At 31.8% G+C, this 70352-nt stretch overlaps 14 protein-coding genes across 14 annotated transcripts; 6 read left to right on the forward strand and 8 right to left on the reverse strand.

Annotated features, from left to right (window-relative positions):
- Positions 1–459: 459 nt before the first annotated feature.
- On the reverse strand, positions 460–1906 carry K444DRAFT_659880 (uncharacterized protein). Its single transcript, XM_024886400.1, has 3 exons — positions 1188–1906; positions 955–1138; positions 460–904 (listed from the first exon to the last, which is right to left on the reverse strand). Exons 1-3 carry the CDS (start codon positions 1428–1430, stop codon positions 726–728), a joined length of 606 nt encoding a protein of 201 aa, XP_024742637.1. The 5' UTR covers positions 1431–1906; the 3' UTR covers positions 460–725.
- On the reverse strand, positions 1894–3758 carry K444DRAFT_608310 (uncharacterized protein). The gene has a single exon (XM_024879354.1). It carries the CDS (start codon positions 3718–3720, stop codon positions 2035–2037), a length of 1686 nt encoding a protein of 561 aa, XP_024742638.1. The 5' UTR covers positions 3721–3758; the 3' UTR covers positions 1894–2034.
- Positions 3759–3898: 140 nt separating this feature from the next.
- On the forward strand, positions 3899–5418 carry K444DRAFT_581963 (N-terminal nucleophile aminohydrolase). Its single transcript, XM_024877769.1, has 4 exons — positions 3899–4031; positions 4087–4271; positions 4321–4739; positions 4788–5418. The coding sequence occupies exons 1-4, from the start codon at positions 4008–4010 to the stop codon at positions 4928–4930; spliced, it is 771 nt and encodes a 256-aa protein (XP_024742639.1). The 5' UTR covers positions 3899–4007; the 3' UTR covers positions 4931–5418.
- A 5418-nt stretch (positions 5419–10836) lies between these two features.
- On the reverse strand, positions 10837–11156 carry K444DRAFT_185930 (uncharacterized protein). Its single transcript, XM_024870884.1, has one exon. It carries the CDS (start codon positions 11054–11056, stop codon positions 10874–10876), a length of 183 nt encoding a protein of 60 aa, XP_024742640.1. The 5' UTR covers positions 11057–11156; the 3' UTR covers positions 10837–10873.
- Positions 11157–29240: 18084 nt separating this feature from the next.
- K444DRAFT_608312 (uncharacterized protein) lies at positions 29241–32156 on the reverse strand (the record flags this gene model as incomplete). Its single annotated transcript, XM_024879355.1, has 3 exons — positions 32046–32156; positions 31933–31989; positions 29241–31879 (listed from the first exon to the last, which is right to left on the reverse strand). Coding segments are annotated over exons 2-3 (2624 nt in total), but the record flags the coding sequence as incomplete, so codon positions are not given.
- A 505-nt stretch (positions 32157–32661) lies between these two features.
- K444DRAFT_553795 (acid phosphatase/Vanadium-dependent haloperoxidase) lies at positions 32662–34151 on the reverse strand. The gene is made up of 5 exons (XM_024876628.1): positions 33946–34151; positions 33835–33891; positions 33573–33781; positions 33181–33525; positions 32662–33128 (listed from the first exon to the last, which is right to left on the reverse strand). The coding sequence occupies exons 1-5, from the start codon at positions 34024–34026 to the stop codon at positions 32906–32908; spliced, it is 915 nt and encodes a 304-aa protein (XP_024742642.1). The 5' UTR covers positions 34027–34151; the 3' UTR covers positions 32662–32905.
- A 2461-nt stretch (positions 34152–36612) lies between these two features.
- Positions 36613–36873, reverse strand: K444DRAFT_474368 (uncharacterized protein; the record flags this gene model as incomplete). Its single annotated transcript, XM_024872920.1, has 1 exon — positions 36613–36873. A coding segment is annotated over one exon (261 nt), but the record flags the coding sequence as incomplete, so codon positions are not given.
- A 1993-nt stretch (positions 36874–38866) lies between these two features.
- On the forward strand, positions 38867–40026 carry K444DRAFT_185990 (MED7-domain-containing protein). Its single transcript, XM_024870886.1, has 3 exons — positions 38867–39232; positions 39326–39511; positions 39579–40026. Exons 1-3 carry the CDS (start codon positions 38969–38971, stop codon positions 39870–39872), a joined length of 744 nt encoding a protein of 247 aa, XP_024742644.1. The 5' UTR covers positions 38867–38968; the 3' UTR covers positions 39873–40026.
- A 129-nt stretch (positions 40027–40155) lies between these two features.
- On the reverse strand, positions 40156–40329 carry K444DRAFT_518940 (uncharacterized protein; the record flags this gene model as incomplete). The annotated part of the gene is made up of 1 exon (XM_024873910.1): positions 40156–40329. One exon carries the CDS (start codon positions 40327–40329, stop codon positions 40156–40158), a length of 174 nt encoding a protein of 57 aa, XP_024742645.1.
- A 178-nt stretch (positions 40330–40507) lies between these two features.
- On the forward strand, positions 40508–41205 carry K444DRAFT_185963 (uncharacterized protein). Its single transcript, XM_024870885.1, has one exon. It carries the CDS (start codon positions 40677–40679, stop codon positions 41049–41051), a length of 375 nt encoding a protein of 124 aa, XP_024742646.1. The 5' UTR covers positions 40508–40676; the 3' UTR covers positions 41052–41205.
- On the forward strand, positions 40920–42479 carry K444DRAFT_608319 (alpha/beta-hydrolase). Its single transcript, XM_024879356.1, has one exon. The coding sequence runs from the start codon at positions 41359–41361 to the stop codon at positions 42355–42357; it is 999 nt and encodes a 332-aa protein (XP_024742647.1). The 5' UTR covers positions 40920–41358; the 3' UTR covers positions 42358–42479.
- Positions 42480–43145: 666 nt separating this feature from the next.
- On the forward strand, positions 43146–44863 carry K444DRAFT_608321 (uncharacterized protein). Its single transcript, XM_024879357.1, has one exon. It carries the CDS (start codon positions 43497–43499, stop codon positions 44538–44540), a length of 1044 nt encoding a protein of 347 aa, XP_024742648.1. The 5' UTR covers positions 43146–43496; the 3' UTR covers positions 44541–44863.
- An 813-nt stretch (positions 44864–45676) lies between these two features.
- Positions 45677–46131, forward strand: K444DRAFT_581978 (HET-domain-containing protein; the record flags this gene model as incomplete). The annotated part of the gene is made up of 1 exon (XM_024877770.1): positions 45677–46131. The coding sequence occupies exon 1, from the start codon at positions 45781–45783 to the stop codon at positions 46129–46131; it is 351 nt and encodes a 116-aa protein (XP_024742649.1). The 5' UTR covers positions 45677–45780.
- A 717-nt stretch (positions 46132–46848) lies between these two features.
- Positions 46849–49006, reverse strand: K444DRAFT_553811 (HET-domain-containing protein). The gene is made up of 2 exons (XM_024876629.1): positions 48611–49006; positions 46849–48452 (listed from the first exon to the last, which is right to left on the reverse strand). The coding sequence occupies exons 1-2, from the start codon at positions 48913–48915 to the stop codon at positions 46967–46969; spliced, it is 1791 nt and encodes a 596-aa protein (XP_024742650.1). The 5' UTR covers positions 48916–49006; the 3' UTR covers positions 46849–46966.
- Positions 49007–70352: the final 21346 nt, after the last annotated feature.

The raw sequence follows: 70352 nt of genomic DNA on the forward strand, positions 1-70352 counted from the left end.
ATGACTAACCTCGTAACCAATACGCTAAGCCTTATTTAAACATTAGATCGAGCTCTTGTAACTCCTAACTTCACAGACTACTTTAGATAGACAATTAACTCGGATTTTCAGACGTTGGTCAATAATTACTATTTAATACTCTGACAAACAGATTGTGTTCTCTGTTCTGTGTTTAAACCCGGCTTTGGGGTTTGAAGCAGTTGACCGTTCGGGCGGCCTGGTTGCCAGAGGTAGGGTTTTCTGGGGTAGATTCCTAGGGCAGCGTAAGGAAAATGGAGGTTGACAAAATAGAAAGGCTTGCATATGTCCCATATGGATAAACTCACTGAGTCCTTGAGGACATCTTTGGACAGGAGTGAGAAGTCGTCAAGGCGAAGAGGGGAACGATATGAGGTGCAACATGACAGCCAAATTGTGGCCGAACAAGCATCACCAAGAAATCGCCAGGGAATAAGGGTTAAAATTACTTGTGATTTTCATCTATGTATATCTCGTTCTGCAATTGCGGGTATTACCGCCATACCAAGTTCTGAATCAATCGATGGGAGACATCCATCCTATCTCTGAGCCCATTAGTCTGACAATATCACGCAATGAACTTCAGCTCCATGGCGGCGAAAGACATGTGATAACTACTCCATATAAAGCAGAGACATATGCATCTCATAATGCTCCAAAATTTCACCCATAATTCTCGTTGCCTGGTTCATCATCGCCCTATCGATTCAGACGTATTGCCAGGCGCCATATGGAGCTGGGGATGACAAGTATGTTGCCGTGAGACCATCCACAGGGACACCGCCATCACAGTTCGTCAGGTTGAAAGCTGGTGTCTTAGCGTAGAGTTGATACGAAACCGTGACATTCGGACCGGAAGGCTTGGTCGGGCAAGCCAAGATACCTTCTGCTCGGCATCAGCCTTCCTGAATTGCGAATTGAATTGGAGATACGCACCACTCGATCCATCAGGAGACTTCCAATTGATGACAGTGCGAGGAGTAGAGCAGTCGGACATGTAAGTCAGGTTGAAGAAGCCGCCAATGTAAGCGCCAGTTGGGACCACAGCGGAGTGAGCTTGAGTGAATCCCAAGGCACCATTGACATTAACGTAGATTTGCTGACCGCCGGGGACCTCGACCTGCGTAGGGATCAGCGCAGGGAATGACAAGAGGAAGGAATTTGCTTGCATCCAGGGCACTGAAGCCGGCAATGATGATAGTCTGAGCTGTAGCATCCGGGCAATTCGCACCGACGATGGAGGGACAGTAGGTTGATGGGGAGCCGCCGACCCAGAAGGCTTGACCAGCTGCGTTGATGGGCTGCCCGTCAACCCAACTGTCGGGGAGAGAGGCGTTGGCCATGAAGATATCAGCCGATGTGGTGCCAATGAAGGCGATGAGGAGTGAGAGAAAGGGGGCGAAGGGGGGCATATTGCTTGATATCTTGAGTTCCAATGAGGGATGTGCTTTGATGTTCGCAAATGCTTCCGAGACGGTTGTTGTGATGAGAATATGGAGGCGTAGAGTAGAGAAGGGGGCTGCGAGGAGGAGTGTGAGAAGCGCAAGGGTGGTTCGCTTTCAAGTAAGAAAGGGCAAGGCTGGGCGGGCGCCTTCCATCTATGATGCATCCCGTCTTTAGGGCCCAAACTCCTTGCCGACATGGGTGAATCGTCCTATTTGCTACTTCCATTCGAGAGACAGGGGAATTCGACGAATGAATCTTAGATTTCAAGGAAACTTGGGGAGATCTGGAATTAGGCCCGTGATACATGCTGCCGCGACAGGGGTCGAAGCGATCAAGATGCCATTCAGCAAGAGATTGGCTCCCCTGAATTGCTGCACTAACCAATCATATGCCTTGAACCAGATATGTCACGTTTTGACCGATATTCCGGGGGGGGGGGGGGGCTGTTCAAAGACACTTGTCAGATGACCATTCACCCACAAGGAGAGTGCATTAAAAGTACACATGCTGCATGCACTATACTTGCCACAGCAGCAGGGAAAGATTATAGGGAGACCATATCCGGTATTGCTACGAAGGCTTGTCAGCATCGTCAAGCTCCATCAAATGATCCTTCAGCCCTTTCTTTGTAATGTTCATTGCTCTCGCAATTTCCGCTTCTTCCTCCCTCAGTTTTCCCTTTCCAAATTCTAGGCTTCGCTTCTGTCGTCTCTTCTCGTCAGCCACATGCTTTTCACGGCCTTCCAATGCCTTCTGTCTTCGTTCGCGGTCTTTGCGCTCTTTAATGGCTTTCTCGCTTTCTTCTTCAGCTGCGGACTCTGGAGGTGGATCCAAAGTCGATATGTAGCCCTCGACTAGGGGATCTCGTGTTGAAGGGTCAAGAGAGATATACCGGATATCTGCTAAAACGGGCGGAGGGAGATGCGAAGGTAGAGTTGCATTGTTAAGCATGTAAAGTGGTTGTGCCTTCAGGAGAGTTGACAGGTCGGACTTCAGGGTAGATTGAGGAAGCTTGAGACGATTGATGTGATCTCGATAGAACTTCTCCCGATCTTTGTCAGCCATGGCAGAATCCCGCATTTCCGGTTCCTTCTTGTACTTCCGCTTGAACTCTGGCCAGTATAATTTGGGCGTAGCATGCTTCTGGAGGAAGGCGAGGAATGGAATCCTAGGGTCCTTCTTCTCTTCCTTCGCACGCTGTTCCTTCAAAATCTTGATCTTCTCTCGGGACCATTCTTCCCAGGTCTCCTTCCTTGCTTTCATGGTCGCAAGGGCTGTATATCGCAGATCATCAACCAGCTTTCCTTCTTCGACAAGCTTCTCCCATGGGCTGTATGGGTTGACTCCAAAGTCGTTCAATAAATCCTTGAAGAGTGCCGCGGAGTCCTCCGCAGTCATTTCCAATCCTTCTGCACCCTCCTCCCATTCTTCCATATTTTCGTCGCCATATTCTCCAGGGTCCAGACCATATTCTTGACCCATCGCTGCCAGTTGAAATGCAATATCATCTTCGTTGAACTCAATGGGGTCTTCCTGCCCAGGCTCCTCTGTTCGTTGCCGTTTCGAAGGATTTTCCTCATCCTCTTCATTATCGGTAACCTCGACCTCTTCGTATTCGGAGCTATCATCTACTGCATCCCTATCTTTTGGTGCTTCCTCCGAGACCTGGCCTGGCCGTTGAGCAGCACCTGGAGCCTCGCCTGAATCCACGGGCTCCTTAGCTTTTGACAAAGCTTCAGCTTTCTCTTTTATCCTCTGTTGATCCAAAGCCAATATTCCATCCTTCAACTTGTCTGGTATGCGCCAGAAACTTTGGTCTTTCTCAGTATTATAGACAAATCGTCTCCCCAGCTTAGTGTGCACCAGAACCCACGGCTCACATCCAGGAATCGGCAAATTTGATATGGGCTTGTCTGTCGGCTGTGGTCTCGAGTCTCTAGGTCGATCATGCCCACCTCTGCCTCCCCGGCCTTGAAATCCACCGCGTCCACGTTGGAATTGTTCTTGCGACCCATCATTGTTGAAAGTCGGTCCAGCACTTGGTAAACTTCCAACACTTTGGTATTGCTGAAAACTCTGGAATGGGGTTGTAGGAGGAGGGGCTGCAACTGGCGTGGGGGGTGGTACTGGTCTCGTGTATGTTGATTGCTTCGTCGCTGTATTGTAGTAATAGGAATGCCCAGTTGGAGCTTGGTGTTCTGTCCAGCCTTCGGGCAAGGGAGGAGGCGCAGCCGCCTTATGTGTCGATTTCAGCATCTTTGTGCATGGTATTTCGGAAGTAATGTGGGGTGAAGTGAAGCTTTTGAAATTCCCCAGAATTTTATTTTGGCAAGGCAGAATATTGGTGCCTGACAGATATTATATGCCTGAGGTGTCAGGGCGAACCGCTAGCGCCGACGCGTGCATTCGTGCCTGGAGCTCTGCAAAAGTATCACAACCCTCTCCTCCTCATCCACGCACCCTCAACGATTGAGGAGAAAAAGTCCTCCCTTCTCATTCCCACAGTTTCTTAATATCCAAAAGAAGCTTCGCCAACCACCACCATGTCGAGGAGATATGATTCGAGAGTAAGCTCAAGCAAGCTCTAGCCTTCAACTTCAATTCAACTAACATTCTGCGCAGACGACTATCTTCTCCCCAGAAGGGCGTCTCTATCAAGTCGAATATGCTCTCGAAGCCATCTCCCACGCAGGCACCGCATTAGGCATATTGGCGAAGGATGGCATTGTGTTGGCAGCAGAGAGAAAGGTCACCAGCAAGCTTCTAGAGCAGGACACATCAGCAGAGAAGCTGTATATCTTGAATGAGTACGTCCCCGGGCAACGTATTTGAACCTAAAGCTGACTTCTGCCTCAGCAACATGATCTGCGCCGTAGCAGGCATGACTGCCGATGCAAACATTCTCATCAACTACGCCCGCCAACAGGCCCAACGTTACCTCCTCACCTACAACGAAGACATTCCCTGCGAGCAACTCGTCCGTCGATTATGTGATTTGAAGCAAGGCTACACGCAGCACGGTGGTCTCCGACCTTTCGGTGTCTCCTTCATCTATGCCGGCTACGATCCACAAAGACAGTTCCAGCTCTACCAAAGCAACCCCAGTGGCAATTATGGCGGATGGAAGGCAACGAGTGTTGGTGCGAACAACGCCAGCGCGCAGAGTCTGCTGAAGCAAGATTACAAGGAGGATTGTGATTTGAAGGAGGCTTGTGGAATGGCGGTCAAGGTTCTGAGCAAGACCATGGATTCTACCAAGTTGAGCAGCGAGAAAAGTATGTCCTCCGTTTCACAGTTCCGGTGCTTTGGCTAATGATTGATAGTTGAGTTTGCTACGGTTGGCAAGACGAAGGATGGGAAAATTTACCACCACCTCTGGGGTGCGGATGAGATCACGACGTTACTGAAGGAGCATGACTTGGCACGAGATGAGACCGCAGCGGATGGGGATCGAATAATCAGCTAGATCTTCCCGAAGTCCATTACGGCTATGTACCAATAAAGAATACTTTCATGGCAGGCGTAGGGTGCTATGACTTGATATCTTGGTTCCCATTTTCTCGACTCTAATTTTTTGTTGAACCTTTCCGTTCCAAATGGTTCCTGGCCCCGAGCCTAGCGGCCTTCGTCTTCAAGCCATCACATGTCAAACTTTCCGGCACAGCCATTTCCTAATGTATGAAATTCAAACAAACGGCCGTATCTAATTTTACATCTCTACAACTCTTCCTCTCCAACCTCCTCGACCGCAGCTCCCAACCCCCCAAGATCAACAGCAAGATCTGCCGCAGGAGTGGCTCCTGTCATGAACCTCCCGTCGGAGCCGAGGACGTTGGAGCATGGCTGAGGCGACGGTGTTTCCGGGTTGGAAAGGTACGGCTCCGCCTAGATCGATCTTTTCAAGAGGGACGCATATATCAGGACCCGCTGGATTGACTATGTGGCTGGTACCAGGGGTTGACGGATGGGATCCGAATGGATTCAATGTTTCTTGGACCCTGGGCGGACCGGTGTTGTCTGGTATAGTTGAGCTGCTGGATTCAGTAGGCTAGGGTGAATCGGTGGAGCCGTCTGGACCGGACGAGGTGCCGGCTGTAGCGTGGGATTTGTTCCCATTCCTTGAACTGCTACTGGCGATGCTGGATTGAAAGTCTGGTATGGGGGAGCAGAACCACTTCTGGGCCGACCTTGACCATGTCCTGGGGCTGTAGGTGGATGTTTTATCGTTGGGCCACCTGATCCTCCAGTCGCATGTCTCGGCCTCACTGCTGGATCTTTGAATTTGAGTTGAGAGGAGGCACGACTCAGGGTTGGTGCAGGTTTTGCAAACCCAAATTCTACCAGTTGATGTTCTGCTTCGCTCAGAGCAGTTTCTGCACCGTTCGAAGCATGGCCCAGACAATAGCGGCCGTATTCCGTATGAGTTGATTGATTCTGACCACGCGTCCATTCTATCAGGTCAGCCAGCATCACACCTATTTCGTACAGGGTGTCCTGGTCTATTGGGTGAGATAAATCAGGATCATCGAGTGCTGAAAGGGCAACGCCTCCTTGAGCGAAGCATCTGTGAATTACCGCAGAGCGAGTGCGTTTGAACTTGAACTGCGGTGCAGGCTACCATCAACCTATCTGAGTCTTTGGAGGCAGTATTCGGATCTTGGGTATCATCGACTGGAAGATTGTCCGTGGCCGGCCTTGGTTCGCTCTCGTCGATCAAGATACGAGCCACCACAATAACATCGTCGGCTCTGGTCATTGCTTGAGCAAGAGCGTGAGCCGCACCCCAGACAGTCTCAGGAGCGTTTCAGACTGGCTGAGATCCGTACCAATTCCTCTCCTTCCCAACAGCACGGATGAAGTTTCGCATGGTGTTGATCTCCTCGAGTAAGCCATGGACCTCTAAGTGAGGGACGTTTTCAATTAAGTTGTGTATTGTTGCTGGTGGCCTGTTTGCTAAACTCCTGGCTTGCAACTCGTTGCCATGGTTAACTTCGAGGAGGTCACGAAGCTCGTTGTGACTCGACTAGTCGATTGTATAGCTGGCACTCCCGTAGTCGTCGTGGCTCTTCGAGTTGAAAACTGGGGATCTGATTCAGTAGTTCTTGAATGTACCTCGCAGACTCATCGATATACTCAGCAGCTTCGAAAGTAGGGGGCAGTCCCCCTCTAGATCCAATGTCAGGTACTGCCGTGACGGCTTGCTCGTTCAGCTGTCTTAGCTCGGTCGCGCATTGCGAACAGACCACTGTTGTTGTGGTATTTGTCAGGGCCGCAATATCTGCTTCGAGCTCCTTGATTCTCACTGTCAGATTTTGCCATTTTGAGATATACTCCTGCGAGTTCGGACCATCTGCTCAACGCCGCTGGCTGTCCCCCGCCCTCGCGAGCAGCCCCCCCCCCCCACAACCTTCGAGAAGTGTGTTTAGTTGATTCCCGAGAAGCTCGACGGGTGCCATCGGTATCGGTACGACAGAGTCCAGATCTAGAGTAGGCTCTTGCTGCTGTCCAGGAGCCTCATTTGCTAACGCTAGCAAGACGATTCTAACAGCCATGCCCAGGCCGGTCTTAAACCCAAACGCACAGGCGTCGAGAAACTTTTCTCGCTGGAAAAGTGGCGTGATTTGCCACTAACATAGAGCTATAGAGAGTCTAATCATGTCAATTATGAGACCGACAAGCTATCAATTGTTAGTCAAACTTGAGAATTGGGTCTTCTTTGGAGCACTTACAACCGCTATGCGGAGCACAAAGATTTTGTCCTGCAATACGGCTTGGCTCTATTCTCGAGCAAGTAGACTCAAGACAGTCCATGCGAAAAACTTGAAGAAAGCTAGGAGATAAAACAAAGCCACGAGAAACATCACTACTCCAATTACTGTCCCGATGAGTACTAAAAGCTTTAAGATTGGGCGAAGTGGCTTTGAACGATTGTAAATATAGACAGGGACCAGAATGCAGACGAGGTTCGATATTTCAAAAACTCTAAAGACTACTAGGAGGACCATTCTTTGAAGAAGAAACTCCACAATATCGTCTAAGTAGATTTCGTTGAGATTGCATCGTTCGACTATTTGCCTGTAAAAGAAGTAGATCTGTCTACAGATATCGAATGGCAATCTAAGAAACAAAAACGGAATGCCTCGGAATCCGTATCTTGAATCATAATACAGGTTATCAATTGTCAAGTAAAAGCCCTAGTTATAGTCAGTCGTACAGTCGAAAAGAGGGGCATCGGGAGAGGCGGGGTCAACCCACAATTACACTGAACAACATAACCATAAGAATGAAGTCAGAGAACGCGCCTGGGTGGATTTCCTGCAAGAACTCCCAGAATGCAGGCCATGCGACAGTGACAAGGGTCTTGGCTGCAGCCTCTGGTATCGTCACGAGTGACCTGAGACCATGAATAGTGATCATAAATGGCAATATTGGCCATTGCACAATCCAGTGGGCAAGAAAGGAATGTTTCCAGACAACTGACCTGGTGTCCAAATTCTCGCCGATTTCCGTGGAGCCTGCTCCGAAGAGCAGGCTCATGAAAACTTGAATGATGCTGTGAGAAGTTCTACGCCATTGGGTACGGTCTATGGCGCTTTGGAGTAAGGGTACCGGAATGTGTTTGTATGCCCAGGTAAGGAAGTCGGCAAGGCATGATATTGGTGAGGATATTAGTAATCTCTTTAAGTGGTAACCGACGTTCAAGATCAAGTCAAGGAAGTCGATGTTTGACGCCGCTTGAATCATACTCTTGACCGCAGGCAACCCGCTAAAGGGAGGAAGAGCGGCCAAAGATAAGGAAGGCAAGCTAGGTTTGGGTAGATTCCGTAGGAACTCTCGTGGAAGTGCTGGTATCAACGCAATGCCGCTCATATCCGGAAGAGCGGTGGGGGGCAACTTAAAGTTATAAACAGTAGTCGCCGCCTCCCTAATACAAGACCCAGCAACCGCGAATGGTGTAACGATTCCCCAAGAAATACAAAACCAAGCGTTGAAAAATGGCACCAAGAGGGCTGGCCAAACGTAGTGACACAGCTCCTTCACCGTTCCTATAAGCAGAGCCACCCCATTCGCCTCAGGGATCGCTACTTCAGGAAGCTCCCATTTGAAGATCGCGACAGCGGCCCTCACCCAGTGCCACTCCTATCTGACATTAGCATCCGTCTCATTTATATTTTTCCTAGTTTGGGACTTACCCATGGGTTGATGTCGAAATGCAGAAATTTTTCTTGACTAAGGCTCCCAGCCAGATTCCCCTCACATCTCATCCTCCACCACCAATCTTTGCTAAGTTGGGCCCTCTTCCAGAAATTTAACTCTCTCAGTATGTATATGCATTTTCTTCCGATATCACTCTCGCCTCGTGAAGCGAGGTAGTATTCGGTGTAGTAGTAGAACCGTCCCCAGATCGCCCGCCAGTTAGCGAGGAAGACGATGGCGATGGCAATGGTAAAGAAGCCGAGGGCTGCTGCGGTGGTTTTCCCTCTGTCTGTGAAAGTTGGGTAGAGAAGGCCGATTATTGAAGCCATCGTTGTGGCTTTACCAGCCGTGCTGGATTCGTGCTTTAACTTCCTGGCTGATATGTGGAATCGAGAGCGCTAATAGCTATTAAAAACGAAACTCTACGATAGCTGCTTTGTGACAGATAGAAATTCAAGTCGCGGCGAGAACTAGAAAATTGTAATTTAGGGAAGAGATGGATCGAAAATAGCAAAAAACAAGTGTGTGCTCGAATGGACAAAGAAAATTACAAAGATCTCGAATAAAGACTCTTTTACAAGCAGGAATACTATCCGGATTCGATATGGCGTTTATTATCGTCACAAAGGAATTGTGCGAAAACAGTGTGTCAAATGATTTAGCTTGATTTGATTATCGCCTCTGAATCAAATCAAATCAAGTCAAAATCTGCTTAATCAAATCATAATCAACTATAATCAACTATAGTTAATTATAGTTGATTATTTAGTCACGTGACCCTATACGTATGCTCGGAGATTAGAAAAGCGAGATAAGGCTAAAATAAGGCTTAGGCTAGCCCGTATCCGGTATAGCTTAAGGTACTCCTTACTAAATTGGGTATCGCGCCGCTTGGTAAGCGAAGCGGCACAAGCCGAAAGTGCTAACGCCTCCTCGATTTTTAGTAATTTCTCGCTACCTTATAAATCTTATTATTATAAATAAAATAGCTAAAAATAGGCCCTCTCACAAATAAGTGCTTTAATATTAGGGGGCTATATCTAATTAGACTCTTATTAAAGAATCTTCTAGATTCTAGAGTTTTTATATATAAATAAGTAATTTTCCTCAAGTTACTCTCTTTTTCTCTTATTATATATATATATATATCTCAATAATTATAGCTCCAATTAAAAAGCTTTTAACTATAAACTTATTTATTTTTACTTAATATATTCGGAAATGTCTCAATAATCTTTAATTAACCTTAATATCCCTCAAAATAGAGGAGATAAAAAAAGCAGGAAGTAAGGATAGGAAAGGTAAAAGAGGGGTTTCTAAGGGGGATAACCAGGTTTTTATACCCGATTTAGACTAGCTTTATACTCTTATATATATTTTATAAGTTTTGTTTATATCTTATTAATATAGCTATTAGTTATTTAATAATCTTTTAAGACACTTGAGAAATTCAAGTTTTCTTGATATCACGTGATGATTATAGTTGATTATAATTAATTATAATCATAATCAAATCAAATCAAGTCAAAATATACTGAATCAAATCATAGTCAACTATAATTAACTAGCCTTGATTTTTTTTTGACACACTGTGCGAAAACGAGAGAGGACAATATGCATTCATTATTTTTGAAATTAGGGGCCTGAGGCCCCCTTATAGGCTTAGTAAGCCCTGGGCTGAACGCCCTGGAACGGAGCCTTAGGGGCTGTGCACTAATGGGGTTTAAGCCATAGGCTTATTTCCAAGTAGAGTATGCCCTGTAAGGTTGAATCAGTTCAACTGGCATACTATAAGGCTCCCCAATTTAGGGGTTTAGTGCATGTGACTTAGGGGGGTTCAGGGCTATATATATGGGCTACTTACCACTATAGAACAGCAGTCAATTCAGTATCGTTTACTTGGTTTACATTGCACACACGAGACCTTAGCTTTATTAAGCTAGTTTAACAATTATCAGGGTTGCTCAAACCTCGAATAATATGTGTATACAATCTTGCATCAAACCACGCCTGGGGATTACTTATATCGATGCACCTAGCTCTGGCAGTTTTAAACAGAACCAAGCCTCTTCTATGATGCAAGACCACCAGGACCTGCTTTGCGGCGAACAGTGAAGAATCATGACACGCTAGAACATTTATTTTCTGCTCAGAAGCTAAATAATCTGAAAAGTGGCTAGCTGTCTTTTGAATTGAATGAGACTGTCCCCGATTACCTCCTTCGCCCACTGCTGCCAACGCAACACCCTAAAGAGGTTTTATGGAAGCCTGATTCTGGGACGCTGCGGCCCAAAACGTAGAAGATCGGCTTAGTGATACTCCCAGCGACCGTCTTGGAATCCGCGGCGGAAAACTCGTCGGAATTAAAAATGCCAATAGTCAAAACTCGACTCATAGACTTTTCTGACTGTTGCAAGAGTTATTATACTAATTCAGGTGGACTTAAGTAACTAAGGCGTGAATTTGTTCGAGACGCAACAGATGATGAGCGGCGGGAAATAAACGCAACTTAGGAAAGGGGAATGCTTGCTTGGGATGGCTACAGACCCTACGATTCCGTCCACCAAATCCGCAAGAACCCACATTCAACGTTCAATGAGCAGGAAAATTGCGACTTAGGATAGCTATAGGCTTGGAATGGCTAAGGTCAGCGTCTGCCTAGTGCTGCGTCAGGCACGGAAATGCCACCTATACGGGTGGAGAAAGTTGCGACTTGGGGGACTTCCGTCCACTTGGAGGATTCCCGTCTTCTCTGTTCTCTCATCGCTCCACTTTGGAAGCATGTACTGAGGCCATTAGCGGGCTAGCGGACAAAACCGAGAAGCGAAAAGTGATTTTCTGATTTTCCGATTTTCGCGCCCACCCCCCCACCATATCTCACCAAAAAAAAAAAAGTATAGTATATACGCCTTATTCTCGACTACTCCTAACCCCCCCTTAGCTTACGTGGTCCGTAAGGCAAATCCCATAGATTACAAGATATATCTCTATCTCCCTTACTCTCTATATTCTCTATATTACCTATATTACTCGAATTATCTATATTTCCTTTATTTTCTTTTTTTCTAGTATCCTTACTCTCTTCTACTATAACCTTCTTTCCTATTACCTTCTAATCTTATATCTGTTTTTATACTCGCTTTCTATATCTTATAGGCAGTTAAGGCTTTAATATAAAGGGTTTTATAGATATAGAATAAAGCTTTCTAGATTTAGTAGATTTAGTATTAAATTAATAGAAAGTATAGACTTTATTATTATTATTATATTTATAATTTATATAAATACTATTAAATTCGCCTTCTATAATTATATAGTATTTAAAAGGGCTCTTTAATCTTTTCTTATTATTATAAGTAATATAAGCTTAAGAGAATTCGGTTCTATAAATATATATTAAGCTTGCTTCTAAATTTACCTTGCCTTTTTCTAATTCCTTTAGCTTTATTTTTCTAACTTTAGTTTTATTATTAATTTGCTTTATTATTTTAGTAGTATTATTAGGAGATTAAAGTATTATTATAAAGAAAAAAAAAAGAAAAAAGTTATATATAAAGAGAAAATTAAAAAGTAAAGGAATTTATTAATTAAATATATTAATAGGAAAGAATATTATAAACTAAATCTGAATTATTAGAAAACATATTATAAATATTATTTTTCTATTTATTTATAGCTTTATTATCTTTTTTATTATTTTTGTCTTTATTAAAACTATTACCTAAAGCTATATTTAATATATTTTTAATAAAAAAAGCTTTAATAATAGTATTATATATCGGAATTAAAGTCATTTTTTGTAATATATATAGGGTTATATGTAACTTAAGGGCATATAACAAACCTCGGATATTGCGGGTATTAATTAGGGAAATCAGAGGCCCTTTGACTTTATAACTAACTACTATTTATATTATAAGTATTAGGCTTATAAATTACTAATTATATATATGTTATCGGGGCCTCTTATTTAAAGGAGGCTTTCCTAGACCTTATAGAAGGAATAGAGATTAGTTCTATACTGAATTTAATACTATAGTTTTATAACTTACTAATTTATTCTATTATCTTATTACCTACTAATAAATATCTTATAAGCTAATCTCTTTACCCTTAAAGAAGGTAATTTAATAAGTAATTATATCTCGAAATCTGCGAAATATATAACCCCTTACTAAAGCTATTCCTATAGAGGAAGTCAACCAGATTAATCCTAATACGGGTAATAGTAAAGGCTTATTTAATACTTTTAATAGGGCCCTTTAGGAGCCTCCGAGAGCCAGTAATAATAACGGAAATAATCCCGGTAATAATTAAGATACCGAGATTAATACCCGAGTTACTACTACCCAAGCTATAGAATAGGGCTTATATACTAAAGTCAAAGTACTCTAATAAAAGTAAGAATTAGTAGATATAATTAATTAATATATCCTATAGTTAGAGTAATATAAGGGTATTTTTAGGGATATCTTACGGTTTACTATATTTCGTAAAAACTTTATTTATAAGTCTATCCTATTTTCCTTAGTAATTCTTATTAGGGAACTTCCTAAAATGAGGTTAGAACCCACTTTCTTTCCTAATATAATAAGCTTTAAAAGTAATCTCAATACTATTTATTAGGAGCTACTATATAATATCCTAAAGATATATTTAGACTAAAAGAAGCTTTTTAAGGTCCGGATATTTGACTTATATTATAGAAAGTTCCTTAAGAAATAGAGAATATTTATATTCTTCTAGAAAATAGTCTTTAGGACCTAACCTTGAACTTATAATAAATATTCTTCTAGAGTTAACTTTATTATAAGTATTTTTAGGAACAAATCTTATAATATTTAAAAGGCTATAATAAAGCAAAGCCTACTATTATATAAGGTCTATTAGGAGTAATTTAAGGCTTATTTAGCTAATATACTCTAAATACCTTAAATCTATTAATAAGATACCTTTAAGGAACTCTGAGATCTTTATTAAAAGAATAGTAAAATAGTTATTAAGTTATATATTCGAATAATTAGTTTCAAAATTAACTAGGACCTATATCCTAAGAGAAACCGGATCCGGACTCTTAATATTACTTTATTTAACTATAAGACTTATTAGATACTTATATCTATTCTCTTAGGAAATAAAGTAATATCTATTTCCAAATAGCTTAAGAAAGCTTAAAAAGCAAAGTATATTACTTATCCTAAATTAAGAAAAGCAAAAACAGGGAAGTCTAGTAAGAGTAACTCTGCCCCTAAAGACTCTGACTTAGTAAATTCTAATTTATAAGGCTATTAAAAAAGGAAGAATAAGTTTCGAAAATTATATAAGAAACTTTTAGGTAGAGTTTTGGCCCCTTTAAGGCCTTAATAAAGTACTAGTTCTATTTTAGGTATAGTTTATTAGACTTATAAATAGAAAAAATACTTCTTAGAAAATATAAAATATTTCAAATATACTAAATAGACTTGGCAGAACCCTAATAAGGCCAAAACTATAAAAGAGTTAAGGTATTTATAGAAGCAGGTTAATACTATAGCTATAGAAGAGTACTCTAGAGGAGATTCTTCTAAGAAATAAGAAAAAGAGAAGGCTAAATCTTAAATATTAATAATTTTAGCTATAATAAAAAAGGTATATTACTTTATATAACTATTTAAGCAAGATTAATATAGCTAGAAATAGGTGCCTTAGAGATATATAGCAGACTTAGTAATACTAGGTTAGATTGCAACTTCCTTAATAATAATTAGGCTTAAAGCCGGGGCTTTATTACTTTGGCTAAATATAATTAAGAATTTATAACCTTTTATAAGAACTAATTTAAGGTTTATTAAGCCTATAATCTTGAGATATTTATTATAGATAATTATAATGAGATGTATTCTTTTAAGCTCCGGTTCTATAAATATAAGAATATTAGCTCTTATAGCCTTATTTTTAGTATGGAATTTTATAAAGTAATCCTTATATAATATATAAACTATATTAAGAAATAATAGATATATATACCTATATAGCCTAATAATATTAAGATTCTAATACTAAAAGAGTTTAATAAAGAGCTTAACCGGTACCCTAAGCTAGTATCTCGAGTCTTATTCTTAACTAAAAGCAAATATAACTATCCTAGATAATAGGCTTTATATATTTATAATAATTACTAGATCTCTACTTTATTATATGGTTCTAGTAATACTAAACAGGAGTTTTTAATATAGCAAATTAATATTTTCTAGAAAAGGGCTTTAGAAATACCTATTTATTTCTGGAATAATAAATATAAAAACTTCTCAGAGGTTTTTAACTCTAATAAAGCTTCGGAACTTCCTAATCTTGGTAGTATTAAATACTTTATTAATATAAATAGTATAATCCTATATAGGCCTTTATATAATCTATTAGAGACCTAACTAGAAGTATTATATCTATATTTATAGAATATACTTTACAAATATTAGATAAGGCCTAGTAAAAGCCTAGTAAGGGTACTTATTCTTTTTATTCCCAAGAAAAATAAAGAACTATACTTTTATATTAATTATTATAAATTTAACTAAGTTATAATTAAGAATTAGTATTTGCTTCCTTTTATTAATAAGACTCTTAACCGGCTTTAAGAAGCCAAGATTTTTATAAAGCTAGATCTTAAGAATATATATTATTAAATAAGAATTCATAAAGAATATAAGTAAAAGACGGCTTTTAGGACCCGCTATAGCTATTTTAAATATTTTATAATATCTTTTAAACTAGCTAATATATTAGCCATATTTCAAGTATATATTAATACTATACTTATAGGGCTCCTGAATTATTTCGTGATTATTTATTTAGATAATATTCTTATTTATTCCCGAAATAAGGATAAATACTATAATTATATATATTAGGTATTTATTAGGCTATATAAAAATAACCTATTTTATAAACTTAATAAATACAAGTTTAATATTAAGAAAGTCGAATTTTTAGGCTTCCTTATTAGAATAGAAAGTATTTATACGAATCCTAAACAGGTCTGTAGTATTATTAAATAGCCAGAACCAGAATTATTTTATAATATCTAAGTATTTTTTAGATTTACTAATTTCTATTATAGGTTAATTTACTATTATTCTCAGGTAACTATAGGCTTAATAGATCTCTTAAAAGAAATAGAAAAGGGCCAAAAATCCGGTTCCTTTATATAAATAAATAAAGTAGCTAAAAGCTTTAAGACTTTAAAAAAAGCTTTTACTATAATACTTATTCTAGTTTATTTTAACTTTTCTAAGAAAATTTATATTAAAACTAATATATTAAAATTCGTAATTACTAGTACTATTTTATAATAAGTTAATCCTAGTAATAGCCCAAAAAAATACTAGTATCTAGTAATATTCTAGTCCCGGAAACTTTCCGGAGCTAAATATAATTATAGTATCTATAATAGAGAGCTACTTATAATTATTAAAGCCTTTAAGTATTAGTACTATTACCTTAAAAAGTTCAGGTTTATAATTAAGGTTATTATAGACTATAATAATCTCTAATACTTTATAAAAATAAAATATCTAAAAAGCTATTAAATATATTAGGTAATATATCTTATAATATATGATTTTAATATTATTTATTATAGAAGCGCCTTAAACCTAGTAAATAGACCTAGTAGAAAACCTAATTATAAAGAAGATCCTATTAATATAACTTGGCTTCTGACTTTTTAGAATAAGCTAAAAAGAGCTTTTATAATTATAATTTAGAGATTCTTATAAATATCTAAAGAGTTCCCTCTTTAAAATAGGTATTATTTAATACTTGCTATATCCGTAATAGCTAAAAAGAAATATTTACTATAAGACAAGTAAATAGATTATCTTATAGATTTCTTAACTATAAAATTAGTTAAGAAGTAAGATATAAGGAGATACCTTAAAAGCTCTATTACTATAGCTAAGATAATAGGAGTATTTATAACTGTATTATTTAATAAAACCAAAAATTTCTTAGTTCCTCGAGTTTTTGAATTAGATAGTTATAAATACCTAATTTCCTATATATAGATATATACGGCTACTAAAAGAGCTATAGTACTAGCTCCTTTATCTAAATCTTTTCTAGATATTATTTAGATAACTCAGAGAAATAATTCTTAATATTAGAATATTATAAAATAAAGGCTTAGTAAGAAAGATACTAAAAGAAAAGAAATCTGGAAAAATAATTCGGGCCTACTCAGGTACTATTTAAGAATTATTATATCTAATAATTCTGCTTTATATTAAGAAGTTATAAAGCTTTATTATAATAACTTAATAGCTAGATATTATAGAATAGAGAAAACTCTCAAGCTTTTTAGAAGGTCCTAATATTAAGAGAATATAAAAAAAGATATTTGCAATTATTATTAAGAATATAATATCTATTATAGAGTTAAAATAAAAAGGCATTTATTATATAATCTATTTAGTAGTTTATTATAGCCTAAAAGACCCTGGGATAAAATCTCTATAAATTTTATTATAAGTCTACTACTATATAAGAACCTGGTAAGAGATTCCGATTTTAATATAATTCTTATAGTTATTAACTAGTATTCTAAAATAGTAAGATATATTATATACTATAAAACTATTAACTTTCTAGAGCTTACCAAAATTATATAGAAATATATTTTCTTAATCTTTAGCTTTCCTAATAAAATTATTTCTAACTAAAAAATAGTATTTACTAGCTAGTTCTAGTTTGCTTTCTATTTCTATTTAATATATAAATAGTATTTAAATATAGCTTATTATTCTCAGATAAATAGTTAGATAAAAAAATAAAACTAGGCCCTAAAATATTATCTAAAATATTATTATAATACCTAAAAAAATAACTAGTTTAAGAAATTGTTTTTTACGGAATTTATATATAATAATTCAAAATATTAGGTTTTATAAAATATATCTTTTTATATATATTATAAATATTACCTTTAATTTCTATAAAATCCTGAGAATAGAATTATAAAAGAAGTACTAGCTATATATAGGAAGCTAGAAACCCTTAAAGTAAAGAAAGCTTAAGAATTTATAATATTATATATAAAATAACTAGGAAACCTACTATAATAAGTACTAGTTAGCTAAATACTACTCTAAAAAAGCCTAGGTAATACTATTAATAAGAAATATTAAACTTAAGGCAGGAAAGCTTAAGCCAAAATTTATAGGTCTATTTAGGATTTTTAAATATATTAGTAATTTAATATATAAGTTAGAATTACTAAATATATATAATTATTTATATTTCCTTTTTTAAAGAATATATAATAAAAAAGAGTTAGAAGCTATATCTATATTTTTCTAGAGAACTTCCGGAATTAGTAAATAATAATAAAGAATAAGAATAGAAAATAGAAGCTATTATTAATTACTAATAAGATAATAGAAATAAGAAGTAATAGTATTTAATTAAATAAAAAGCCTAGCCTAAAAATTATAATATCTAGTTACCTGCTTTCTCTAATTTTGAAAATTTTAAGAAACTTCTAAAATTATATAATTAAAATTATAGCTTAAAATCCGAAACTACTTTTTAATAATTTCTTAAAATTAAAAAGAATTCTAGACTACTAAGAAAAAGGCTACTTAAAAGAAAGAGAAAACCTAGATAGCTAAGAAAAGGCCTAGAATAATAATAGAGATACTTTTTCCCTGGGTTTTTTATTTATAAAGGTTTTCTAGGGTTTTATTAAGGCTTATAAGAATTATATTTAAATTATTAGAAAAAGATTTAGGATTAAGAAAGGTTTATTATAGGTAAACTAGCTATGGGTATCTCAAATAAATAAACTCTAATTCCTATAAATTCCTAATTCCTAAAGTAAGAATATTAAATACTAGCTCTATTTAGGACTTAGTAAAGAATTAGCTAATACTTTCCGGAATCTGCTTATCTCTTAATAAGATATAGTTATACTATAATAATATTAGTATTAAGAATATTAAAAGAAGTAAGTAAGGAACTTATAATAGCTATATATGCCTTATAAAAAGCCCGAACTTCTAAAGTCAGGTTTTAAATAGCTATAAGTATTATATTATTAGTATTTAAAGTACTAGTAATAAACTACTTAGTAATCTCGGTAATAAGCTTAGTAATAAGGTTAATACCTTAAAAATGAATATTGCGGTATTTCTTTAAGAAATTAGTAAGTACCTAAATATATTAGAAAAATCTTATTTTTAGGATATTAACCCAAATAATATTATTATCTGCCTTATTAAGACAGGAAAAAGAATTCCGAAGCTTATTAGTATTCTTCTAGTTTTTAAAAACCTAATTAATAATATTATTCTTATTAGTATAATACTATTTAGGATATATTTTAAGAAATTTCTTAAAGGCTATAATAGTATTTTCTTAGGACTAGTAAGCCTCTAATAAATAGCAAGAAATCTAAAATCGCATTAGCTTTAATAAATATTAAAGCTAAGAACTTACTAATATATAAGACTTAGAATCCTTATTATAATAGTTATAATTCTTTTTACTAGATACTATAGTATATAAGATAAAGGAATTAATAAATAAATACTTAAAATATTTCAAGTATCTACTAGTAATAGGAAAAGAGGCTGCGAGATTATCTTTATACTTATTATTATATAGGCAGATAATAAAGCCAGAAGAAGATATTATGGAATTAATTAAAAATAATTAAAGAAGGCTTAAAGAAAAGTAAAAGAAGAGGCTAAAAGGTAATAATAGAAAAATTTATTATATATATAGTTATTAGAAAGAAAGAGAGCATATAATAATACAAAGAGGTTCTTTTATAGAGATAAAGAACTACCTGAATTAACTACTAGTTTTCGTACTAGTTCTAATTAGAAACCAGTATAACTAATTAATATATACTTCCAGGAGCCTGCAAATAATCTCTAGGACCTCAGAAATATTCGTATAGGTTTCTCATATAAATATTTATTAAATTCTTTCCATATAGCTATTCAGATTATTCTAATACGAGATCTAATAAGTAATATTAATTTCGTGGGATAGCGTTTTAGTACTTTAGATTAAGCTAATTAGAATACTCAGATCCCAAACGAAATCGCAATTACCGGCTAGCCCCTATATCTGGGATATAATTACTTTTCTTTTTCGCTTACTTAGCTCTAATCTAATTAGATAATTTTTATATCTATTATCCAGATTATATTAGTAAAACTACCTCCCAAAATACTAGAAGTTTACCTTAATTAAATAAATAATTAATTAAATATTTACTAGAATAGATTAATAGATCTTAGGAATAAGATCTTAGAAAAGGGGTATAGTTATAATATATATAGGGTCGTATATAACTTAAGGGCATATAATGAACCTCGGATATTACGGGTATTAATTAGGGAAATTAGAGGCCCTTTGACTTTATAACTAACTACTATTTATATTATAAGTATTAGGCTTATAAATCACTAATTATATATATGTTATCGGGGCCTCCTATTTAGAGAGGGCTTCTCTGGACCTTATAAGAGGGACAGAGATTAGTTCTATACTGAATTTAATACTATAGTTTTATAACTTACTAATTCATTCTATTATCTTATTACCTACTAATAAATATCTTACGTTTTTAGAAGGAAATTAAAATTAAGACTAAGATTAAAGCTAGTATAATTATATCTTTATTATTTATTTTTAAAATATAAAGATATATATTTAATATAATTATTTAAATTCGAATAAATTCATAATAAATAATATCTAAAAATGAAAATATTAGTATTTAATAGCCCTAGATTAAGCCTATTTAAATATTAAAAAATTATAATTTTAGATATTATAGTTATAAAAATATAAATATAAATATTTTTTCTTTTATTAATTTATAAAAGCCAAAATATATTAATAATAATTAAACTATATTTAACCTATATAATTACCTAATTATTTTATTAATTATAAATAATTCGAGGTAATTTAAATCTTTTTAAATCTTTATATATAGCTTATTATATAAACTTTTATATCTTTATATTTAGTAATACTATAATTATAATTTTTAGATAAAAAGAATTCCTTTATTCTAATATATATAATTATATTTATTTCTTATTTTTCGAATATATAATTATTAAATTAGAAAGGCTTAAGAATTCTAAATAATATTTTCTCCTAAAAATATATATATTCTTAATAAATAATAAAAACAAATATGAAATTATATAATAATATAATTACTTTATATTAATATCTTTATTTTCTATAAAATAATAACTCTATTTTATTTTTATTTTAAAACCTCTATTCTTTTTCTATATTTTTTCGACTTTATTATTAATACTAAAAGCTTCTACTTTCTACTAATACCTTTTTTATTAATACCTTTATTAATATCTTTATTAATACCTCTATTAATACCAAGAGCTAGTATTTAATTATTTTATAATTTTTCTCTCTTTTTCCGAATTTCTTTTCCAAATTCCTTTTTCTTTAATACTTTTACTATTAATACTAAAAGCTAGTATCTAATTATCTTATAATATTTTTTTCCTTTCCTGAATTTCTTCTTTAAATTCCGCTTTTAAATTCCTCTTTCTTTAATACTTCTATTAATAATATTAAAAGCTGGTATCTAATTATTATTTCCGAATTCCTTTTATCTAGAACTCTTATACTATAAGTCTTTAATCTATTTACTTTTTAGAAAGCTAAATTTTAGATTTCTTTTCTTTTTCTCTAATATCTCCTTTTCCTCTTTTCTAATATCTCTTATACCTTTAGGCTCTTTAGAAATACCTTTTCTCGAATTTCCAAAAAAGAGGCTAATTTCTATTTAGATTCCTCCGAACTTTAATACCTCTTTCCTTTTTCCGATACCTTTTATATCTTTAGGCCCTTTAGAAATATCCTTTCTTGAACTTCTAAAAATGAAGCTAATTCCTATTTAGATTCCTCTAAACTTTAATACCTCTTTTTCTTTTCTAATACCTTTTATATTTTTAAGCCCTTTAGAAATACTTTCTTTTAAACTTCTAAAAAAGAAGTTAACTTCTATTTAAATTCCTTTAAACTTTAATATCTTTTCTTCTTTTCTAATATCTCTTATATCTTTAGGCTCTTTAGGAATACTCTTTCTCGAACTTCTAAAAAAGAAACTAATTTCTATTTAGATTTCTTTAAACTTTAATACTTTCTTTCCTTTTTTAATACTTATAATAGCCTTTAAACTACTACTAAATATCTCTATTCTTTATCTTGAAATATATATTAACTAATTCTTATAAGAAATAGCTTTTCTTTTTCTAATCTCAATTTCTTTAATATATATTTCTTATTTTTAGGCTATTTAAACATTTCCCTATTTGCTTTTATAAAATATATACTAATTTATTTCTTAGTTTTTCTCGCCTTATTTTTCCTTTAATATTACTATATATATATCTAGTTAGTACTAGTTCTTATAATTTATAATTAGGCTTTTTATTTATTAAATACCCGAATATTTTATTTTATTTTTATTTTATATATTTTATTTTCCTTTTATTATAGGTTAGAACTCAAATAATATTTACCTTAAATACTTATACTTTTGAATATATAAAACTTCTATAAATTTTTTGGAATTATAAACTAGTCTATTTTAGTTTAAAAAAGCTTTCTCGAAAATATTTCAGGAATTATAATATTTATTATAACTTCTTTTAAAGATTAATATAATATAGATAATTCTAGTCTATTTTCTTTTTATAGAATAAACCGCTATTTTAAGTTTATATAAAAGTTCTAATTATTCTTTAAATTAAAATATAAGTATTTCTTATTTCTATTAAATTAGATATAAAGAATAATAGGTGCCTTTAAGCTAAACTATAATACTAGTTAAGTACTAAAACTTTTTATATCTTATAAAATATTACTTATAGCTTGAAATATATTATATTTAATAGAACTTTTATATCTAATTACTTTATATTATAGTAAAATATATAATATTATAATTAGAAGAGTTTTGCTTTATAATCTTATTTATTATTTATAGATTTTCTAGCTAATAAATCTTGGCTAATAGCTAAGAAACTTATTAGCTATTTTATCTAAAGCTTCTAAAAGCAGGAAATTGCCTTAATAAAAACTTAGTATTAAAAATAGATTTGACTAATTAATCTAAATAAGGAGTTTATAATAGGAATCTCTATAAATAAATAATTTCATATAATAAATTCAAGTTCCTATTCCTAGTTATATAATTAAGCTATATAAAAAACTCTTTCTAGCCTATTAGAATAGTTCCTATTTCTAGTTATATAAGTTATAATATATAATAAACTCAAACTTTTTTAGGTTATTTTTAGAAGAATTAGTAAGCTTTTCTAAATAAACTTATTAAGGCCTTGGTTTTTAAAGGTATTAATCTAGTCTTTTTATTCTTTTTTTAAATAATAGTTTAGCTTTTAGGAATTATATATAAATATTAGAATAAATAAGGAAATATATTATATATATTTTCTAAATAAATTAGAATAGAATCTATAGAATTCCCGTAATAATATTAAATTTATATTACTAGCTAATAAAGACTTTAATAACCTTAATAAAACTTGAATTATAAGCCTGGCCCTTAAATTTCCTATTTAACTTAAAAATTAAATAGTTTATAATAGATTATTTATTATAGAATATATTATACTTTTTTCCTAAAAAATACTAAATACTAATAATAATTCGAAAGCCTTAAAGCCCTTAAAACTCTTTATAAGTTTCGGGCTTTAAGGCTTTTCTATAACTAGCTAATTATATAAAATCACGTAATTATATAAGTCCGGTATTAATATAAAGTAATTAGTAATTTTATATATAAATATAATATAGTTTTTAATATAGCTAGTTTAATATATTATATATTTATATATAAATATTTATAATTTTATTATTATAATATAATATATCTTTAATATATTTTTAATATAAAGATTTCTTTATAATTCTAGATTTTTAGAAGCCTTTTCTATATTAAAGGTAAAATATATAATATAATTTAGATATTAAATTCAAAAAGTAAAGAATTATAAAAGCCCTAATAATTATAAGATTTTATAAACTTAAATAGATTTAAATATTATAAAAATATTAAATTTAATAGCCTAACTTTTAAATTATATAAGAACTAATTAAAGAATACTATTTTAAAATATTAATTATAAATTCCAAATATATATATATTTATAAGAAAATAAAACCCAAAATAATATTAAGCTAATTATAAAATATAAAAAAATATATATTAAATATTAGATTTATTTTTTCTTAATTACTTTAATTTTAATAAATATTTATATATAATTTATTAGACTTTATATAATAGATTTACTTCAGAGAAATAAGATTAATTAGTCTAGAAAGTTTAATAATAATAGTTAAATTTCTATTTAATATAATAAATAAAGTACTAATAATAGTTTAGATATCTTGGGTTTTATTTATAAAGCTAAAAATATTATATTTATTAATTCTCTATATTTAATAAGGAAAAGAGATAATATATTTATTTCTTTAATATATTTATTATTATAAAATAATATTTATATAATTTATAAAATTAATTATAGTTTTTTTTACTAGAAAAAAGAATAGTAAAATTAAAAGAAAATCTAATAGTTTACTATTATTATTATTATTATTACTATTAGAATTAACTTTAGTAATACTTTCTATAATACTTTTTATATTATTTTATAGCTTTTAGAAATTAATAAATAAAGAAGAATTCTGGTATATATAAGTTAATTAAATCTAAAAATAAAAAAGAATTTATAGAAAAAATAAAAAATAAAAGCTAGAATTAAAAAAAAGAATTATATATATATCTTTATTTATTTACTAGTTTATTAGATTTCTCCTTACTTTTAAAATCTTATACTTATACTAGTAAGTAATACTTTCTTAAACTCTTTAGGTCTTTTTAGTCTATTATTTAATTTTTTTAAATTATTATATCTTTTAAGTATTTTCTAGCTTTTTATAAATAATTTTAAAATAGAAATCTTTATATAAAGTTTTTTTCTAAGTTTTTTCTAGCTTTTTATAAATAACTTTAAAATAGAAATCTTTATATAAAGTTTTTTTCTAAGTATTTTCTAGCTTTTTATAAGTAATTTTAAAATAGATATCTTTATATAAAAATCTTATTCTAATATAAAATAAGAAAAATTGTTCAGATATTTTTAGGACCCAGATATATATTATAGCAGGAAAGATTAAAGATAATTTAAATAGAATCTAATAAGACTATAAGTTCTTGAACTCTTTTATTATTAGAACTAATATAAAATACTACTTTATTTATATTATTAATAAATTAATAATAGTAGATAAATCTACTAATATAAAAAAAAATAAGGAAATAGCTATTAAAAAACTATATTAGAAAGAATAAAAAAGACTTAATTATTTATTTTAAATCAAAAGCCATTTATTAAAAAACATTTATTAGAATTTATATAAAGAATCTAATAAAAGAAATAAAAGAAAACTTATTATTAACTTCTTTAAAAAATTAAATAGTTCTTTATTTAGCTCTTTAATTCTTTATATTATTAAATATTTACTTATAAAGAACTAGTTATAAAACTATAATTTATAATTTTATAAAACTAGATCCGGCTATATTTTAATTTATAAAACTTTAAAGGGTTCTAGATAACCTATTATTAGTATAAAAAGCTATAACCTAAATAATAGCCTAAATAATTCTCGTATTTATAGCCTATTAAGCTTATATAGTAATATAAATACTATTAGAAAAGTAATTAGATTAAATAATATAGCTTATAATAAAAAATAATATAAAAGGAAATAATTATAAGACTATTAGAATAGAAGAAGCCTAAAATAGAACAGAAATAATATCTGGTAGCTATATAGTAATAATAATTAAAGAAATAGATATAATAAATATTTTTTTTAAAAAAAAGATATAAAATAAGAATATTAAAAAAAGCTAGAAATCTAAAATATCCTAGATATAAAAAAGAAAACAGATATAGACGGAATTCTAGAGCTATAAGATTTAAGTTTATTAGTATTATTACTCTAGGCAAATAAAATAATAATGTTTATATTATATTTATTATTAATAGATTAATAAAACTTATAATATTAAATATTATTATACTAATATTTAGTTATAGAATATATATTATTAGAATAGGTTTTAAGAAATAGTAATATTATTTTAAAAAATAAGAATTTAAAAATATAAAATATTTATATAATAAATAAACTTAATAATTTTATTAGTATTATTCTTAAAAATAAAAAAAGAATTTCGAAAATAATATATTTAATAATAAATAATATCTATTTTAATATATCTAATTATTTTATAATTAGCTTATTTAATTACCTTATATTATTAGAAGTATTACTAATAAAAAATTATTTCTAAATAAAGTTCTAGATTATTAGGAACTATATAGGTATTTTTCTGGCCTATATATTACTTATATATTCTATATTTATTAGAATAACTTATTTAAAAATTCTATTTTATATAATAATAATATTATATTTATTAGTTAGCTTTTTAGACTCTTCTAATATTAGTAGCTATCCTGAGGCTATATATACCCGAACTATATATTAGAGCTAATAATAAGCTTAAATATATAATTAGATATTATTTCTATTAGTATTTCTTATATAAATATTAGCTATATTTATATTATAAAATATAAGCTTTTAATAATATTACTTTAGTATTTCTCTTAATAGAAACTCGTTAATATTTATATTAGTATATAAGTAAACTATTTATATAAAGCTATATAAGGTTATATTACTTATTTTAAACTAAATAATTATTAAGAATTATATTATAAAGCTTTATATTTATTAGATAACTCTAGTATTATATCTTGCCTAGAGGCTTTATATGTAATCTAAATAGCTTATTAGCTATTATATTAGGTCTAGATCTGTTTTTTCTAATTCTATAAATATTTTATAAGTCTATAAACCTATATATAAAGTACTAATAAAGTAATCTAGTTTTATAAATATTAGTAATTATAACTCTTAATATAGGCCAGTTTTTAAAAGTAGTTCTATATATACTAATTGAAATTAGTTATATAATCCGGTATTATAATACTAGACCTAATAGCCTTAATAAAAAGTAGTATAATTATTAATATCTAATACTTTCTTTTAATAATAGAAAGAATAAAAAGCAAATATAGAGAAACAGAATTACTTATATATTACTAGTATAGCTAGCTTTTCTAAAGCTTTTATTACCAGAATTTAATTTACTAATTCTTAATACTTTTTCCAGAAATAAAATAGTTCTTTATATATATAACTAATAAATTAGTTATTTATAAAAATGCGAAATATATTTTCATAATAAGAGAAAGTTTAGAGCCTTAATTAGTTTTAAAAAAGTAAGAGTAATAGCCTATTTAAATACGAATCTAAAAATACTATTATATAACTAAATAAGTAATTTAATTAGAAATTCCGATATATATTTAAATGATATTATATAAATAAATATTAATACAAATATATATTTCGATCTCAAATAATAATAGCTTATTATATCTATTATTTAATTAAATTTAATCCGGTCTAAATATAATATATTTTTTTTTCTTAAACTATATTTGTTATATTTATAATATAATTATCTCGGAATCCAGAAGTTGTAATATTATATATAAGCTCTTTTTATAAATAATAAAATATATTAATAAATAAGGCTCTAATTTTTTAAACTAGAGCAAAATAATAAAATATAGAAAGACTAATTAGGTTATTAGTAAATCTTATTAACGGAAATATATATATAAATATTACTATTTATAACTTATAACCCGTCTATTATTTAGCTTATTCTATAATATTATAAATAGTTACTTATTTGCCGCTTATTTATTTATTATAATTATATAGTAAATAAGACTAAGCTTCTTATATATATAAATAACTCTAGTAATTAAAGCTATATAGCTATAATTTTCAAGATTTTCAAGTATTTCCTTATTTATATTTCTTAAATAATATAGGATTATAATTTATATATAAAGAAAAAGTATATTTATTATTTAAATATATATTTAAATATTCTATTCTTATAATTACTATTAGACTATATATGAATTAATTAAGATTTCATATAAATCTTTTAATCTATTTATAATTTCTTCTTAATTAATATTTGTACGAGCCTATTTAGTAATAGCTTTATAATATAGTAATAGATTTATTAAAAGTTATAATATTATTTTAATAAAATCTACTAAATTATTTAATAGGAATTAAGTTTAGGATATAATTTACTATTATAACATACTTTTTAGTAATATAAGTACTAAATTATTCCAGTAATATTACTCTTATATAATTTTATTAATTAATTACTAAAAAGAAAGTAATTAGCCGGTTTCTTAGTTATTTTAATAGTTTAATTTTCTTATTTCTAATCTCGGGAATATTAAGGAAGTTATTAGACCCTATTAATAATATTATCCTAGAAGGGCTTATAGCCTATAATTACCTAACTATAGTAATTTGTAATAAATACTTAATTTTATATTATATTATCCGGCCTAATTTTAATACGATTTCACGCGGTAGTATAGGCTCTCACTTCATTAATTAGATAAGCAAGCAGCCTTACTATTATTGCATTATCCAAGCCGAAAGTCACGTATGGATACTATAACCTCTAATTAGGAATTCTGCCTTGGGGAGGAGGGGAGGGGGGGTGTGCGGGGCGCCAGTGCGAAAATCAGAAAATCAGAAAATCACTTTTGGCTTCTCGGATTTGTCCGCTAGCTAGCTGTGGGCCTCAGTAGTATGTCCGCTACCGATATGAAGGTTGGAACTACAGATCGCTGATTTGTGCGACTCGTAGGCTGAACGATTTAGCATGATTCAGGATTACCGATGTAAGTACTGATCTGAACACCATATTAACTAGAGTGTACCTTGAACAGCGTCCGAGATCGCTATTCACGTCTCTAAGAAACTCCACCCTATTAATTCAATACATACGAAACCTTCTCGGAATTTTCGAAATTATAAAACACGTATAGTTCTGTTCAGAAATTTGGTTTGTTACATAGTGATTACGCACGCTGTATTGACCAGACTATCTACAGGAGTGCCATAACAGATAGCAGTATCCACAAGACTAAGTGGAGGCTCAAGTTGAGCTCGCAGAAGCGATGAGAAAATAAAGACTTTTAATTACAGGACATAATCAAATTGATTTAACATACAACAGTCTATGGCACATGGCAGGAGATGAAGTACACGATGTTGGATTGTCAGTACGTTGGTATACTAAACCAGACGATAAAAAGGATGTTTGATACCGCAAAGCTTGAGAAAAAGATAAACGAGAAAATAAAAGAGAGAGATTAAGAAAGGTGGCAACGGTTAATAAAAGCATACACCGAGAGACTCAATTCAACTCCCCGTTAGACACACGAAAGCGGGGTGCCGAGCTGCTGTGGCAACAAGGAAACCTATTCCAAATTTCCAATTCCCGGGACGGCAAACTAAGATGCAACTTAAAGAACACAAAAAGTAAGCCGCCTCCAAGCCTCAACACCACCAGATCTATCTCCTACTTATCAGGATGCATCTTCCCCCCCTTATGCACTATCTTCGGCACCTGATACCCAGCCTGCGTAAGAGTGCTCGTCATCTGACTGATATGGTGGTCCATTTTGTTGTTCGCCCTCTCAATATCATTGTTGCTCATGTTCTTCCGCAGTGGCGAATTGACATTAGGTAACGCCTTGTTCCCCTTGATATTATAATATAGAACATAGTTCTTGAGCTGGTGTACCCTTCGTTTCTTCGTCTCCCACTCCTTGCGCACCTTCTCGTAGTCGTTATTCCCGCTTCTGTCATCCGAATTCGAGTTATTCTCATCTTGTGTGTATTTTGTACTGCCGTCCGTGTTGTGGTCGTTCTTTTTGTTGGGGTCAAGGACTTTGAAATAGATCTGATGTCCAATGCCCGGCACAAACCACGTCGTCGACTGGATTACATCCGGATGCGGCCACATGCCTTCCGTGATCTCCCTCGCCGCCTTCTCCTTCTCGCTCTCGCCTCTATTCAGCGCATCTCTGAAATACCGATCTTTGCTCGTGAGCGGCATGATTGTTGGCACCGGGGCGGTAATTGTCTTCAACTCCCCCGTTTTCTCGTCTTTGATCTGAACGTTCTTTTGATCCAGATGGAGATGCCAATGTGAGAGCACAAGGCGGGCATAACTGGTCGCGGCAACGAGCTCGTACCATCGTGCGTTGTAGTCTGGATCGTGGATGTGACCTTCAAGGAGCGGTGTTCCGTATGCGGTACCCGGAAGCTTAAGCTCTATCATGCAGGTAAGCAACTGATTGATCCTCACTTCGAGTATTCTCAACTCCGAATTCATGAGGTTCAACGCCAGGTTATCAGGGGAAGACCATGGCTTGCTTTGCTGTTCGAAGTGCGTTATCCACTGTGGCGGTACATGTCCGTTGGCCACGATGCTGTTGGTGAGGGCCTGAATTGCTTCCTGCATAGCAGTGTAGATTCCGAATTTCTTCTGCATTCGAGGGTCAGGGGCTTGCTCTGTAGGCGAGGCAACGACGGGGCGTATATCGTCCAGGATACCGACAAGCACGTCTTTGAAGACTCGGTCGGATCGGCGCAGCATCTCTCGGACGACAGGATCGTAAACAATCTCCTCGCCACTGGGAAGAAGTTCTTTGGGACTCAAGTTTCTGATTCTGATAGCAAGTTGCAGAGCGCGGTTGTAGAGACGTTGAACCTCGTTGACAGTAAGCTTCTGAGTAAGATATTCAGAGCTAGTGGCCATCAAGTTTGTGATCTTATTCGCCTCCAAAAGATGCTGCGACGTGGGCACGAAGCCGGATCTGCTCGTCTGGTCGTTGCGAGGAACTTCAGGTGCCCAAACAGGTAGCGCTTCGTTCGAATTAACAAGCGTATCAGTGAGGTCAACAATCACCTGGCATAGCCGCTCATAGATAGGGAACATCCGATACGCGTTGTCCTCATATGTGGTGTTCATATCGATCGACCAGTCTTTTGGCTTCGTCGTGTCCCAGCCGTTCCGAATAGCAATCACGTTGCCGCCCAGTCTGTCGACCTCACGCTCTAGTCTGTTCTTCAACGCTCTAGTCCTCTGAAGTTCCTCTTCGAGTTGCTTGATGGTGAAATCAACTGTATTCGTTGCTCCCAGCCCTTTCACACCCAATGCCTTCAATCTCGCAACTTCGATCGTGACAGCACGCAGGTAAGCCATGAGATCCATATGCCACGCATCCTCCTTCGGCATGCCAAACTTAATCGCCGCATCCACAACCATCTTATCATTATAAGCGTGCGAATCGAGAAGTTGCCTGCACTTGTATTCCAGCGCAGAGATCTTCAACTGGCATCCTGCCTCATCTTGGCATTTCTCAGAATGGATTTCTCTCTCTGCAGCAAGTGCTTGTCGAGTCTGCATCCCAGCTTCGATGAGAGCCTGGTTGTCCCGTTGAAGCATCCTGATCTTGGCTTTCAAGTCGTCGACCTCCGTTACCGCAACGAGCATGTTCTCCCCGGCCCCGCGTGCATAATCAATTTGTTCTTTCCACTTGACGATTTCAGTGTTGTATTTCGAACGCAGGTTGTTTTTCTCCAGTATCCAGTTGTCTTTTTCCTGTTCCAAGTCTGCAACCCTGCGTTGTGCGCGATCAAACTCAGAGTGGATACGATCGTTGGGAGGGGTTGCGACGAATGTGCTCACTGTCGGGGTACGATTGTAAGCACCGTCACGCTCCCTGGTGCTGCGTCTCAACTGGGTTTCGAGGGAATCGACATTGATCCGGAGTTGATCGATTTCCACGCTCTGTCGAGTCTCTGCTGCAGCCCATGCATTGAAGCACGTACACGGATCCACATGAAGGCATTGATTCCTGTCAGTGAGACCCCCGTCAGTCGGATCTGTCAAGTCATTTTGTAAAGGGTCCTCGGGGGGTGCGAAGTCGTTGTCGACAATGTTTATTCTTGTCAACTGCCAGGCTCGAAAAAGCAACACTGATCCACAAAGAAGAGCCAAAGCCCAATTTGTACACAACCATATTATTGATATGGAGATGAGGCCGAAAACCCAGATGTGGTTTCCCCAGATGTATACCAGGCGCTCCAGCAGGTAGGCAACGAAACGGATGAACTATTGCCGTCAGCTTGAGACGATCAGTTGGCGATACATGGCCTGGTACTTACTTTGTTCAAGATTGGACGAAACATACAGTAGAAGAATGATCCTACGACAGCAATTCTCTAATACAAGTCAGATTATCTCTCTCAGCGGCCAAAGACATCGAAGAACAACTGACCACCCAACTCGAAAAAGCATAAGGATTAAACAACCACGCCAAAACCCCGCTCGGGGTCGGCATCAACTTCCCTTGCCTTTCCCACCCATCCTCATTCCCCGTACACCGCATATATCTCCAATACTCGCTCATCTTCAGATCCCTCCACGGATACACCTCCTTCTTAATCCTCATGCACGGCTCTGTCAAAACATCGTGGCCGAGTGACGCCTTGCCGTACTCAAGAAAATAGTAGATGAGACCCCAAGCGAATTTCCACGAATATTGAAGAAGAATGATGGAGCTGCACATGAGGAGGAGCGCTTGGATCAGTTTTAGGGTGGGGGGTTGTTCCCTCCAGCGGGTGTATTTGGAGTCGAACCAAGCGCGGCCGAAGCGTGCCAGTGGAGGACTTGGAGTAAGGGGGCGGATGACGTTCATTGTGTGAGAGTGAGTCGAGGCCCGATTACCTTCTGAAAAAGTTCACCAGCAGTAGAAGCAGTGCTTGTTGGAAAGAGAGTAGATTTGGAGATAGAAGCACTTGCCTTTAGTTCTATTCTCGATTAAAATGGGTTGTGAACTAAGATGCAATCGAAGTGGTTTGTGAGCAGATCAATCGGGGCGAGGAAAGAGAAGCGTAGAATGTGAGTCCAATTCGGGCGAAGACAGAGGGCATGGTCGTGAATCTGAGAATAAAGAGCTGTTCCCGACGAGTATGCAAACCGACGATTTTTAACAAAGAAAATACACGACTACCTAAAACGGATATACATCAAACAACAAAGAATTCATGAATTGATCAAAGAGGTATTGTACTTTCCTCGCTAACTTGACATCCAAAGTATGTACTCCAATTCATGCATATATTCTGTTATCGTATCCTAGTGCTCATGCTCGTCTTCGCTCAACACGAAGTCCTCTGGACCTCGAACTGCCTCTTCGTCGTTCTTTATCTTCGCAAATCCTTCGTTGAAACTAGATTCTCTTGATGGGAATGGTTCATCGCATTTGGGTGAGTGTAGTCGAGGGTAGTACCTTCTGTAGGAGAAATATGCGGTGCTCATGCCGAGGATCGAGCCACAGGTTACGTCGTAAACGTCGTGGCTGCGGAAATCATTAGTTGTCCTTTCCTTTGAGAAAGTGGCAAGTGACATACCGATAATCTTCACATCGACTAATCGCAATTAACGCAGCACCGATCAGCGGTGAAATGGTAAGTAAAGCCCTCGTAAGATCCGTCCTTGGGCGGAAAACATGCATCTGCCCCGCAAAGAACAGAGCAAGAAATCCCAGCCCACTAAACGCAAAACTCGAATGCCCCGAAGGAAAACTCCTCCATCCGTCATGCAAAGTATGGTGATCTGTCTCTGTACAAACCGAAATGTCGACTAGTACGTCTTTGGGGGTTGTATTCGCTGGTTTGCACCGAGATATCAAGTCGGGTCGGGGCCGTCCAACTGCGTTCTTGACCACATCGGTGATGAATGTTGTAAGAAAAATGCTACCAATCTTCAGCAAAGAGTATGAGGACATAGAAGGAATGTTGACCTTATAAGCAGTCCTAGTATTGTAACATGGAATTTATGTATGTTTGCCCTTGCAATGGCCAACCAAATTACCAAGCAAATAAACGGCACCACCCCCGCATAGAAGATGTTCCATAACACTGGGACTCTCTCCTGCAGCGCATGCGGATAGAGTATATTGATGTTATTTATGAAGAACATTCGGTGGAAGGGCTCGACGAAGAATTGGATCTATTTCCTGGTTATCAGGGCTATTCCAACTTTTGCTGCCGAAGACGATGTACCGAGAAATATGCAACCATCAAGAGCGTGAAACCCAGGTAATCCGGCGCGTATGTCTTCTACAAACACGAAGTCAGTAAAGAAGCCTATGGAGAGCAAGAGTGAGAAATTACCTGCCAAAATCTAGCAAGAGACCCAATCCACCCTGTTCTCGCAGCGAGACCCCCATCGGGAGACTGCGAACTGCGCGGCATCTTCCTCCTCAAGAAACGGCCAACATGCCTAACAAAGCGGAGAGATATTAGGCAGGGAATTCTGGCGGTGAAGCGTGGTTCGAGAGGATTTGTACAAGTGTGCGGGTAATGATATCGGTGTTGAGATTGGCCACGCGAGCAAGTCCGAGAACAGCCTTGCCAAGCGTTTGGAAATTTGCGCCCTCCGCCCCCTCCCCCGGCACCCGCCCGTCGCCAAAGCTAGGCGAGCGGGGGTGAGCGGCGGTACTCTCGCAGTGGGTAAGGAGGGAGCGGCTGGGCGGGGAACCCGGAAAGTCGCATCAGCACGTGGGGGCCCGACGTAAGGGTTGAATGCCTGAGGCAATAAACTGTACACAGTAAAGAATAATAACTATTTTACGTGCCTCTAGCCAAGGCTTGAGTTAGTTCGGGAATAACGAATAGGCACACGGGCCACCTTTCTGGCTTCTTTGAGTTTGAAACAAAATCCTTATTATCTTGTCCTTATGCGAACCTCAGCAGCGATGCCGGCGGCTGATCCCAGAACATGCCGTCTTCTAGAAAATCCAATTCGTCCGGCTCGTCCGATCCTGCGTTCCTAGAATTTAACGAAGAGGACGTGAGCAGAGACAGGGACTGCGTCACTGCATTTACAGACAGCCCTTCCTTCTCTATTTCTTCACCAAAGGCTGCAAGCTGTTCTTTGAAGGAGGCTGTGCAGGCATGATTCGGCCCATACATCTGCTCGGATAACATGACTGCTTTTTCCAAATAGCGCAGAGCGCTCTTCCATTCCCCGTTGCGTCGATGATGCTGTGCAATCTGAACCGCGAAGAAACATTGGTGGTGTAAGTTGCTGGGGTCTAGTAACCCTTTTGCCTGGTTGAAGAGATATTCTGCTCTTTGAGACTGGTGTGACTTGGAAAGCGTGTCTGCCTCCAAGATGATCGTGATTAGAAGGCGCTGCAAGGTCGCAGGTTGCCTAGATGCAGCATCTGCTAAATGTGCCAGAAAATTGTCGTCGATCTTTAGATCCAGGACATCGATTCTGCGAGGTCTGTCGTAGTAATGGTGCTGTAGGGCTAAAGTGATTGACACAGCAGCAGACGAAACACTCTGTTCGTTTAAATTCTCACATCCTGCAATGACCCGTGAGAAGTAGGACTCAGCTTCAGCGAAGTTACCCTCGTTGTCAAAACTAACTGCCTGATTGAATTGACATTGTACCAAACCAGCTGTCATGTTGAAATCACATTGCGTCAGGTGGAAGAAGAGGAGTGAAGTGACAGGAAGAGATGCGCGGTACTGCAAGATCTCAGTGGCTTGATTCGCATATTTCCTGCAGTTTTGAAAGGAACCTGCAGAGCGGTAGGTGTTCGACAGGCCAATGAGAGAACGAAGGTTTCGATTTTCGAAGTAAGCGTGACCTCTATCGGCTGGATTCTCTTCCGCAAGCAATCTTCTGTAGAGGTCTATGCTTGTCCGATAATCATGGAGCTCATTGCACGCTTCAGCGCAGGAAAATACAATCCGATGCATAAAGCCAGAATGTAGACCATAATACTCTATGCAACGCGTCGATAAACTCCCGTACTCCCTGAGGGCATCCTTTGGACGCTGCTGAAGTGTAAATACCTTAGCAAGTAAGAGACGATTGCAAACCCAGGCAAGATCTTCAGCACCCTCTTTCTCTGCCCCGGTTTGGAGAAGATTCTGCTCTACTTCGTGAAGGAGCCCCTGGTATGCGTAGATGTCGGCAAGTCCGTAGATGCAATTGAACATAATAAAAGTGCAGTCGAAGAGGTTCTCTTCTATGCATGTTTGCAAGACTTTCTCGTGGATAGAGATCGATTCATGGTACCTTTCCTTCGAACGGTAATATAGAGCGGCGAAATACAGCACTGACAGGATGTACTCGTAAGAAATGATGCGACATGAACGACACAAAGGCAATATTATTCGTGATAGCTCTGTGGCGGCCTCCTCGGCTTTCTCGTAGTCGAAGTTTGTGCAGTGGGAGCCGAGCATTTCGAAATGCTCTCTTACAGTGTTTGCGACATGGATCTGACACGATTGACACCCGTGGATTACTCTTATTCTCATGTTTTTAGCTTGGTTTTGTGCGATCGCTGTGTCTTCTCCCCACAGTTTCACCCTGTAAGAAGGAAGTGTGAACGAGAGATCATCCAGATCCGCCAAGGACATAGGGCGACGGTCGGAATGGCAACTGTTACGTTTCTTAAACACAGAATACGTACGGCCAGACAAATTGCTGAGTGACCTTCGTAACGCTAGGCTTCCGTGCTGAAATGCGGAAACAGTAGAAGCGACACTCGCGATTGACCCATTCGTCCTTGCTACTCGACATAATGCGTCAGAGAGGGAGGATCTATTGCTTGGCATGGTGCAGTAGCTGACAAAGGATGGTGTTGCTGATTGCCTTGTCAGTTATATGGGTTTGCAGCTGGGAGTGAGTAACTCACAGGCAGTTGGGGAGACTCTCTTGCCATTTTTAACTTGGCTTCTCTTGGCGTAGTGACTAAATCTTTCTGGCAGAATATCTCGTCCCTTATATCTGAACTTTGTGTGTTTGTCCTCCTCAAGCTTGCGCTTCGTTGACTTTGCCAGCATGAGTTGCATAACGGAAGATTTGATATTCTTGTCGAAACCCCAATCTTTCAGCTGCATTTTGAACTTTCTTTCCCCAGCTACGAAATTCTTCTCATCCTTCAAATACCGCATGGTCTCCTCCACTGTCTTGTCCTCATCTAGATAAAGTCTCTCAATGAGGGCTTTCTGGTGTTCCCACTCTTCTGGAGAATGGCGATTTTTGACGTGCCGTTGCCTTGCAGAGAGCGTGGAACTTTCCCCAACGGGCATAGCAGGGCTCGAGTCCATGGTGTCGATAAAAGAGGTAGTTCGTGGTCGATTAAAAGAACATGGGACAGTTGCTTATCACGAGCGACCGAGATATTGAAAACAAGGGTGTGGTTCACGAGAACGTGGTGCTGGGGACTCCGGGGCGTTTAAATGCTTTAGAGGGATGTCTCCAACAGCGTAGCAAAAGTGCATTAAAGCACGCTCCGGGAGCCTGATCGGAGGAGCGCACGATAGGGCGAAGTGGAAGCCCCATGGACAGTTGCAGGCTTCGAAGATGCCCAACTGAGAGCAAGGCGAACTCGTCCTGCGCCATCGCGTATTCTTGCCCAGCCAGCGGTGCATCGGTTAAAACCTTCCAGAACAAAAGTGCATTCGAAGCTGCTGTCAACCAATATAGGAATGGTCTGGCTGCCACGTGCCTACCCTTCAACATCGCGTCTTTGACAACATTCGGACGCTCAGTCCTTGGATCAAAAGCCCTACAATCGTTGAAGAAGCAAAATGACCAGATAGTGGCCGACCCTAACAGTCTCTCAATACATTCAAAACTTGACGGATTTGATGTGCGAGAACATTGAGTGTATGACCACTGCGATTACATAAGAAACCGTAAGGCAAAATCATATGGCGAGATGAGCTGAGCGGGCAGCAAGCCCACTAACCGAATGCCACCTACAAGAGAAAAGAGAGTTGGTTCATAATACTAATGCAATGGAATCGTCCGTACTGCGTGCATTCCACGTGCATAGTTCCACAATATTTACCCTCTCCTCGGTGACCTTGCCAAATAAATTTCCGAACAGGCTCCACCAAATCCCCCCTCTGACAACGACAATAGGCCACTCATCTGCGAATCCTCGAATATAAAGTTCTCGTTGGTATTTGCATGCTTATTTGCGTTGTCTTTATCTAGAGGTGACTTAAAGCCAAATTTGCACACCGAGTGTAGCACTTTTGCTGCGTATGACTAATATGCCCTCTAATTGCAAGGATCGTTAAACATTGGCTCTGGTAGTCGCCGACAAAAGCATGTGGTTGCTTCCGATAGGTTTTTTGCTAGTGTTCCTCATTCTTCTAGCCCGTTCCAGGAAGCTGATCGTACCAATGGGTGTAAATAATAGAGTTGCTCGTGTGAATCATCGGCTTTGATTTTTCTGCGCGACATCATAGGATACGCTTGAAGATTATCAAGTGCAACCCAGATATCGATCCTATTCGCACCTTTGGTCAATGCTTGAGACGGCAATCTCTTTGGGGTGGCTTGCTCGTCAAGCATAACAGAGATAGAATGAAGTTCTTCTGTAAATGGATAGGCTGTCGCAAGATAGTTGAAGGCAAGCTCCCATGTTTTGATAATTGGTTAGCGGGCTGGCCCTTTCCCTGTTGTCCCGATGGAATGGTTAGCGGATACCGAGTAATTTGGAGTAGTGAACAAACTAGTTCCACAAATTCAGAGCTTAGCAGGTTGGCCTTCGAAGCATCGCTCCCACAATAAATTTGCCATACACGATAACGTTGAATGGTGAGGCAAACGAATTACTGGTCACGTGCGACTGAGATCCAAAATCGCCTCCGGCAGGGAAAGTTTGAGAGTGGATACTATCACGATATTATAATGATTAAAAAGGTGGCTATATTGTAAATCTAATAGGTATTAGCGAGATGTATATTTAGATAACATAGACGAAGGGATAACCGATTCTCTAGGGAGCAGATGAGGATTCCCCTGAGCATAATCCAGCCGACTTATCAGCGTGCTCAGGGCTCAGGGGCCAGGGCTCGGCTCAGGTTAGAGCAGCGAATGCTCGAAAGACAGAAGCGGACTTTGGAAAGGTTTAGATTCGGCGCTAATTATGGTAAAAGTAGCGTGTTCGGGTGAGCGTCGCGAAATGGATTTGCACAAAAATGGTATGCACCAGGTCTACTGAGGCGCCAAGGAATGCCGAATTCGCGAACTTCAACTTTCCACCAAATAGCACAGCAACACACAACTTCATCGCCATCGTGAGGGCTTGCGCGCCTGTAATCCTGGTCGCTAGACCCCACCGTCCCCTCAAGCTTGCGTCAGAAGAAAGCAGAGAACATGGAAGAACAGCAACAGCAAAACGTCCTCGCAGCCGCCTTCCCAACACCCCCTCCCTTCTGGCAATCCTTCACCCCTGAGAACCTCTCCTCCATCTCCTCTCTGCGAGCTGCCGAACCCCAATCATCATCCTCTAAAGTCGAACCAGATCCCGCGACTGAGCTCCCCATCCGACTCCTCGACCTCCCCGCCGAGCTGCGATGCCTACAACCACCCGAGCCGCCTGTCGAGGGTCTTTACAGGTGTTTTGGGGATCTGTATAACGTGCGTACATACTGGAATCACAATTGACGGGAATATGGAGATTAGGGGTCTTGGGAGAATGAAGATTGCAGGCTGATGAATATGTTTGGGCAGATGAACGATCCATTACCAAGTCTCGAAGAACAAGGAATCGAGCAACTCTACACACCACCACTAACACCCACCTCCAACAACGGCGGAAAGCACACCGATCGCGCGCTGATCCTAAAACGAATCGCCAAATCTCTGCTGCTGAACTTTCTGGAATTGGTGGGCATCATGAGTGTCAATCCTGAGCAGGTTTGTTGCTCCTCTTTATTCCACCTCCACTCCCTTCCCCATTGAGCTGGACTGATGAGAGATACAGTACCAAGAAAAGATACAGGACTTAAGGACACTATTCATCAATTTCCACCACCTTTTAAACGAATATCGACCGCATCAAGCGAGAGAAAGTCTTATTCAGATGATGCAGACTCAATTGGAGAGGAGTAGAGCGGAGACACAGGGCATCAGGGAGATGAAGATGAAGGTTGAGGGGATACTCGAGGGACTCAGTCACGCTAAGTTGGCGGAGGAGAAGGAGAATGAGGAGAGTGGGAACGAGGTGGTGGAGGATAGGAGGGATGTTTGGGAGGCGTTGGAGAGAGAGTTTGGTTGAACGCTGTTGCAGATGTTGGATGGATATCTTTGGGCAAGCAGAACTGAGGACATTTCGGCATATGGAAGAGTTGTACGATACCCAGGAGATCGCACAATACCATCAAACCTCGAGAGAGACAAGGAGACACCATCGATTCCCTGAAAGACTATCGCATCAATCACCACGCAAATGCAAACCGGTATCACCCTCCCATTCCCCCACTATATCAGCCCCCCAAACTCCTCCCCCAGCCATAAATCATCTCTCATCATCTCCCCATTCTAATCCCCTACGGCCCCTCTCACAAAATCGTGCAAGGAATCGGAATGCAGCAGCATTCGTACCCATCACACTCAATGCACTTTGTCTTTCCTGCTGCGCCTCCCTCGGGATTCACGATCGAGGAGATGGTAGAGGAGGCTGCGGAGCCGGGACTGTTGCGGTTTACGAGTTGGGAGGTAGAAGAGGTGCACATTTTAACTGACGGGAGCGGGGTTAGCTTGGGCGAGCAGAGGGGAAAGGACAGAAGGGGGCCTACTGGCGGGATTGTTGGTGTATTGATTTGGTAAGTGGATTTTGAGGGTTCTGGGTGGAATTGATTTGATTGCCCTGAGATTGCTTGAATGGAGAAGTTGGGCTGCAAACTTATGATGTCAGTACATCTGCCAACGCTGAAGTTTACCCTGGATTCAGACGGTTGACCGAAGGCGAGGACTTACATTCTTGAGCACGAAACGAGGGTTGTGTAAAAGAAAGAATCAATCGAGAGAAAGGTTGTTGTCTGAACTCAAATACCTAGCCTTGGCTGGCGTGTCAAGTCGCATGAATCTGGATCTTGGAAGCTTGGAGGTGAATGTCGATTGGTCAGTACAATCTGGAGGGCGCTACGTAATCGCTGTGGCGGAAGTTGCAGCCACGATCGATGACCCCACACGTGGAATTCAAGGGGTCAATTTGAACTTCAACTTCACAAGTCAGGTTGCAATATTTTCCTTTGCTCTCATTGCTACTTATATGCATTGTTCAATGGCCTGCTCTTTTCTTCTTGGCAGCAGTGTCTTTTGTTCCATCGCCTCATGCCCGCCAATGATCTCGCCCGATCAATTTTCAACACCACAATTTCACTCCGTTCCGTCTCTTGAGATTAAACACGATTCAGATGCCTCACCATCGAAAGATACAGATAATCGGATATAACCCACGGTTTTAGAACAGCTCCTAACTCCGTCTTCTTTTCGAGTCTTGCAAAACACTTTAGCGTGAACAGCTCGCTGGTTTCTACAAATTGAGACTAGTGTTTCCCACCTCCTTCGGCTTCCTAGGCTCCACCTAAACTAATTGAAGAGGATCCTTAGTCAAGAGTTTGAAGCCATCTTGACTATATATTCCTCGGAACTCTCATTCTTGAAGATGTCGTTCGATGCTTCAATTCAATATCATTCAAAAATTAATCACCTAAGTGAAGGAAAGAAAAGAGGAAACATCGCAGTAAGACATCATCACCATGGCCATAGAAGCAACTCTTCCTCGAGTCCCCAAGGACCACGCCTTGATAGGTGACGCTGCAAACCTACCCTCCAGCACACCCGTTCCAATCATCTCCATCAGTCCTCTGGTATTGCCATATCCAGGACGCATTGTGGACTTCCAGCTCAAAGTCTCAGCGCCAATAACTGGGAGCAACTTACCAATCGTACTGCTCTCCCACGGCCATGGAATGTCGAACAACCTATCTTCACTCAACGGCTACGGTCCACTCGCATCCTTTTGGGCGTCTCACGGTTTCGTTGTCATCCAGCCTACTCACCTCAGCTCCAAATCCCTCTCCCTTCCACCAACAACTCCAGGGGCACCCCTCTTCTGGCGCTCCCGCGTCGAAGACATGTCCTTCATCCTGGATCACCTCGACACGATCGAATCACACGTCCCCACGCTTCAAGGTCGACTCGACAGATCCCGCATAGCGGTAGCAGGGCACTCACTCGGCGGACAAACCGCCACCTTGCTCCTAGGCGCCACACTCAAAGACCCCGACTCCGGAGAAGTGTACTCCCTCCCGGACCCCAGAATCAAAGCCGGCATCGTGATCGCCGCGCCTGGGAACGGCGGGAAAGATCTCAGCACGTTTGCGTACGAGAACTTCACTTGCCTCCGGCACCCATCATTTGCAGAGATGAAGTCTAAAGCTCTCATCGTGGCGGGAGACAAGGATGTCTCCCCGTATCTGTCGACGAGGGGCGCGGACTGGAGGGCCGATCCGTACGAGCATAGTCCCGGCCCGAAGGATTTGTTGACGCTGGCGGGGGGAGAGCATGGATTGGGGGGTATTGCGGGGTATGATGCGCAGGAGACAACGGATGAGAGTCCCTTGATGGTGGCGGTCGTGCAGAGGATGACGGTGGCTTGGTTGAAGAGTGCCTTGGGTGAGAACGGTGAGGCATGGGGGGAGGCGTGTAAGGCTTTGGAGGGGTTGAAGGGATTGGGGAGGGTTGAGTGGAAATGAGCGCCTGAGAAGAGGATGAGAAATAAGAAGAGAAGCAGAAGGGCCGCAAGGTGATTAAAGAGAAAATGGAAGAGAAGTTGAGACAGATGATAGAAAATAAGCAGAGAGAGACTCTTCCCCTGGCACGTGACCACCCATCCACCACTCTAGCGCAAGGTACCCGAGCACTAAAAATAGGATATCCATTCCAACTCTTGAATTCGAATACAACTCAGAAACGAGCCTTTTCTCCTTCCCATTCCCTATCCTCTGCCGGGTCCGCTCGCATGTCGTTACCTCCGCAGGTAACAAGCCACAACTCAATGACCTCATCGCCCAGGTTGAAAGGATTCATGAAGTCTATTTTTAGACCTCCCACAGAGATTTGCTTTTTCAAGATAGGGTAACGTTTTAATTCTCCGCGGTTTCAGACGAATCGGTTTCTTACTGTACACTTCGGCCGATTCTCTCACCATACTTTCCAGACGTTCGTTTCAAGCTCGAACTACTGTCATGGAATCAGCCAAGCGGGTAACTCCACATGTCTCCCTTCATCCCACCTCATGTTTACTGTACCAAGCCCCCCTTCCGTATCCCCCACATGCATGATGTCGTCCAGTTCGCCCGTCAGCCTCGTCTCGTATTCCCAGCCACGAGCCTGCATTGCGTCTGATAGCCCCCAAGCGGGCCAGCTCATCTCGCCTAGCGCACCCGTTCAAGACATCAGCGCCAAATGCGCCACTCACGAGCCGCCCTTCGTCTCTGTTCTCCATGCGCCCCCTTCTGCCCACTGCCCAGCCCTACTATTATCAGTCCGCCGACCATGCTGCTTTCAGCTCTCGGTCGCGGGCGACAATGAATCGGCCCTCGACGCGAACTTGTGAGGGTGAGGAATCGAAGATAACCTTGCTCTGTACTCCCAAGCGACCAGTCTCTCGCCAAGACTGCGTGGGTATCCCCTTCCCCTTCCCCTTCCCCTGCGCCTGCACCCGCACCTGCGCCCGCACCTGCGCCCGCCCCGCTGCTGCACTTGAGTGTCTTGTTGGTTGCGCTTCTCAATCTCCTTTCAACACTCCTTCTGCTCTCCGTCTGTCCTCTCACTGTCGTTCTCGTTCTCGTTTTCGTTTTCAGTTCGATCAATTTGTTGCGCAAGCACTCTCATGGCGAGCACGCTCATCACGACGACCCGAACCCTCACGCCTGTGATCCTTCCCGCGTCACCTATCGCGCAGCCTGCGCAGGCTGACAAGATCAACCTCTTGGCTTCAGGTTCAACAACACGGCACCTCCTCTCCTCCCTCCCTCCCACAGCCATAATGTCTGCTCCGTCGTCGACCTCCCCTCCGCCTCCGCCCCCGATGCCCGGCGGCGGCCTCTCGATCGGCGCGAAAGCAGGCATCGCGGTCGCGATCGCCGTGTTGGTCGTCCTGGTCGTGTCCCTCTGTATCTGTCTGCACATCTCCTACCGCAACAAACGCCTAAAACCCTACCGACAAGACAAGACATTTCAAACTACATATCCGGGGCAAATACCCTACGCATTCCAGAATAACAATATAGGACAAGGAGAAGGAAGGGCGCCGCTGCTGAGAGATGGGAGTTACATGGACGTATCAACGCGAAACGGGTCCTCGGTGTCGGCGCAATCGAGTCCGTATCTGGGGAGTCCGGATATGGGAGGCTACTCGCCAGGCGGGATGGAAAGACTACAATACTCACCGGGCGGAATGGAGACCCTTCCTCCGCCGGGACGAGATGATTTAAAACAGACGCGCTCGGGGGGCTCGAATAACGGTTATCTAAGTCCTAATTTCCTCAGCCCCGCAAGTCCGAACCTAGAGTCGAAGCTCGAAAATGAGCGCTGGCGAGAATCGCACTCCATGGCGGGGTACTTTGAGAATCAGCAGGTGGCAGCGGAGCCGAGACTCAGTCCGGGCGACAAGATGATTGCGGAGTGGCGGAAGGCCGAGATTGAGAACGCGAGGGAGAGGAGTCGGAGCACGAGTCGAGAACCGCATCCCATGGCCGATTATCAGATGGCGTTGCCGCCGTTCTACCCAAAGGGGTTTAAGGATATCAATGGGGAGGAGGAGGACGGGGGGAAGAGGAGGAGTCTGAAGGCGGAGGCCGAGAGGCTGTTGAGGCCGGAGATACATGAGATGGATGTTGGGGATGCGGAGCGGGGGCGGGGACATGATAGATGATAATGATATGATCATGGCTATTTTTGTTACGATGTTGCATTTCTGCGGAGATATCCATTGGTGGTGCAGGAGAGCGAAGAGGTGGGTGGGTTTATGGCGTTTTGATGAGCGAGGCGTTCTGGTCATCTGGGTTCTAGAGGCGGCATTCTCAATACAAGTTAACTGAACTTTCAAGTTGTTCTTCCCAGACAACCCGCACACGACTTCAGGGTAGCTGCGCCATGGAGCATAGATACCACCACAATGCTCACTTGGCTCTCCCACTTTCCCCTTTAAGCGAAGCAAAGCAAAGCACCCCATCCCATCCCATCAGAAACGAGTATTTGCACCGTTCTCTCTCTCCCTGAGTTAAGCCACTAAGCTTGTGATGTAAAGGTTGGAGCCGAAAATGGCGGGGGCGAATAAGAATACCTGAGGGAGTGATGACGTGGGGTAAACTAACGTCCCTTCTTGGCTTACAAACAGGAAGCGAATGTTGGCGGAGTATTTTGTTACTCAAACCCCGAAAAGAAGTCAACTCACTTTCTATCGGTCAATAGCATGTTCGGCATAGATCGCAAGAGACGAGTTAAGCCCGGCGGTGATGAGTGGTGGTAACACGGGTTGCCTGAGGAAGGGAGGGCCCACCAGAAGGAGTATCACGAAATGGGAGGACGCTGCAACCTCAGTGCAAGCGCTTTTGCATATATTTATGAGCAAGGAAATGGCTATTTGTGGCTTTTTCAGGGCGCATACGGGTTAGGTTCTCGTCCCCGGATAACTGACGTTTGGGGTCTTTTCTCGCGGCCATTACAAACTCTCTCTGATGTCGAAAAGCCCCATCTGGAGAAGCTCGAGACTCGGAAATATACGCTGATAGATGATTCTATTCCCGATTTCGCGGCTCCGTTTGCGGAAAAGGTCGATCGCCTGGGCCTAATGCCGTAGAGGCCGACGACATTAAGATTATGCCATTGCTGCGAGAACGTCTCTTTTTATCAAACGGGTGGAGGATGCCAAGTATGAAGTATTGGGCAACTTCTCACAGCTTGGTCCTGTAGTGCCTCACGACTCACGAGCTCTATCAGCTCGCTCGCCGGCTTTCCGAGCCGCTTGATCGCCAAAGGCTCAGCAAAATAAAGTTTACTGTCCAAGAAGGTTTTTTGAAATCGAAGGTGGATTCCGGCCAGAAGATTTGGGAGCGATCCCGACTCGAAAGCAGCAACAGAAGGCTTTGTGGCAGCATTTTCCGTCCTCCTCGATGACCGGAGTGGGGCATTCTTCCTCCTGCTACGGGAATGGCTGTACCAAGAATCACTGCGAATATGCGGATCTCTCTGCAGAGGATCCTCAACTTCCGACAAGATTGCTTGATGTTAGAAGCCCAGCAAAGTTATTGCCTTGCCACACAGAAGAGCGTGAACGAGGCAAATATATTGCGCTATCTTATAAGTGGGGCACAGTTCAGACATTTTCCAACAACGCGGGAGAACGTGAACAAATTATGCAGTGGGTTGCAGCTTCTGAATTACCGAAAGCGTTTCGTGATGCGATTGAAGTCACGCAGAAGCTTGGAGTCTCTTTCCTCTGGATTGACTCGTTTTGCACCTAATCTTAAAACATACCAACATCCATTTCCGTGTTTGGACACGAGGTACTGCTGCTTTAACCTCAGCCGAAACCCTGAGTCCTCGGCACGCTAATAAGTCAGCTAGAGAAGGGGCATCGTCTTCTGCCCCCCCCCGGGAATCGGTTATAGTTTCCTTGTTGACTATATATTAATATTGCTAACGCCTGCTACCTTAAACACAACCATCCCTTTCAGCATATCAAGATGTCGTGATAACTTCCGTTCTCGTTCCCTTGTTAAAAGTACTGCGGTCCCAGCTGGAGTCTATTTGTAGCACCGGGCCTTATACCCATCTCGCTTGGATAAAGGGCATAGTAACTATTTTAGACCTACCCATCGAAAACACTGATCTTATGTTGTTCCCACAGCCATAGAGCTCCGTTAACAATTTGAATCTTCCTCCTTCGCAGTCACGCTAACACAATGTCTACCACACATTCAGTACATTGCATTGAAGACAATGGTAGAAGGTACGTGCGGTTGCATGTCTGGTGAGTAGTTAGCCTATGTGGGCACCGAGTATGATACAAGAATCTTGCTAAAACAATTAACTCCTCTATACTATATTACTATTGACATTCAGCCCTTGAAAAATCCGAGGCGGGCGAAATTGTATAAGTTACGATTCAAGATCACGAGAAGGAATTCGTAAAAAAACGAGTTTCACTTCGAAAGTTGATGCAACTTTATGGAGATGGGATAGTCTTCCAACGCTATTCAGGCCACCAGGGCCAGAAATTAGTTGACTTGATATAACCCCAACTTGAAAAGCACATGAAGAAATCCTGGCACTAAGGAATCCTTTAATGCATCAACATCAACGGATCTTCAAAACTTTCATTTCCAAATCTTTCTTCTCTGCATGCATTAATCCATGAACATACGCGAAACCCCTAATATGAAACTCCTCGCCATCTGGACGCAAGACTAAAGGATACGTGCTTCCACGTGCGACATAAATCACATCTCCCGGTCTAGTTGGAGATATCGAACATCCTATAAATTTGTCTTCAGTAATGAAAAAGCTCGATTCTGGGTATTTGAAGTCCCAGACTGGTTTGCCGAATAATCGTCCGTCTGCATTTTTGGAATCCTCGGACATGTCGGCTGGTATATACGTGTTGTATATTTCTTCATCGAGCGCTATCTTCAAGTAGGCGACAAATCGCTGGACTAGAAGTTGCTCGTTTGCAGGGTCGCTCTTCTCATTTAGACCAAAGGAGAACGATGTAGCAGCGGCGGTGAGTTCGTCGGCACTGAAGGGAACGTGTAACTGGCCATTTCGCATAGTCTTCAGTATCCTTTGCCAAATTTCCTTCAGCGTCTTTCGCCCCGAATCTGACTCCACCATTGAATTGCAAAAGATATTCTCGTTATAAGGTTCGACGAATTTGATAGGACCAATAATAAATCCAGAGAGAGATAATATGTTTGATTCCTTGTCAATGGACCAAATTGGACTTGTCTCTCCGGCGGGTCTCCATGGCAATGGCTTGCCAAATCGAAAAGGGTTTCGAAACAGCATAGGTATATCCCATCGCGGAACCCATGAAGGATCTTCGACGCCTTGAACGTAGAGCAAAATGTCGGTTGTATCGAAATTTACGAATGCTGCTTCGACAGAATCCCGGTAAACTTCGGCGGCTGACTTTGAGTAATCAGGCTCCAGCAGCTCTGCTCCCTTTCCAAGTTCCATCATGCCCCGGAGACCATATATTACATCTCTAGGATCCAAGCTGGAGAAGTTGGATGCAAGGTATAGCATTGAAAGCCAATTCTTTGGCAGCACTAGATCTGTCGTCACAGTTGCTGCCCACCAGCAATACGCATTCGTGAAGCCAAATGCTTTCGAGAACGCAGTTTCCATTGTGATATAGCACGCAACCAGACTAACTCGATCCCACAAGACCTCCTCACGGCCACAGTGAAGCAAACGCTCTTTATTAGCGTTCACTTCTTGGATAGCCCATACCCGAGTAAAGTAAGGATGCTTGTAGAACCAAAGTAGGGACTTCCACATGGCTTCAGTGCTAAATTCGCATTCATTTGGCACGGGAATAACCTCGCCAGCTGTAGCCATGATTTTTTGGTAAAGATTTTCCTCTGAATAGAGATCCGAGACTTGAATTCCAAGCTTTTGACACAAGAAGTCCGATATTGTGATGATAGAGTCTACTGCGACTCTTGCCTGGTGGTCCTCCGAATCTGGCCCGACCCAGATGAGGACGGTCTTCGCCTTCTGATAGATCTTCCGCATTTGGGTGACTTGGTAGCCACGTTCAGGGGTATCTGTTTGATTGATACTATTTCGGAACAAATCGTCAGACTCAAGAAAGCAGATGTGGGATTTGTAGACGTGAAAGAACCGTTCAACATCAAACCGACTGCTTTTGAGAGTCTGGCCTTAATTTAATAGATACCGCAAAGAAAGTAGCCAGAAGGAAATAGTTGGTCTACTTACCAGATAGCATCGGCCCACAATACTCGAGAGCGATCTTGGTATCGAAAGTGCTTCAATCCCCTCCAAAGATTCACGGTTACGTCTAAGCTTTTCCCATCGACGATGACTGGAGCTCTGGCCATTGGATCGCCCCAAGCATAGGATATTGCTTCGTATACCGGTAAGTCGGCCCAATGTACACTGCGTAACAGACAAGATATTGGATCGCCTTCCACGCCAGACAGAAGCTCAAGTACTCTGAACGACGTCTTTGTAGGCAAAGCCTCATACTGATATCGCTCCTCGGGATATTCGGCCATTTGCATGAGGACGAAATTTCTGTACTAGTATTAGCGTCGGTGATGCCAAGGACCAAAGGTTTTGGCGGAGAAGTGAGGTTGGATTAATGAACTTAATATGAAACCCGGATGGTGAGGTGGGCATGCGGGGTATGCGGAAAGCCGTGAGAACGTGTACGGAAAGCCGAAAGGATCACTCGTCCAAGCGAGAAACGTGATTTAGCGTTTACTGTTCACCCGACCAAAATTCGCCCGCACCTACACTCCGTACCTTCCCTATACATACCATCTCTCTTTCTCACTCTTATACTTATATATAGAAATAAGAATTAAAGAGAGAGAATAAATATTTTAAGTAATAATAAAGGCTTAGAAAAGGGTAAGGGAAAAGCAGCAAAGTATAAATATAAGCAAATTTTAATAAAATAAATAATTTATATAGATTTTTATAAAATGTAATATATTAATATAAAAAGCAAAACGCAAAATACTAAATTTAATTTTTATAATTTATTTTATTAAAAATTATTTATATTTATATATTAATATCTTTATTTTAAACTTTTATAATTATTTAAAAAAAATTACATTTTTTCTCTCTTTTTATATATATAAATATAAGAAAAGTAAAAAGAAACTATATTAAATATTTATATTATATTTTATAAAAAAGTTAAGTATTAAACTTTTAATATTTATTATTATAAATAAAAGCTTGATTTATATATTTAGCTAAAAGCCTATATTAGATTATATAATAGAAATTAGAGCCTTTATTATATAATATACTTCTTTAGATTAATAAAGTAATTATATATTATTTAGGAATTTTAAATATTTTAAAAAATATAATTTTATTTTTCTTATTTTTTTTTCTTTTAAAGAATTCTATTTAATTAATTAAATTACTAGTTTTCTTTATATAAAGGCCTAGCTTATAATATTAGAATTCTTTTTCTTTTATTTTTATGAATTAGAAATTATTTATATATAAAGCTAGAAATAAGAAATATTTAAACTTATATATAAAAAATAAAACTTAAAATAAATAATACTAAAAACAAACTTTATTTAAAACTATTTATAAAACTATTACCTTAATAAGACTTTAGAATATATAAAGCTAATAATAGGAAATATTCGAAATTATATATAAAAGCTAAAATATTAGCTTAACTAATTAATATTAAGAATTATTTGAATTTTTTTAGATTTAATTTAAAAAAAACCATTAAATTCTTTTATTATATAAAAATTTAGAAATAAGATTTCTAGTAATGAATTAATTAAATAAATAGCTATATAAAGCCAAAAAGTAAATAAAGCCTTTTTATAATATAATTCTAATAGCTATTAAAGCTAGCTATATAATAAGTAAATTTAATAATAAATCTAATTATATAAATTAACTAAATTAATAAATATATAATAATTTTAAATCTTTTATAAATATAAATATCGTTTTTATTTTATATATTTCTTTAATTTTCTTTTATAAAATAATTAAAAGCTTACTTTTGAATTTAATAAGTTTAATAAGAAAAACTTAATTTTATATTTCTAATTTAAAAAACCTCTATAAATAAATCTAGAAATTAATAAAAAAAAGAAAAGAATTTCGTATAAATTTAAATATTTATCTAAAAAAAGTAATAAGCTAAATATAAAATTAGAATATATCTAGAAAGAAAAGAATTTATAATTAAAGAATTTTTAAATAAATAGACCTGACTTTTTATAATTTATAAAAGTAATAAAAGGCTTTAAAGAAATTAAACTAAATTTAGTAGAAATTAATTTCTTTAAATAAATTCTTAAATAATTTTAATTATTTAATTCTAAAAATAAAAAAATAGAATTAATAAAATAAAATTTAAAAAGAATATTTTAAAGCTATTATTAAAACTAAATATATAAAAGAATAAAAAAAAGAATTATATAAGAAATATTATTTCTAGCTATAAATAATTAATAATTAATTAATTAAAATCCAGAATATAAGAGTTTATTATTTGAACTAATTAAATAAAAGTCTAAAAGTTCTTTTTTATCTAAAGCTACTTTATTTATTTAGCTAATAAAATAAGAGCTTATTATAAATTATATAAAATAATAATTAAAAAATATTTCTAATTAGATTTTTTAAAATAAAATAAATTAATAAAAAGAAGACTTTATATTTAATATAACTAAAATAATTACTTTATATATAATTATTAAATAAAGCTATATTTGAGTCTTTTTTAAGCTAATAAATTAAAAGAAAAAAATAGCTAAAAATAAAGATATTAAAAATAACTTTAAAAAAATAAAGGCATTTCGGGAAAAGAATAATAATAGTTTAAATAAGAATAGAAATAAGAATAAAAATAAGAATAGAAATAAGAATAGAAATGAGAATAGAAATGAGAATAGAAATAAGAATAGAAATAAGAGTAGAAATAAGAATAAAGAAAACTCGAATTTATATAATTTAAAAAAAGACTAGTTTTTAATAAAAGTTATATTAATTAAAAAAAAAATATATAATTAGATTTTATTTTCTTATATTAGTAATAATTAATAGAAAATGCTTTATATAAATTTTTATTAATATTAAATATATATTATATAAAATAATTAGTTCTTTTTTCATTAATTAATATAACTTTTATTATATACTAATTACTTTTAAGAAAATAATACTAGATATAATTAAAGAAATAATAGTATTTAATATGAAGATTAATAATTATTATAAATTTTATATTTTTCTTTATATAATTCTTAAAATTTTTAACTCAAATATAAATTTAAATATATAATAGCTTTATTTATAAAACATGCGAATTTATAATTCGAGATTAGAATTATTTATTTTATTATTAAAAACCGTAATATAAGATAAAATAAATAAATTATTAGTTTTTAGTTTATGAATAATAAATTATATATAAGTTTTAATAACTTAATTTTTTATTTAATAAAAAGAAATAAAAAGAAATATATAAAAGGCTTTAATTTAAAAAAAGAAAAGTAATTTTTATATAAAGCTTTAAAAATAATATAAAGGATTTTGAAAGATATTTTATTTATTTAAAGCTAATAAATTTATTATATTATAAGACTTATTATAAAATATATTTTAAAATAAACTTTTAGTATTATAAAAAATACTTATAGAATTATTAAATAAAGAATTTATTTAAATAAACTATTTTTTTAAATTTTTAAATTTTTTTTTTATATAAGAATTTAGTAAAGAATTACGATTTTATATAAATTATTAGAGCCTAAATAAATTATTAGAGCCTAAATAAATTTATAAAAGAGAATTTATATTTATTTTTATTAATTTATGAAATTCTTTAAAATTTTAAAAAAATAAAATAATTTATAAAACTTAATATTATAGCGAATTTTTATAAAATATATATTATTAAAAAAAATTAAAAAAATAGCTTTTTATATAAAATATAAATTTTATAAATAATTAATAATCTTTTTTAATTTAATAAATATCTTAATTAAATTCTTAGAAATTTTCTAAATAAGTTTTATTTTATTTATATAAATAATATTTGAATTTATTTATTAGAATTAAAAAAAAGCATTATAAATATATATAAAAAGTTTTTTAATAACTTTAAAAAATAAGTTTATAACTAAATATTAATAAATACGAATTTAAGATTAAATTAATAAAATATTTGAAATTTATTATAAAAGCCAAAAGAAGTGTTTATATAAATCTAATAAAAGTTAAAGCTATTCTGAATTAAAAGGCTTCGAAATTAATAAAAGATATATAGAATTTATTAATTTTATTAATATTTTATTCGAGAATTCTTAGAAATTATTTAATTTTATATATTAAAATAAAATATTTTTATAAATAAAACAAAAGCTATTTTTTAAAAACTTAAAAGAATATTTATTTTAGCTTTAATATTTATATAATTTAATTATAATCAGAAAATAACTTTTTTAAATAAATTCTTTTAAATAAAATATAAATAATATTATTATATAAATTAATAAAAAAAATAGTTTATAATTTTATATTTTTTTCAAGAAAAATAATTCTATAATATATAATTATAAAATTTATAATAAAGAAATAAAATATAAAATAAAAAAAAATATTTATTAATTTGAGATTTAAATAAATTATAAAGATTTATTAAATAATAAATAAAATAGTTTCTAAAATTATAATTTTAGAAAATAATAATAATAAATAAATATAATTTTTATAATAAAGAAAGAAATAATTATTAATAATTTCTCGAAAAACTTAATTCTTATAATATTAATAGAAATAAAAAAATAAATTAAAAAGAAGTTTATTAAATTTTCTAAATCCGGCTTAAAAAATCGAAATTAAAAAAAAAATTTAATTAAGAAATTAGTAAAATATAAAAGCCTAACTTATAAATATAAATTAATAAAAAAATATAAAAGATAAAATAGAATTTCTTTTAGAATAAAAAGAATTTCCTAAATTAAAATTAAAAAGCCGAGAATAAAACAAGAATTATATTAATAATAAATAAAAAAGTAAATAAAAAATAATATTTAAGATATATTAAAGAAATATTAGTATAATATTTTTCAAAAAAACAAGCTATATTAGATTATAATTAAAGTAATATAAAAAAAGAAATATTTATTATTTTAATTAAAATAATTTCTTTTTTTAAAATAATAATAATTTCCTAAATTAAAAAAGCTTTATATAAAACTAATTTAATTTAGTATAATTATTTAAAATAAAATATTATAAATACTTTTTTTATATAATAATTCTTTTAGCTAAATATATTAGTTTATATATTATTATAATATTTATAAGAAAAATAAATTTTAAAGAAATTATTATTAGAGATTTCTAAAGCTTTTTTTTATTTTAAATTAAATTTAATAAAAGATTTTAATTAATTTTATAATAAAATTTTTACTAAATAAAAAATATATTAAAATAATTATTATTATAAATTATTTAAAAAAAGATATAATATTTAAATCTATAATAAATATAATAATAATAATAATTTCTAATTAAAAAAAGTAATTTATAAAAATATTATAAGCTAAAATATATAAATTATTAGATATTATTTATTAATTATTTATAATATATTATATTAAAATTAATAAGTTTATAAAAATAATTAGATAATTAAAACTTTTATTTTTTATTTTTATAAATTATAATTAAATAAATTAAATAACTTTCTTATTATATATTAAATTAGTAATTAATAATTAAGATATTTTATTTCTAGAAATTGGTTTATTTTTTCTATTTTATAAATATTATATTAAGCTAATTATAAGATATGTAATAACAGGGTAATATATAAGTAGTTAAGGTAAATAAACTATAAAGTAATACTTGCAAGTATAACTAATTCTAAGTATTAATTCTAATAAAGACTAATTAATACCCTTTTCCAAAGCTAGAAATATCTCTTTATATATTTCCTAGTATTTAGCTAAGCCTATAAAGCACTTTACTTAACTAGGAAATATAATCTCATATAATTTGTATAATTCTAATTACCTATATAATTCCAATTATAAGCTTTATCTAAAATAGGAAACTAGATCTATAATATCTAATACCTATCTATATACTATTATATATATTTATTATATTAACTTCTCCTCTGGGCCCTTGTTCTTAAGAGGCCTAAGAAAACTGCAAATAGCTTTATAAATAATTCCCTGAAATCTTTCTGGCTATTAGTTCTCTCTAAAAACTTCCCATAATTATCCTATTATTATATTAGGTAATAGACTTAAGAATATAGTTTACTAATCCTATCTAGCTAACCCGTAAATTGCCTCTAGTAATTTCTCCTTATAAAAGTAGTATGGGTATAGTATATACTATTAGACAGGAAGCTTTTCTTCTAATTAGTTTATAAATCCTAACTTAGCCTCTATTTATAAATAAATTATTACTTTATAGGCCCAAAAGCTTGGAAAAGTTAATCCGATCTTCTGGTTTATTTATAAATCCCTTCTTTAGAATTTTCTGGATATTTCTAATATAGAACTAGTTCCGAATTCGTAATTACTATTTAGAGAGAGAATATTATAAAAAGGCCTCTCTTTTCCTACTAACTAATCTTCTCTTTCCTTAACTATAATACTATATCTAGCTTCTTCTTATTTCTTGCCTTTTTTCTTTAAGCCTTCTTTAAGCTTCTTTAAGCTCCTTTAAGCTTTATTTAAGCTTTATTTAAGTTCTCTTCTAATTCCCTTTTTTATTTCTTTATTTATTAAGATAAATATTTCTCTTAGTACTTATTAGCCTATTACTACTAATTTAGCTAATATTTTTATATTCTTAATTTGCTCTTACTATCTTTAATATTTCAAGAATATTACCAAGTTTCCTGACCTTACTTATATTAAGAGTAATAATTACTTAGTATATAATTACTATTATTCTAAGAATAAGAAATATAATTCTATAAGTTATAATTTCTTTTATTTATTTCTTATTCTAATATTATTTAAGGTTTCTTAAGTATATATAATATAGTTAAACCGCCTTCTTTAAGCTATTAATATATATAAATATCTTTCCTATTCTTTACTTAAAAGAGAAAAAGCTATTATTATTCTTCTTTTATACTAAATAATATATACTTCTTGTATTAAAGCTATTATTTAAGGCTAACGGATTCCCCTAATAATTCAAGAAATAAATCAAGTAATTCTTATTAGCTTAATATAAGTATAAAATACTTTTAATAATATAGTTAATATTCTTTAGTATTAAGTAAGCTTATTTCTTTCTCGTTTCTTACTAATAGCTAATAGCTTTATAAGCTAATTTATTACCTATTTCTCGAGAGAATTCTAATAAAAATAATAATAAGAATAATAGAAAATAGTTATAAGAATAGAATATTTATAAGATATAGAAATTAGAGTTTTTAGAGTTTTTAATAATTTTTATATAATTTTTTCAAGAATAAATATATGGTTTTTAATAGTTTCCTAATAAAAGTATTTATTTTTTATATCTCTATTTAACTAATAATATTATAATATTACTCTTTTTTAAGAATTCTTATAATTCTTGAACTATATTCTCTAGATTACTTAATAGTTCCTATATATTATCTACTAGTAAATAGCCTTTCTAATAAACGAGATACTTTCTTTCTTTTCTGCTTTCTTTATAGGCTATAATAGATTTTACCTCGAATTCTTCTTTGCCCTTAATCTCGACTAGTTCTAGTTCTATTATAGTACTAGCTTATAGGTACTATAATTCTAAAAAAGAAATATAGAAAATATTATAGATCTAATATAATAATAGTAATTTTAAGTAATATATTTATTTATATATTCCTATAACTTCTAGAACTTTAAAAGGGCCGAGATATCTATTTACTAGCTTTATACTAGGTTATAGCTATTAAATATTCTTTATATAAAGTATAACTTTATTATATATATTAAATTCCTTATTAATATATTTCTTATTATAATACTTTTTCTATATATTTACTACTTCTTATTATTACTTCTCTAATACTTTTCATTTTACTTAAATCCTCTATATTCTTTTTTATATTACTAGTACTTCTTTTTCTAGAATATTATTCTTAATATATAGTTTAATACTAGGATAAAATCCGTATAATATATAAAATAAAGAAATTCTTATTATTAAATATATAAAGTTATTATATATAAATTCTATAAAAGCAAGCTTTATTACCTAGTTATCCTACTAGTAGCTAGTATAGTATCTTAAGTACTATTCTAAAGTTTGGTTTAGATTCTTTATTTATCTATTAGTTTATAAGTAAAATATTATATTTAACTATTATTAAACCTTTAAATAAAAGTATAAACTTGACTAGAACTTGCTTATAAAAATAGATCCTTTATTAAAGATTATATTTATAGATATACTAAAGTCTTTAATAATATAATATATAAATAGCTCTATTAACTCAAGAGCTGAGATCTCTTTAGTAATCGGAATATATTATATTATTTTCGTATATCTATTAATAATAATAAATATAGAATTATATGCCTTATTATAAAACCTAAAAAGAAGTAGTTCTATAATAAAGTTTATAGTAATTTCTTATTATAGCTTAGAAAAAAAGAGAAATAAACTAAGTATACTATATAATAAATATCTTTTTACCTTAATTCATTAATATATAAGGCAAGTTCTAATATAGTTTTTTATATTTATTTTTATACTTTACTAGAAGTACTTTCTCTAGAGAATCTCTAGTATCTCACTAGTACTAAAATACCTATTTATAGGATTATTATAATTGGCTTATAGTAATTCTTTTTTAAAAGCCGGCTTATTTAGTATATAGATAGTACTCTAATATCTTAATAACCCAGATATATTAAGTTCCCAAGTCTTAATAGCTTTAGTAAAAATCCCCTTTAAGAACTATTTATATTACCAGTATTATACTAATAGATTAAGCCTTTAGTACTATAATAGTAGTTTAAATAGTATCTCTTTGCCTTTCTTATATACTATTTTGAACCTAGTTACTCATATAGCTAGAATCTGTAATATATACTATTTATAACTAGCTATACTAGTAATAGGCTAAAGTAGTAGTATCTCCGGTACTATTTCATTACTAAAATAGACTTCTCTTTCGGAATTCCTTAGTATCTTGCTAATTAAGAAGTACTTATTTCCTTTTTCCTAGACCTTAAATTATAGTATTATAGAAATAGTATAGTATTCTATTATTATTACTTATAAGGCTCTCTATTCTATATTCTATAGCTTATTATAAAACATAAATAGTAAAGTATTTTTATTTATACCTATTATAAAGTCTAGCCTTCTTAATAGCCTATTAATAGAGTTACTATATCCCGGCTAATATTCTAAAACAAAGTTAAAAATAGCTAGCTTCTTTATCTATCTTATCTATTAACTATTTAGTTTTCTCTTAGTTATAAAATATTTCAAGTTATTATAATCTATTTTAATAATAATAGTATACTAGATATATACTAGGTAATACTACTAAGTACGGAATACTAGAATAATAGCCAAGAGCTTAGAATTATATATCTTATATCTACTCTTAATTATAGTTATCTTTTTTAAATAGAAAATAATAAAGTATTACCTAACTTTTGCTCTCTTACTAAAGAGTTAGGAAATCATATCTATAACTATAAATCCTGAAATATCTGTTTCTATATAAATCTTTAAGGCTAGATTAAAATAATAAAGAATTAGTACTATTATAAATATAATTTATAGCTCCTTAAAAGCCCTATCTACCTTGTCTATCTAGCTAAAATAATATTATAGGTTTCTACTAGTTTTTAATAAATTAGTTAATTCTTTTATTATCCTAAAGTATCTATAAATAAACCTCTAGTAAAAGTTAGTAAAACCCAGAAATACTTGAACTTCTCGAATATTATTTTTTAGGGCCGGCTATTTCCTAATAGCTATAACCCTACTAGTTTCTATTTCTATATTATCTGGGCTAATTATAAATTCCAGGAACTTTATTCTTTCTATATTAAACTCGCATTTTGCCAAGTTTATAAAGAGCTAGTATTATTATAACTACTCGAATATATATTAGACTACTATTATATACTATTCTGGGTTCTCTAAATAAATCAGAATATTATCTAGATAAACTATATAGATAATATTTATAAGACCTACTAGTATATAGTTAATATATACCTGGAATATTACTAGAGTATTAGATAGTCTAAAAAATATAATATAATACTTAAAATATCTATAGTATATTCGGAATACTATTTTCTACTTATTATCTTCCCGTATTCGTAACTAATAATAAGTATTTTTTAGGTCTAGCTTCATATATATCTTTATTCTATAAAGCCTATCTATAGTCTTATTAATAAGTAATAATAGTATTTGGTTTTTAATAATAATCCTATTTAGATTCCGGTAATTAATATATAGATATAGGCCGCCTTCTTTCTTTAGAACAAATATAATTAGAGTACTAGCTAGGCTAATAAAATAACGAATCTATCTCTTTTCTAGACTAGTATTAAAATATTCCTAAAGAACTTTAAGCTTCCTTTCTAATAAAGTATATATAAGACTATATAGTAATTAGAATCCTGATTTTAGATCTATATAATATTTCATTATATAATAATTAGGTAATATACCTATAGCCTTTATAGAGAATACTTAGAAAAAATCCCAATACTTTTTGAGAAGTATAACTATTCTATTAGTAGTAATAGTAATAACCCTTTAGCTATCTATTATAGGATAAGTAGTTAATAGAAAAACATATATCTTATATTTTACTACTTTAGTAAACTTTCTAATATTTAGAACTTTAACTTTCTATAATTAAATCTGGTATTTCTATATTATTTCTCTAAAGGAAATCAGGAAGTTAATCTAGTAAAGCTATAAAAATCCAAGTATTATATTAATATAGTTTAGATTAAAATCATATAATATAAAATATATATTAGTCTTTCTTTAATTCCCTAATATATTCTCGATAGTAATTCCAAGAATATAATTTCTATATAAATAGATTCTCTTTTCTTCTAGTAAGAATAAGGGAATTACCCTTAATATTAATAAAATACCTATATCTAAAGCTAATCTCCTCTTTATATAATTAGCCTCTATACCCGAGTCTACTAATACTCTAACCCTTTACTTATCTTTCTTTATCTTAATAGTAATTTCAATTACTATTCTCGTTTTAGGAGCCTTACTTTCTATAGTATAAATAAGTATAACTATTATAGGGTATACTTATTTCCCGGCTTCTTTAGTTCTAGATACTTATATAATTTATAACCAGACTTATTATAGTTATAGCAAGTCGGTTTTCCTTAATTAGGACAAGTAGTAATATAATAATTCTTTTTCTAGTAAATAAAGCAAATTATATCCGGTCTTATAGATTCTAATACAAGTACTATATTAAACTCTATTACTATATCTTTACTACTTCGGTTTTATAAACCTCATAATAGAGATATATTTCTCTTTTATTTCTTTTTATTATTTCTTTTCTCTTTTCTCTTATTTCCTTTCTTTTACTATCTTATTAGCTTATTATTATATTCCCGTTAAATAAATAGGTTTAAATTATTTTTAACTCTTATAATAACAGAAATAAGCTTCTCTTTTTCTTATAAAATATTTCCTTAATAATTAATCTTATCTCGGATCTCCTGTCTCAAGTTACTAAATAAGTTATCCTGCTCTTATAATAAACTCATATATTCTAAGTTATCTAATAGGCTATCTAAGTAAGATATAAAGCTTTAGATATTCTAGCCTAGCTATTATTTAGTATTTTTAAACTTAGTAAGAGTATTATTATTATAGTTCTCCGGATCCAAGATAAAATCCTTTATAAATTTAATAAAGGTTTCCTAATTTATAATATTAATATTTACTAATTACTTCCTATATTTCCAGATATCTCTGGCTATATTCTTAAAATAGGAAATATAATATATAACCTTTACTATATTAGTAGTCTAGGTAATCCTACTATTTTTATATTATTTTAACTTTGCCTAATAAAAGAAGTCCTGGGCTTCTTTAATACTCTTTCTCTAATAAGTAGGCAGTTCTCGGGTTTTTGGAGCCTTCTAAACTAAAGGTACCGCCAGAAGTATAATAGATTCTATACCGGATATCCGAATATCTTTAAAATAATAGATCTAAGCTTCTAGCTTCTCTAGATCTTTTCTCTATTATATCTCTATTTCTAATTTAATAATATAATAGCAAGCTACTACTAATTTCTCTATTATTATTATCCTATTTACTAGTTCTGGAAATATCTGAGTTTTACTTCTTTCTCCTAATTAGATAGTATAAAGAGTACTTAACTAGGCGCTTCCCTAGATACCCGGTTAGGTTACCCTAGTAATAGTAAAGGCGCTTCTCCTAGTTAATACTCTAGCCATTAATATTTTATTTATTAATAGCTTAATTATCTTATAATAACCTGCTTCCTAAAGGTTAGATTAATTAGAATATAAGATATATAATAGCAGGGTAATATATAAGTAGTCAAGATAAGTAAGCTATAGAGTAATACTTGTAAGTATAACTAATTCCAAGAGTTAATTCTAATAAAGACTAATTAATGCCCCTTTCTAAAGCTAGGAGCGTCTCCTTATATATTCCCTAGTACTTAGCCAAGCCTATAAAGTACTTTACTTAACTAGGAAATATAATCTTATATAATTTATATAATTCCGATTACTTATATAATTCCGATTATAAGCTTTACCTAAAATAGGAAACTAGATCTATAATATCTAATACCTGTCTATATACTATTATATATGTCTATTATACTAATATAACTTTAAAATAAAATTAGTAAAAAAAGCAAAAAATTATTATTTATTTAAATAATAAATAATATTATTTATAAGTTATAATAGTAATAGTTTTATTATAAATATATATTAGTATAGCTATTTCTCTGGAAATTATATATATAGTTACGAGATATGAAATATAAAATATAAGTAATAAAATATAGGATATAGGATATAGTTATATAATCTCGCGTTTTATAAATAACTCGACTAGTAAACTAGATTTCTTTAGGTTTAGTAAATTTAGGAATTATATATTAATACTATAATATTATAATCTTTATTTCTAAATAATAATAACTTTATTAACTAATATAACTAGTATTTCTATATTTCTATAATAGTACTATATATTACTAGTAAACTAATAATATAATATTTAGAGCTTAAAAAATAAAATAAAAGATTTCTTATAAAAATAATTTAAAGCTAAAAAAAAGAAAACTAAAATATAAGAAAGTATATATATTTTATAATATACTAGTCCCGAAAAGGCTAGTTTTCTAAATATCTGTAATATATTAGTATTATTATTATAGAAGTTTTATAAAACCAAAAAGCTATTATTTAATATTAAAGCTAAATATTATACTAGATTTTTATTCTAATTAATTTACTAAATTCTATATTTTAGTTTATTTCTTATTAGCTTAATTATAATAATTTATTTAATATTATACTTTTATTTACTATTTTCTAATACTAATAAGAATAATTCCGGGTTTATTTAATTTAATAAAGAATTCTAAGAATTCTTTTATAACTTTCTTATATAAAAAACTAAATATATTTTTATAGTTTCTAATAGCTTTAGATTAAGTAAATAGTTATATTATTATAAAATTTCAAATAGGCCTTTTATTTAATTTTTTAGCTTCTAATTCAAATAATTAAATTTCTAATAATTTATAATAATTTATATTTTATTTCTGATTTTAAAATTAATTAAATAATAGTATTTATTAGTATATATTATATATCATTTCTATATTTATTTTATATAACCTTAGATAAATTATTATAATTCATATATTTAATTTATTAATATTTTAGTTTTTTTTCTATTTAGTTTTTTTTATATATATATATTTTTTTAAATAAACTAGCTTAAATAAAAAAGTTCTAATTTAAAGAAATATAAGGCTTATAGTTCTTTTTAATTATAAATAGAAACTAGCTAATAGTTTTATATTAAAGAAAGGCTTATTAATAATTAATATATAAATACAATTTCTAATTAAAATACTAATTAATAATCTTTATTTATTTATTTATTTAAGAATAAATAGCTATTAAAAGCTTAAGTTTTATTTTAATTCTTATATAGAACTCGCTTTAAAAATTAAATATAAATTAGAGTCTCTAATTTAATATAATTATTTCTAAAATACTTTTTTAATATATTATATAAAATAAATTAGGCTTTTTATTTTTAAATATATATAATTTCTTATAAATATAGTAATTACTATAATATTAATTAATATTTTTATTTATAAATAACTAGTAATATTATTTCCTTAGTAGCTAATAAAGTTTTATATATCTAGAATATTTAAAAAGAAATTTATTATATATTTTATAAATTAAAATAATTTATAAAAATAATCCGTGAATTATTTTATTTTTTATAATATAAAGTTTTTTATAATATAAAAAGAGCCTATTTTATAATATTTAGATATTACTTTTAGTTTAGGTTATTATATATAGCTTTTCCAAATCTAGTAATATATAATTATTTTATAGAATTTTATTTATAAATTATAAGCTATTATATTTAATAGAAGCTTTTAATAATATTTTTATAAGAATAATTATAATAGAATATATTAGTAAAGCTTTTAAAAAAATATCTTTTTTTAGGAAAATTATATCTTTAATAAAAATATATTTCTCTAAAAAGTCTTTAATATATATTTAATTTTTAGAACCAAATTCCGAATTAAATATATTAATTTTATAGAATATTATTATAAGTTATAAATTATAAATAATTTTCCGATTAATTTTATTTCTAAAAAAAATATTTGAGTTTATAGCTTTTCTTTAATCTAGTATTAAATGTTTATTTTATTTTATTTTTATAATAAAGTATCTATTTATTAATTTAATTTTCTAAAATAATATATAAGTTTAAAATAATAATAAAATAAAAGGTTAGTTTGTTTAATCTATTAAAAAAAAGTCTTTTAATAATTATAAAATATTATAAAATATAGTAATTAGAATAAATCTTAAAGAAAATATTTTAAATACTTTTTAGTTTAGTTTTCTGTTTTTTTGATATTTATATTATAATAAGTATTTCTCTATTATATATTATAATTAAGCTTTATTTAAAAAAATAGGCTCGTAATTATTTCTATTATTATAAGTAAATCTAAATTATAATATTATAATATTAGAATAGAAATTATAACTTTTTTTTTAAATAATTAAAAGTCTTTTAATATTATTTAAATTATTTAAAAGAAATACTTTTTTTTATAAATAAAATAAAAAATCTAATAATTTGTTTATATTTTCTAATAAAATATTTATAGAAATTATAGAAGCTAAAAAAAGAATTATATATCCTTAATTATATATTATTTTAATATTAGATATAAAATAATAAAGCCTAAATACTTTATATATATAATTTTAAGTTCCGATTTTTTAATATTTATTTCGAAGCTAATAAAATATAAATAATCTAGTACTTTTTATATATACTATTTATACTATTTATAAGGCCTTCTTAGAACATATTATATTTATATATTTTATAATAAATATAGAATATTATTAGTATCTAAAAGTTCGGGTTTATAAGTATATAATAAAAAGCTTAATAAATATCTAATTTAATATAAATCTTGGCTTTAAATAATTAATTTAAAGTTTTATTAATAAATAAAAAGAAATATTAATTCTTTTAAATAATATTATTTAAATAATAGAAATTAAATATAAAAATATAAATCTTTATTTACTTTTCTTTATAAAAAGAACTAGTAAAATAAAGAAAGCTTAATTAGCTTTAATAAAGCTTTTAGCTAGATTAATATCTAATATTTTAAGTTTCTTTTAGGCCTTTAATTTAAATCTTATAATTATATAATCTATAGAAATAAAGAATATTAGATTCTTTTTTAGAAAAAATAGAAATATATTTTTTAAATTTTCAGAAATAATATTTTTTAAAACTAATAAAATTCTATTTTTTCTAGTTATTAATTCTTTAGACTAGAAATAGCTTTTTTTCCCGAGCTTTAAACTCTTTATTAATCTTATAAATAGAGATTTAACTAATAATATTATTTTCTTTTTTAGTTATATAATTAAATATTATAGAAATAAGAATAGCTAGATTTAATATCTATTTTTTTATTAAGAATCTTTTTTTATTTCTTTGACTTTTATTTAAATATTATATTTTAATTAGATTATAAAAGCTTTTTTTTTTATAGTTTTATATAATTTCCTTTAATTAATTCAAAAAAAACTATTTAAAAATAAAAGGTTTTTAGAAATAGCTTATAATAAAATCTTATTAATTAGTATTTTTTTAATATTTCTTATTAGATTACTTCTTTAATTATTACTAAGAAATATTAATAATATAATTAAATTATATAAATTTAGGCTCATTTTTTTTATAGTTATATAAGCTTATATTTTTTATAATTAACTAGAATATTAATATATATAGCCTATTTTTTATTAAGAATAATATTATAATTTTTAAAGTTTAGAATAATTATAGGTATATTAATATTTTATTTATTAATTAAAAATAAAACTTTTATATATTTCTTAGTAAATTTAGCTAGCTTTTTATTAAAATAATATATAAAATAAAATAAAAAAAGGAAATATAATTCTATTTCTAAAAATTATTTTATAAATTAAAATAAACTTTATATTAATAAAAGTATAATTATTAGCTCTAGTAATAATAAAAGAAAAAAGCTTAATTTCTAATTTATTTATATTAATAATATAAAGTATTATAAAAGTATTTTCTTCTATTAGATAAATTAAATTAATCTTTATTAAATTCATATTATAAATCTTTAAAATAGAAACTTTTTTTTAAGAATACTTGTTTTCCGGTTTTATATTAGAATTAGAACTCGAATTCTTTAAATATTTTATTAAAATAAAAACTAAATACTTTAATAAAATAGGAACTAGACCTAATTTAATTTTAGAAAAAGCTATTTTAGTTTCTTTATTATATCTAATTAAATAATATTTAATATAATTAAAATATTTAATAATTAAGAAATCTTTAGTTTTTATAAAATATTACTTCTATTTATAAGAAAATAAATATTTAATAAAAGTAATTAATACAGGCTTTTTAGATTTCTTTTTTAGAAATATATTTTTTAGAAATATAAAAAAATATAATACTAGAAATAAATTTAACTAAAATAGCTTTTATTTTTTTTGTATTTTTTAATTTTTTTATATATAGCCTTAATTTATTAATTATTAATAATATGATATTAAATAAAGCAAATAGTATTAATAAAAGAATTATTAATATCTATATATACTAATTTCTAAAGCTTTAATAAAAGCTTTTTATTTAGGTTATATTTAATATTTTAAAAACTAATATTACTTTTTACAAATAATTATAAAAAAAAGAATATAGAATTCCTAAAATATTTAATTAAAATATATTTAAAGCTTATTAAAGTTATAATAAGTATTTTATATTTTATATTTTATTAAAATATAGCTTTTTTAATTAGAGATATAATTCTAAAAAGTAATAATACTAATTCGAATTATTTTCATTTATATAAAAATTAATTAGAATAAGAATATTATTTATAGAATTATTAAAAATATAAATTAATATTTCTTTATAGTTTATTCTTAATTTAAATTAGCTAGTTATTAAAAATAATATAATTTCTAATAATGAAAATTAGATCTAGAAATTTAGTAATTCTAATATTATTTTAGAATTTAGTATTATAAAGCTTAATATTCTTAAAAAGGCCTTTAATATTTTTATAATTTGTTTTATATAAAATAGTTTTTTAAGATTTTCCTAATAGCTAGTAATAATTAAATTTGTATTTAAGAATAAATAATTAGCTCTCTTAACTTATTTATATAATTCTTTAGTAATAATAAGTTAATTAATATATAAGAGCTCTTTAATAAAAGAAAAGAGTTTTTTTAATAATTTATTTAAAGAATCTCTAGAAATATTAATATAATATTTAGTTTAAAAAGAGCTATTAATCGAATAACCTAAACTAATAAAAGCTTTAGAAGAAATTAATATTATTTCGAATTATATAATATTCTAAAAAGTTAATTTATTCTATTTTTTCTTTATTATATTTTCTTTAATAATCGTATTACTAATATATATATATATAGAACTTATAAAGTTATATAATAAGGCTTATAAGTAATAGTTAGATTACTAGCTTATAAATATCTATTATTCTAGAATTTAATTAAAAAATAGCTTTTATTTAAAGTTTTTTAATTTTTTAATTTTTAGAGAGATTTCTAATATATTATTAGTATATATTTATAAAAGTATAAATACCTAATTTCTTTAAGAATTTTAAAGCTTTTTGCTTTTATTATTCTACAATTTATTATTTATATTTCTGAAGTTCTATTATTTTAATAATATTTATATTTCTAATAGTTCTAAATTAGTTTATTTAAAATTCTTTATAAAATTAAAGAAAATAAACTTTAAATATTATTATAGATATAGTATTTAGAGCTTAAAAAATAAAATAAAAGATTTTTTATAAAGTTAATTTAAAACTTAAAAAGAAAAAATTAGAATATAGAAAATTATAATTTTTTTTATATAATATATTAGTTTTAATAAAACTAGACTTTTAAATATCTCTAATATATTTCAAGTATACTTTCCTAGTAAGGCGGCCGCATTACATGTATCTAGAAGGCATCTAGTATTTAGTTAGGTATTTCAAATACCGGATATCTAGAAATTATAATAAGTTTAATAACTTTTTAAAAAATAAAAAAAAATTGAGCTTTAAAATTTAAAATTTAAAATTTAATTTAATTTAATTTTTATAATATTTAAATAAATAAGTTAATTAAAAAGCTTAATTTAAAATATATGAAATATATAATAATTAAAAAACTTAATATAAAATATACTAAATATATAATAATTAAAATAATAAAAACTATAGTTTTTAGCTTAATATTTTCTTAGAAATTTATAATATATTTTATATATTTATATAACTATTTTCTTTTAAAAATTATATATATAATTATAGGATTTAAAATATAAAGATTTTAAATTAGTTTTAAGAATATTTAATAATTTAAAATAAATCTAGTTTATTTTATATTAAAAAAAGAACTATTTATTAATTTTATAAAAGTATTTAATAGTTTATTAAAAGAATATCTAGCTTTTATTAATTAATAAATAATTAGCTATTTAATTATTTAATTATTTAATTATTTAATTATTTAATTATTTAATTATTTAATTATTTAATTATTTAATTATTTAATTATTTAATTATTTAATTATTTTAATTATTTAATTATTTTTAATTATTTAATATTTTATTATTTAATTATTTACATATTTAATTATTTATATTAATTATTAATTTTTTAATTATTTAATTGATTTAATTATTTAATTATTTTAATTATTTAATTATTTACATTATTTAATTATTTTAATTATTTTAATTCATTTAATTATTTTAATTATTTAATTATTTAATTATTTAATTATTTAATTATTTAATTATTTAATTATTTAATTATTTAATTATTTAATTATTTAATTATTTAATTATTTAATTACTATTATTCTTTAAAACTAATTTCTTTTATCTATAAAATTACTTTCTTAAAAACTATTTTTTCTATTTATATAATACTTATATTTATAAAATTCTTTTTCTAAAATATGTATTTTATATATATTATTAAAACTTTTTAATTATAATTTTAATTCTATTATTAAATTAAGCTTTTTAAGCTTTAAGCTTTTCCGGAATTATAATATTTTATTTTCTAAATTTCTTATTATAAATAAAAATTTTAAAAATAAAATATCTAAATACCTAATATTTCTATTAAATATCTAGTATTTTTATTAGATATTTAGGTATTTAGATATTTGAATACTTTTATTACTAAATTCTTTTTATAAACTTATTATAAACTATTTTATTTTCAAATTTCTTTTATTATAAATTATATATATATTAGAGAAAACCTGAATTCAATTTAGTATAAATATTAATAAAAGAAAAAAGCTAATTAAGAAATAGAAAAATAATATTAATTTAATAATTATAATAAAAAGTAATTTTCAGAAATATTTAATTACTAAAATATACTAGTATATATTATCTAAAAAAAGTAATAATAATTTATAGAATCTATTTTAGAATAATTTTAAGAATTTTAATATTCTAATATTTAATTAAATTAATTAATTATATATTAATATAAAATCTTTAAACCTAATTTTAATATAATAATATTTATATTAAATAATTTATTATTAATTATTAGTATAGCTATTTCTTTAGGAGTTATATATATAATTACGGGATATAGAATACGAAATATAAATAATAAAATATAAGTAATAGGATATGAGATATAAGATATAGTTATATAACCTCGTATCTCATTAGTAATTCAATTAGTAAACTAGACTCCTTTAGGCTTAGTAGATTTAGGAATTATATATTAATACTATAATATTATAATTCTTATTTCTGGATAATAATAACTTTACTAACTAATATAACTAGTATTTCTATACCTATATAATAGTACTATATATTATTAATAAACTAATACTAATTAGTTTATATATATAGATTAGAGAAGATTTTAGATTAGTTCTAAAAGTATTTAGTAGCGTAAGACAAACCTAGTCTATTCTATATTAAAAGAAAAAACTATTTATTAATTTTATAAAAGTATTTAGTAGCTTATAAAAAAGATATTTAGCTCTCACTAATTAATAAGTAATTAGCCATTTAACTATTTATCTATTTAACTTCTATTATTTTTTAAAACTAACTTCTTTTAGCCCTAAGACTACTTTCCTAGAAATTATCTTTTTTACTTATATAATATTTATATTTATAGAACTCTCTCTCTAGAAAATATATCCTATATATATTCTTAAAACTCTTTAACTACTACTTCGATTTTACTATTAAATCGAGTTCTTTGAGCTTTAGATCCTCCCGGAATTATAATATTTTACTTTCTAAATTTCTCGTTCTAGACGAAATATTTAAGGGCAAAATATTTACTTTAATATCCTTAATATCTCTAGATATCTGAAGTATCTAGTATCTAAACCAGGTATCTGGTATCTTAATAACCAGGTATCTGGTATCTTAACCAGATATCTGACCTAGATATCTAGTATCTAAACTAGATATCTGGTATCTAAACCAGATATTTAGATATCTTTACTATTAAACCCTTTCTATAAACCTATTATGAATTATCTTATCTTTAAACTCCTCCTATTATAAATCATATATATATACTAGAAAGAACCTGAACTCGGTTTAATATAAATAATAATAAGGAAAAGAAGCTAATTAAGAAATAAGAAAACGATATTAATCCGGTAATTATAATAAAGGCTAAACTTTAGGAATATATAATTACTAAGATATATTAGTAAATCTTATATAAGAAAAGTAATAATAATCTATAGAATCTATTCTAGAATAACTTTAAAAACTTTAATAATATAATATATAGTCTAATTAGCTATATATTTATATAAAATCTTTAAACCTAACTTTACTATAATAATATTTATATTAAATAGAATTATAGAAATCTTATTATTATATAATTCTTTATTAATCTTACTCGAGAAAAAATAAAAAATAAATGAAATAAAGCTAATATTATTAATAATAGTCTAATTAGAATAGATCTTTTTTAGGGACCTATTATATTAGTTTATCTTATTCTAGATAAAACTAGATATAAGAAAACTAGATAATCTTAGTCGAGAAATTAAGCTATCTATTTATTTCTTCTAAATTAAGGCTATTTAC

This window comes from Hyaloscypha bicolor (assembly GCF_002865645.1).
Source record: "Hyaloscypha bicolor E unplaced genomic scaffold K444scaffold_16, whole genome shotgun sequence".
Lineage (NCBI taxonomy): Eukaryota > Fungi > Ascomycota > Leotiomycetes > Helotiales > Hyaloscyphaceae > Hyaloscypha > Hyaloscypha bicolor.

Excerpts from the sequence above, each read along its gene's own strand:
- K444DRAFT_659880 (XM_024886400.1), bottom strand. The coding sequence starts at position 1,430 with ATGCCCCCCTTCGCCCCCTTTCTCTCACTCCTCATCGCCTTCATTGGC. Across the intron at positions 1,139-1,187 it reads CCGGCTTCAGTGCCCTGGAT|GTCGAGGTCCCCGGCGGTCA; the intron begins GCAAGCAAATTC and ends ATCCCTACGCAG. Across the intron at positions 905-954 it reads GTCTCCTGATGGATCGAGTG|AAGGTATCTTGGCTTGCCCG; the intron begins GTGCGTATCTCC and ends GATGCCGAGCAG.
- K444DRAFT_608310 (XM_024879354.1), bottom strand. The coding sequence starts at position 3,720 with ATGCTGAAATCGACACATAAGGCGGCTGCGCCTCCTCCCTTGCCCGAA.
- K444DRAFT_581963 (XM_024877769.1), top strand. The coding sequence starts at position 4,008 with ATGTCGAGGAGATATGATTCGAGA. Across the intron at positions 4,032-4,086 it reads CGAGGAGATATGATTCGAGA|ACGACTATCTTCTCCCCAGA; the intron begins GTAAGCTCAAGC and ends CATTCTGCGCAG. Across the intron at positions 4,272-4,320 it reads AAGCTGTATATCTTGAATGA|CAACATGATCTGCGCCGTAG; the intron begins GTACGTCCCCGG and ends CTTCTGCCTCAG.
- K444DRAFT_185930 (XM_024870884.1), bottom strand. The coding sequence starts at position 11,056 with ATGAGTCGAGTTTTGACTATTGGCATTTTTAATTCCGACGAGTTTTCC.
- K444DRAFT_553795 (XM_024876628.1), bottom strand. The coding sequence starts at position 34,026 with ATGCCGCGCAGTTCGCAGTCTCCCGATGGGGGTCTCGCTGCGAGAACA. Across the intron at positions 33,892-33,945 it reads CTCTTGCTAGATTTTGGCAG|AAGACATACGCGCCGGATTA; the intron begins GTAATTTCTCAC and ends TCGTGTTTGTAG. Across the intron at positions 33,526-33,572 it reads ATACTAGGACTGCTTATAAG|CATTTTTCTTACAACATTCA; the intron begins GTCAACATTCCT and ends GAAGATTGGTAG.
- K444DRAFT_185990 (XM_024870886.1), top strand. The coding sequence starts at position 38,969 with ATGGAAGAACAGCAACAGCAAAACGTCCTCGCAGCCGCCTTCCCAACA. Across the intron at positions 39,233-39,325 it reads GTTTTGGGGATCTGTATAAC|ATGAACGATCCATTACCAAG; the intron begins GTGCGTACATAC and ends ATGTTTGGGCAG. Across the intron at positions 39,512-39,578 it reads TGAGTGTCAATCCTGAGCAG|TACCAAGAAAAGATACAGGA; the intron begins GTTTGTTGCTCC and ends TGAGAGATACAG.
- K444DRAFT_185963 (XM_024870885.1), top strand. The coding sequence starts at position 40,677 with ATGAATCTGGATCTTGGAAGCTTGGAGGTGAATGTCGATTGGTCAGTA.
- K444DRAFT_608319 (XM_024879356.1), top strand. The coding sequence starts at position 41,359 with ATGGCCATAGAAGCAACTCTTCCTCGAGTCCCCAAGGACCACGCCTTG.
- K444DRAFT_608321 (XM_024879357.1), top strand. The coding sequence starts at position 43,497 with ATGGCGAGCACGCTCATCACGACGACCCGAACCCTCACGCCTGTGATC.
- K444DRAFT_553811 (XM_024876629.1), bottom strand. The coding sequence starts at position 48,915 with ATGCAAATGGCCGAATATCCCGAGGAGCGATATCAGTATGAGGCTTTG. Across the intron at positions 48,453-48,610 it reads TTGTGGGCCGATGCTATCTG|TATCAATCAAACAGATACCC; the intron begins GTAAGTAGACCA and ends GTTCCGAAATAG.